The 72,089-nt window shown below is 35.8% G+C and overlaps 2 protein-coding genes across 3 annotated transcripts; both read left to right on the top strand.

Annotated features, from left to right (window-relative positions):
- The first annotated feature begins 29,598 nt into the window (after positions 1–29,598).
- On the top strand, positions 29,599–36,637 carry LOC107808246 (putative methyltransferase PMT5). Of its 2 annotated transcripts, none has more exons than XM_016632753.2 (10): positions 29,599–29,927; positions 30,175–31,146; positions 31,313–31,448; positions 31,636–31,876; positions 32,438–32,663; positions 33,186–33,334; positions 33,479–33,782; positions 34,216–34,348; positions 35,956–36,163; positions 36,315–36,637. In XM_016632753.2, exons 2-9 carry the CDS (start codon positions 30,629–30,631, stop codon positions 36,103–36,105), a joined length of 1,857 nt encoding a protein of 618 aa, XP_016488239.1. In that variant the 5' UTR covers positions 29,599–29,927; positions 30,175–30,628; the 3' UTR covers positions 36,106–36,163; positions 36,315–36,637. The 2 variants fall into 2 exon arrangements, with proteins under 2 accessions (XP_016488239.1, XP_016488238.1); XM_016632752.2 differs by having other exon boundaries at positions 33,183–33,334.
- Positions 36,638–45,070: 8,433 nt separating this feature from the next.
- LOC107808245 (adoMet-dependent rRNA methyltransferase spb1-like) lies at positions 45,071–52,057 on the top strand. The gene is made up of 11 exons (XM_016632751.2): positions 45,071–45,966; positions 47,185–47,232; positions 47,319–47,474; positions 47,586–47,632; positions 47,991–48,141; positions 48,240–48,301; positions 48,470–48,656; positions 49,399–49,488; positions 50,060–50,187; positions 50,275–50,401; positions 50,722–52,057. Exons 1-11 carry the CDS (start codon positions 45,493–45,495, stop codon positions 51,634–51,636), a joined length of 2,385 nt encoding a protein of 794 aa, XP_016488237.1. The 5' UTR covers positions 45,071–45,492; the 3' UTR covers positions 51,637–52,057.
- The last annotated feature ends 20,032 nt before the right edge of the window (positions 52,058–72,089 follow it).

Below are 72,089 nucleotides of genomic sequence, written 5' to 3'. Positions count from 1 at the left end.
TTTGAAGTGTATGCAGAAATGGATGTGCATTGGAGAGACTGTGTCAAAATTTTTGGCCAAGTGTTGAAAGAGTGTGGACCGCATAATTCTAAAGGCAGCAGCAGAAATCACTCTGCGGCCGCATAATTCTGTGTGCGGTCGCACAACTGGAAGACAAAAATTGCAAGTTCTCTGAAGTTGGCCTGTCAAAATTCATATTTCCTGCTAAAGGCCACAGTGAGCGGCCTTGAGAGGTCGAAGATAAAGGAAATGTGGGAGGATCAGTTCATTAGTTTGACAGCCTTTAACAGGTTCTGGGAATTGTGGCCCCAGAGGTCGCTCACACTTGAGCGACAATTTTTAATGAAGGATTTGGATATTCATAATCCAAATATCCTTAGACAGTTCCACGAGCGCAAGGGGTGGAAGTGGTTCACCCACAGTGTCATCGATGCAAATGAGCACTTGGTCAGGGAGTTCTACACCAATGTGGCTCACATCAAGAAGGGGACGAAAGTGACAAAGGTGAGAAATTTGAAAGTCCGCTTCGACGCCTGCTCTTTGAACACTTATGTGGGATTCAAATACGTGGGGGTAGTCCAGTACCTAGAGAAGTTGGCTCTGGGTAATGCAGCTCGCCCGTGGCTAGCTGAGATTTTGGTTGCCCGAGGACCATCACCACCATGGATTACAACAAGAGTTCCTATCCTCCGGACCACCCTAAATTTTGAAGCTAAAGGGTGGAAAACCTTTGTGTGTAGACGGATTGATCCGATTCTAAATGAGAACAACCTCCCACTTCCCCGGGCAGTTTTGGTGGCTTCTATTATGGTGGGTACCCGATCAATGTAGGTGCAATCATGTCAACCAACATCACATTGGAGGTCCGAAAAAGTGAAAAGTCTTACCCTTACCCAAACATCCTCACAGAGTATTTTTAATGATGCCAAGGTGGAGCCGAGACCATATGACACAAAAACAAAGGCCAAGAAGCCTTTCTCATGGTACTACCTGCAGGGTGCTGACAACCTAAAGTTCAAGGGTAAGATCACTACCACCGTTGGTCAGTCTGACGAGCCATAGGTGGTAGGTTCTGAGGCTGCTGCTGAGCCATCTACAGCTCCCATGCCTTCCACAGTAGCCGGGCCTTCCACCGCGACATCCACCATGCCACCATCTTTATATTCTAGGCCATTAGTTGCAGTACCAGTGCCAGCCTCATCCACTTATCCTCTCACTGCGCTGCGAGTCTCCCAGACTTTGGCAAGCCTCAACAACTAGATGCAGACAACCACTTCTAAGCTGTCTGACATATCCAGTACTGTTGCAGCATAATCCTCTACCCCAGCAGCACCACAGGTCCCTCAGTCAGTGGAGGAAATATTGAAAAATATTTTAGACAACCAGAAGACTATTATGGATACTCTGGTGGCTCACGGGGGTGCTATTAAGGAGTTGAGCAAGCATGTGAACAAGATGAGTAAATCCCAGGCTTCAAAGAAAGTAGTGGAGAGTTTGAGCAGGGAGGTGAAGAAGATAGCAGCAGGAGGTGATTTGCCCTTTGACCTATTGATGGAGACAGGTCCATCAGTACCAGCTGACCCAGCAACACCATCAGTAGAGGCACCAGCTGGCCAATCTAACGAGCCAGATCTCACTGCCCCCACTGCTGAGGAGATGCTTCAAATGCTCACCAACCATGTTATCCCTCAGCCCGGTGATGATGAGATACAGTTGGAGGCGACGGATGATGGTGATGCTGCCAGTCACCCTGAGACTACATAGGGAGTTTTCTTTACTCTCTATCCTCTTTTGTTTGATGTTGCTAAGCATTGAGGACAATGCTTATTCTTATTCTAGGGGGTGGTCTATTTTGGTTCATTTTGGATGATTGTGATGACATTTGATTACATTTGGGCCTGTAATAACTTTAATACTCTTTTTCTTTTATCTTTATTTTTATTTTCTCCCTCATTATGTATATATTCATCCCGCTTGTATATATTCTATTCCTCTCAGTTTGTATATTCAGTTTCCTTACTTTCAGTATTTTATTTCATAGCTTCTCCAATTTCTTTTCTTAATAGTATAGCTTCTTAGTTACTTTATTAGCTTCTTTTTGATTTGTTAGCTTCTTTTTATGTTTTAGTGAACAATAAGCCTTTGATTTTCTTAATTTTACGGTTCTTTCCAAAGGTGGGTCTTGTGTGAACCGGGTGGCTCTTCCCAACGATGGATGGCGTGACAACCTTCTTAAGGGATCGAGTTAGTTTTTGATGATTAGGTAGAAACAAGTAGTATTAATGAATAAATAAGGGTCAAGCATGCTTCACTTGGTACCAACACACTTAACTATGCGCTTACGGTTAAAAATAAGTTTTTGTAAAAAAATAGCCCTAGTTAGTGACCTTGTGACTCTTGTGTTGACTTAGGCAATCATCGAGTGGTTTAGTTGAACCATTAGCAATTTTTAATCTTGAATGCGGTTGTTATGGGCTCTCAACTCTTTTCTCTTTGACAATCCGGTTGTGTGAGAGGTGAGGTATTTTGTTACAAGTCCAAGTACCCGTGCGAGTGGTCTAGAACTTGCCCCGAATGTGTTTCTAGGCGAAATTCTAAGTTAGCCTGGCTTGAGAAGTGATTGTAGGCTTTCCTTGACCCGTTTTGAAACCTTCCATGGACCACCTATGATATCATCCTTAGTAAACCCTTTTGATCATAAAGCCTTTTTATTTGATAACCACATTACAAGCCTTTACCCGTTTTATAGTGACTCTCTCTTGGCATCCGAATTTTCTTTAGCACTCATGTGATTCAAATGGAAAAAATATAAGTTTGGGGGGGGGGGGAGGATACGAGGAGTTTAAAGATGGTCTCAAAGCGCAAAAAAAAAGAGAAAAGAAATGAAGATGAGGAAAGGCAAAGAAAAAGAAAGGAAAAAATAAAGAAAAACACAAAAAGAAAGTGAATAATGTGAAAGGGTTGAAAAGATGAAAAACAAAGCAAAAGTTCAAAGCATGGACAACAAAGAAGGAAAGCATGAATAGCATGGCAAAGAAAAAGTGATGTCAAGTCCCTCTAATCCCCCTAAGGGAAAAGAAAATGACTCAAAGAGTCGGCAAAGTAAGAGCCAAAAAGAGAATATGAAGTGCTAAAGGGAAGATGAACCAATTCCATTCCGATATTTCCCTCCTTAGTCCAAAAGCCTTCATTACACGATGAAAAAGCCCTACGTGATTTCAAGCTGAGCGAGCTTTCATTAGTGGTGAGCTACATGAGGGGCAAACTTATGGTACTTAGAGCCGGGCTTGTGACATTCTTTTGAGAGTGATGGGCGAATCTTTCTCGAGTCATTGAATTGAATTCTTCATTCGTGAGTGAGATGAGCTTCCGGAGAGTATAGGTGGAGGAGTTTGGGATCCACAATGACCTGCATGAAAATGCGAGCTTCCTTGATGAACAAAGTCAGCCCTTGATGCTCAAGCATCACATTAAAGCCATTTGTGCTTTAACATTCAATTCATAGGCTTGTTAATGATTCATGAGTGTGTGGGTAATCATTGGTCCCAACTAATTTGTGTTTGACTCAACTTAGGCCAGCTGAAATAGCCATTTTATAGTGGAGGTGGGAAATTTCCTTAATTGCTTGAGGACAAGCAAAAGCTTAAGTTTGAGGGAGTTGATAATTAAGGATTTTGACCGCTTATTTACTCTCTTTTACTTACGTTTTAGCTCAAAATGCTTAAAGGTACTCCCGAGAACTAATGAAATATGCTTTCTTGCAGGAATATTGGGAAATGAGACAAAGAAGTGAAAATCAATTCAAAAAGGAGTAAAATTGGACAACAACCAAAAAGGGCAACAGTGTGGACCGCACAATACTGTGTGCGGCCGCAAACTCTGAAGAGGCTCTGATAGATTTTCTTCACAAAGTGCGGACCACACAATTATTGTGCGGCCGCAGAAGACTAGATTCAGAGAGCTGAAGTTTGGGAGCTTGAAGATGTGCGGACCACACTATTATTGTGCGGCCGTAGGATGCCAAAATGCTGTTGCACTCATAAATGTGCGGTCCACGAAATGGAACCCTGATCCAGTCCAAGAGCAAGAGTGCGGCCGCACACAGAAATATGCGGTCTACACAATGAGAGTAAGTGCGGCCGCATCTCACTTTTGTGCGACCGCAGAAAGCCATACCCACCAGTCAGTCTCAAAGTGCGGACCGCACACGGAATTGTGCGGCCGCACAACCTTCGCAGAATTTTGTCAGATATTTTTAGCTGGGTATAAATATATCTTTTTGTCATTTTTAGGTTATGTTTGGTGCACCTGAGCATTCGGAGCGATTTTTATTTACTGTATTGGGCAACTTTGTACTAGTTTAGCATTTAAACATTAGATTTTCTTTCCTTAATCAATTATTATGCATTTTATCTTAGTTTCTTCTTTAATTTCTTCATTTTTCATGAGTAGCTAAACCCTTAGCTAGGGTTTTGACCCAACCCTAGTATGGGTACTTAATGGGTGATTGATTTAGGGCTTATTTGTGATTGGGTATATGAATTTTAGCCTAGTTCTTCCTTGATTTTGAGAATTGATGGTTGCAAACATTGATTCATGCCTAATTGACTTAGTCTCTACTTGAGGAAGTGAGACTAAGTCTAGGAAAACTTGGCTAACAAGAAATTGGGGTGTACTCAAGAAATTGACAGCCCCAATTAAAGGGTCTAATCTAGAGATAGTAAGACCCGACTTGAGTATTTATCACTTGTTTCGTGAGATACCCATTTGGACTTGAGAAAACCGAATTGGGCAAAATTACTCAAACTACCAAGAGGTATAGAGTGAGTAATTACGTGTGATTTCTATATTGTATCCCGATCAACCAAACATTCCCTAAAGCTATAAATCCATTAGGTAACCGACTAGGCGGAAGTCGTAACCCTAGATCTTTTATAACTTGAAAAAACAACCAAAACCAAAAACATTGTCTCTTAGCTTTACAATTGCAAGAATTAGCATAAAAGTAGAAGTAGAAACAACAATTTAAAATGACACCAGATATACACCTAATCCCACATCAAGATCCCTGTGGAATCAACCCCGACTCGCATTGGATTTTTATTATTGCATCGACCGCCTCGTAACCTAAATTAGTGATGTGAGTTTGGGCGACATCAGTCGCGAGGAGGATCGAGATGGTTCTTACACAGGAGAGAGGGCAGGGGTCTGATAAGAGGCCTCGTCAGTTCGGTAATTTCAGAGGCACCTCATCTGGAGGCATGGGTACTTATGGTAGGGGTCATCCTCCCAGGACATTTTATTCAGCACTTCAGGCTTCTCACGGTGCTTCAGGGAGTCACGGTCATATTATGCCTTACTCTGGGCAGCCAACATTTAGTGCACATTCAGCTCCTATCAGTGCACCACCACTCGAGAGTCACTACAGCGGTTATCTGGCCCATTCGGGTCAGCTTCAGCTTCAACATGCACAACAACAGCAGCAGGATGGGTGTTATGAGTGTGGGAACATTGGTCACATCAGGAGGTATTGACCTAGGTTTTTGAGTAACAGATCTCGGTAGGATTCTCGTGCCATCATACCGGCACCGGTTGCTTCACCGCCTGCTCAGCCAGTTAAAGGTAGGGGTCAGGCAGCTAGAGGTGGAGGTCAGGCCATTAGAGGTGGAGGTTAGGCTATTAGAGGTGAAGGCCAACCAGTTAGAGGCCGTCCCAGAGACGCAATTCAGAGTGGTAAGGCCCATACCCGATTTTTTACTTTTCCAGTAAGGCCTGAGGTTGAATAATCTGATGCTGTGATTACAGGTATTGTTCTAGTTTTCCATAGAAATGCTTCAATTCTATTTGATCCAGGATCTACTTATTCATATGTGTCCTCTTACTTTGCTTCATATCTGATGATGCCTCGTGATTCTCTGAGTGTTCATGTGTGTGTGTCCACTCCAATGGGAGATTCTATCATGGTAGATCATGTCTATCACTCATGTGTGATTACTATTAGGAGTCTTAAGACTAGTGTGGATCTTTTACTTCTTGATATAATAGATTTTGATGTAATCTTAGGTATGGATTGGTTGTCCCCTTATCATTCTATATTGGATTGTCATGCCAAGACGATGACCCTAGCCATACCGGGGTTACCTCAATTAGAGTGGAAAGGAAATCCTGATCATTCTACCAGCATGGTTATTTCTTATATAAAGGCTCGGCGTATGGTTGATAACGGGTGTCTAGCCTATTTGGCTTATATTCGTGATTCTAGTGCGGATGTTCCTTCTATGGACTCAGTACCGGTTGTTTGTGAATTTCCAGAAGTATTTCTTGCAGATTTATTGGGGATGCCACCCGATAGAGATATTGTTTTTGTATTGATTTGGCTCCGGGCACTCAGCCCATTTCTATCCCACCATATCGTATGACCCCGCCGGAGTTGAAAGAACTGAAGGAGAAGTTACAAGACTTGCTTGATCAAGGATTCATTAGACCCAGTGTATCGCCATGGGGTTCACCAGTGTTATTTGTAAAGAAAAAAGATGGTTCAATGCGAATGTGTATAAATTATCAGCAGTTGAACAAGGTCACTAGCAAGAACAAGTATTTGTTGAAAAGAATTGATGACTTATTCGATCATCTTAAGGGTGCCAAGGTATTTTCGAAGATTTATTTGAGGTATGGTTGCCATCAGTTGAAGATTAGGGCATCCGATGTCCCTAAGACAGCTTTTCGGACTCGGTATGGGCATTACGAATTCCTAGTGATGTCATTTAGGCTGACAAATGCCCCAGCAACATTTATGGATTTGATGAATCGAGTGTTCAAGCCTTATTTGGATTCCTTTGTGGTTGTGTTCATTAATGATATCTTGATTTATTCCAGCAGTCGAGAGGAGCATGAGCAGCATCTTCGGAGTGTGCTTCAAACTTTGAAAATAATCAGTTATATGCCAAATGTTCAAAATGTGAATTTTGGTTAGACTCAGTTGCCTTTTTGGGGCATGTAGTATCGGCTGAAGGCATAAAAGTGGATCCTAAAAAGATTGAGGCAGTTCAGAATTGGCCTAGACCTACTTGAGTTACGGAGATACGGAGTTTCCTGAGGTTTGGCATGTTATTATCGCCGGTTCGAGGAAGGGTTTTCATCTATAGCAAGCCCATTGACCAGACAGACCCAGAAAGGTATTCCATTTGGATGGTCAGATGAGTGTGAGTTGAGCTTTCAGAAGCTCAAGACTGCCTTGACTACGGCGCCAGTGTTGGTATTACCCACAGGTTCAGGATCCTATATGGTGTATTATAATGCATCTCGCGTTGGACTTGGTGCAGTATTGATGCAATATGGCAGGGTGATTGCATATGCATCCCGGTAGTTGAAAGTTCACGAGAAGAATTATCCTGTTCATGACTTAGAATTGGTAGCCATTGTTCATGCGCTGAAGATTTGGAGGCATTACCTTTACGGTGTCTCGTGTGAGGTATTTACTAATCATCGTAGCCTTCAGTATCTGTTCAAACAAAAAGATCTTAATTTGAGGCAGAGAAGATAGTTAGATTTGTTGAAAGACTATGATATCACCATTTTGTATCACCTAGGAAAAGCTAATGTAGTGGCCGATTCTTTGAGTAGAAAGGCTGTGAGTATGGGCAACCTTGCTTATATTCCGATTGGTGAGAGACCGTTAGCTGTAGATGTCCAGACTTTGGCCAATCGGTTCGTGAGGTTAGATGTTTCAGAATATAGTCGGGTTCTAGCTTGCATAGTCGCTCGGTCTTCTTTATATGAGCGCATCAGAGAGCGGCAGTATGATGATCCTCATTTACTTTTCCTTAAGGACACGGTGCGACACGGTGATGCCAAACAGGTTGTTGTGGGGGAAGATGAAGTCCTGTAAATGCAGGGTCGTATTTGTGTGCCTAATGTTGACGGGCTTCGTGAATTAATTCTTGAAGAGGCACACAGTTCCAGATATTCTATTCATCCAGGTGCCGCCAAAATGTATCAAGATTTGCGGCAACATTATTGGTGGAGGAGAATGAAGAGGGATATAGTTGCATATGTAGCTCGGTGTTTAAATTGTCAGCAAGTCAAGTACGAGCATCAGAGACCTGGTGGTTTGCTTCAGAAGTTAGAAATCCTGAGTGGATGTGGGAGCGTATCACTATGGATTTTATTGTTGGTATCCCACGAACTCAGAGAAAATTTGACGCAGTTTGGGTCATTATGGATAGGTTGACCAAGTCAGCATATTTCATTCTAGTGGCAGTTACCTATTCTTCAGAGCGGTTAGTTGAAATTTACATTCGTGAGATTGTCCGCCTTCACAGTGTGCCCGTGTCTATTATTTCAGATCGAGGTACACAGTTTACCTCACACTTCTGGAGGGCTGTACAATGTGGGTTAGGCACGCGGGTTGAGTTGAGTACAATATTTCATCCACAGACAGACGGACAGTCAGAGCGCACTATTCAGATATTGGAAGATATGATTCGCACTTGTGTTATAGACTTTGGAGGTTCTTGGGATCAGTTCTTGCCACTTGCGGAGTTTGCTTATAATAATAGCTACCAGTCGAGCATTCAGATGGCTCCATATGAGTCATTATACGGAACGCGATGCCAATCGCCAGTTGGCTGGTTTGAACCGGGAGAGGCTCAGTCGTTGGGTACCGATTTGGTACAGGATGCCTTGGAAAGGTCAAAATTATTCAAGATCGACTTCGCACAGCTCAGTCTAGGAAAAAGAGTTATGCCGATCGTAAAGTTCGTGATATTGCATTCATGGTTAGATAAAGAGTATTGCTCCAGGTTTCACCTATGAAAGGTGTAATGAGGTTCAGAAAGAAGGGCATGTTGAGCCCTATGTATATAGGACCCTTCGAAATTCTTGAAAGAGTGGGCGAAGTAGCCTACATGCTTGCATTACCACCTAGTTTATCAGCGGTTCATCCGGTGTTCCATGTGTCTATGCTACAGAAATATTATGGTGATCCATCCCATGTATTAGATTTCAGCTCAGTCCAATTGGACAAAGATTTGACTTATGAAGAGGAGCCGGTAGTTATTCTAGCCTGGTAGGTCCGACAGTTGGTCTAAGAGTTATCCTTCAGTTCGGGTACAATGGAGAGGCCAGCTGGTAGAAGCATCTACCGGGGAATCCGATTCGGACATGCGGAGTAAATATCCACACCTTTCACCAACTCAGGTACTTTTCCTAATTCTGTTCGAGGACGAACGTTTGTTCTAGATGTGAAGAATGTGATGACCCAAAAGGTCATCTTTAAATTTGATAATTATTTCTGTGATCTAAGACCTTGAAAATCACTATGCATCATATCTCGACTTGCGTGCACAGTCCGTATAATTTTCCGAAAAGTTTTTATATAAAAAATTGATTAAAATATGAAATAGAGTCTTAAAACTCAATTAAGTTGACTTTGGTCAACATTTTTAGCAAACGGATCCGGATCAATATTCTAAAATTTCTAGTAGGTCCGTCTCGTAATTTGGGACTTGGACATATGCCCAAAATTTAATTTAGAGGTCTCTAGCTCAAGTTATGACCATTTAATGGAAACTAGAAATTTAAAGGCTAAAGATTTCCAAGTTTGACCACGGAGTGGATTGATATCGGGGTTGGAATCCGATTCCAGAAATTGAAATAGGTCCGTTATGTCATTTATGACTTGTGTGCAAAATTTGAGATCAATCAGACTTGATTTGATAGGTTTCGGCATCGAATGTAGAAGTTAAAAATTTTTAAGTTCCTTAAGCTAGAATTGTGGTATGATTTATGGTTTTAGCATTGTTTTATGTGATTTGAGGTTTCGACTAAGTTCGTATGATGTTTTAGGACTTGGTAGTGTATTTGGTTGAGGTCTCAGGGGTCTCGAGTGAGTTTTAGATGGTTAACGGGTTGAATTTCGGACTTGGAACTTTGCTAGAATTTTTCTGATGCACTGTGTGGTTTCCTTCTTCGGGTTCGCGATAGGGGTCTCGCATTCACGAAGAGGAACTGGAGGCAGGAGAAATTTACTCTTCGCGTTCGTGAAAAGGAGACCGCGTTCATGAAGGGGTAAAGGATAGTGTACATCGCGAATGCGTGGGAGCGTTCGTGTTCGCGTAGAAGGGCGAGGCATGGCGATAAGGCTTCGCGTTCGCGTAGGGGAGACCGCATTCGCGAAGGCCAAGTTTGGCAAGGCATCACATTCGTGAGACTGCCCTAGCGTTAGTGAAGAAGAAATCTGGGGCAGCACAAAAATGTGCTTCGCGAACGCGAGGGTGCTATCGCGTTCACGAAGAAGAAATTCCTGGACAGCAGAACTTAAGTTCTGGAAATGGGATTTCGTCACATTTTTTATTTTTTCAAGATTTTGAGCTCAGGTAAGGCGATTTTAGGGCGATTTTTACGGAAAAATATTGGGGTAAGTGTTCCTTATCCTATATTGATTATATTTCATGATTACATACTCATTTACATTATGAATCCGTAAATTTATGGAAGAAAAATCAGATGTTTATAAAATCGTCCACAAATGTAAAATGAAGATTTGAAAGCCAATCCGATGTCGAAATTCGATAATTTTTATATGGTTGAACTCATATCGGAACGGGTATTCGGATTTCGTGAGTTTTTTCGGAATTCGATACGTGGGTCCCACTATCAATGTTTTAGATGAATTTCAGATTTTAATCCGAAAAATTAGTAAATTCATATGGAATTAATTCCTACGATTTGTATTGAGTATATTGAATTGTTTATGACTAGATTTGAGTATTTCGGACACGAATTCGCGAGGCAAAGGTTTATTGGATTCTTGAACTTGGTTGCAAAGCGAGGTAAGTGTCGGGGTTAACCTTAACTTGAGGGAATAAAACCCTTTAATTATTTGCTATGTGAATTTCATGTGTAACAATGTATAGTCAAGGTGACGAGTGCCTATACTTTGTCAAATTAATTATTTGCTTAATTATTTAAACATCTTAAATTATTTTAAGACACGAATTAATTGTTATAATAATCGTTTCTCTCCAATTCCTTGTCAAATATTAACGCTTGAATTCCTGTAATAATTGTTACATGCTTATTTGATTTATGTGTCTTAATTGCTACTTGACATTTAGCCTATTAAATATTAAATTGCCTATTTTCTCTCCGATTTCCATAATTAATTGCTACTTGTCATTGTTTGTTTCATAAATAAATTATAATTACTGTATGCCTTGATGCTTAATAGTTTCTCATTGAATGTGGTATTTATTGAAGTATTTTTGTTACATTTAAGAGTTGTTAAAATATATGGGGGGATCGGGTTGCACGCCGCAACAGATTTATTTAAAGTTTATATTGTTGGAGCGGGTTGTACGCCGCAATGGAAAACAAGTTGAGGGATTAAGACTGTTGAATTGACTTCAATTATTGATATTATTTACCGGTCTTACTACTATTCATGTTATTATTATTATTATTATTATTATTATTATTATTATTATTATTATTATTATTATTATTATTATTATTATTATTATTATTATTATTATTATTATTATTATTATTATTGTGTATAGGTTAATGTAAGCGACCTGCCTTAGCCTCATCACTACTTCGTCGAGGTTAGGCTCGGCACTTACAGAGTACATGGGGTCGGTTTTACTCATAGTATACTCTACACTTCTTGTGCAGATTTCGGAGTTGGTCCCAGCAGCGTATCATAGACTTGCTCGGATTTCAGCTACACAGAGGAGACTTGAGGTATAACTACACAGCTTCCGGAGTTCTGAAGCCCCCGTCAACTTTATTTTAGCTGTGTGTTTTCTTTCAGACAACTTTATTTTATTCAGACCCTTATTTGTATTATTCTAGAAGCTCGTGCACTTGTGACTCCAGTTCTGGGATGGTATTTAGATATCGCGATTATTATAGATTATTCACTTTATGTCAGACCTTATTTCCGCATTTGTTTCTTTGTTATTAATTAATTCAAAATTGTGTTAAAATGGCTAATTATATTCTAACGTTGGCTTGCCTAGCAAGTGAAATGTTAGACGCTATCATGATCCCGGAGGTAGGAATTTTGGGTCGTGACACAGTCCCACCTATAATCTTTTCAATATTTATCTTCTCCTTATTCACTATATATATAAAAAAGCACACTCCAGAAAAAAAAAACTAAAAATGTATAACGTGTTGCATGGACTAAATTAATAGAAATCGTTTTAAATTAAAACATTAATTACCATATGAGAGTTAGACTTAAAATGGAAAAAGATGACATTTTTTTTCGATAAACATCCGAATTAAAAACTTAAAAGGGGATAAGGTTAAGTTTTAATCATGGTTCTATATATGATGGTTAACCTAGGATTCTCTTTTTTGTTCTTTTTCTCTCAAAAGAACCGGCCTTTTTCTTTTATGTCCCTATTTCAATATTACAAAATATTCTTTTTTAAACGCAAAGTTACTATCTTTATATGATTGCCTAATTTGTAGCGCCTACTCTTCCTTATGCTAAAATCTTTGGGTAAAAAAGGATCAGCAAATAAGTATCAATTTTTTTGCTTTAAGGCAAGAGTTAGGCGTGGGCAGAGACACAGGTAAGATCTGAAGTTTATGGGTTCAAGATTTTAATTTTTTTCAGTTATTGGATTCTAAAGTAGTAATACTTTATAGTTTATACATATTCCATAAATTTCTTTAGACAAATACAAAATTTGAACCAAAATTATTGAGTTCAGCTGAATCCGTATTTAACATGCTAGCTTGCCCCGGTGCGTGAGGTTTTTTTTTCCTTTCTCTTTGTGCTGTCTGCCCACTGAACTGTTTGTATCAAGACTATAATATGACCATTATTTTGGCTAATGGAGTTCATCTCACATAAGCTTATTTGCAAAGTGTAGCTTTGTTGGCAATATTTTTTGGGACCCAAAAATATTGCATTGTATTGTGGATATTATTTGCACAAGTTGTATCTTTTCTTTCACAACTAAGAGGCCAAGGCTTTTTTTACCTATAAAAGAAAAGTCCATTAGTTCATTTTATACACGCCAACAAGACTTGACTCTTCATTTCTTGTTTTTTCCTTTCCTCCTTTATTAAGAGTATTTTGTATGAAAGTTGAGTGTTGGGAAGCACTTGTGTGAACCCTTTCTTTGGAGTAATCTTGTGAGGTTATTCTCTTAGGGTATTTGGGATTAATTAGAGTATTTACTCTAATTTTATACTCTCTTTTGTACTCTTGTTGGTATAGTAAAATTGCTCTTCTCCGCTTGTGGACGTTAGACACTTTGACTGAACCACGTTAAATTTGTGTCTTCTTTATGTGCTTTAATTGCCGTTATTATCAACTTGCATTATCTTTGTTATTGTCATTATAACGTTGTTTGGCTAAATTCTGCACTACCCAGATTTTCGATCCTAACAAATTGGTATCAAAGCCATATTTAATCAGGTTAGTTTAAATAGCCAAAATGACTCTAACAAAATCTTATGTTGAGAAATTTGATTGAAGTGCAAACTTTGGAATGTGACAATTAAAGATGGAAGCTATCCTAATTCAGGATGGCTTAGATTTGGCGTTGCAAGGAAAGGAGAAGAAGTCGGATAAATGACGGATGAGGATTTTGCCGTCATAGACAAAAGGCAAAAGCATATATCATTTTAAATCTCTCAAATGAGGTTTTACGTGAAGTTTCTGTAGAAATCACAGCCAAAACACATGTGGAAAAAATTAAAAACCTTATATATGATGAGGACGGTGAAAAATAGACTTTACCTGAAGCAAAAGCTTTATGCAATTTGTATGGGTGAAGGTACCTCTATTCTCTCTCATTTTGACACCTTTGATTCCATTCTTATGGATTTGAGTAATATAGATGCTGAAATTAAAGATGAGGATCAAGTCGTGTTACTGCTTTGTTCTCTACCCCCATCTTTTAAGCATATAAGAGATATTATACTTTATGCAAAGAATAATATATTTTATAAGGATATTATGCTTTATGCAAAGAATAATATCTCTTATAAGGATATTAAATCTATCTTAAAATCAAAAGAACAGATAGATAGTGATATTACTGGGGAAGTTAGTAGAACTCAAGCGGAAGTTGGCTTGTTTGTTAGGGGCAAATCCGACTCCATATCCAGATACAATAATTTAGAATGTCGCTATTGTCATAAGAAATATCACATTATCTGTGAATGCTATAAACTGAAAAATAAAGAAAAGCATAAAGAAAGAAAAAATGAGCACAAAAATACTGACACTGCCGAAGCAAATGCAGCTGCTGATGAGATTAAGGGAAATAATTTTTTAGCAACTAATAATAGTTTCAAATCTAACAATGAGTGAATTTTAGATTCGTGTTGTTCTTATCATATGTGTCCCAATCGGGATTTATGTGATGACCCAAAATATCATCTTTAAATTTAATAGATAATTCTATATTCTAAGACCTCGAAAAACACCGTTTATTATTTCTCGACTTGCGTGCGCAGTCCGTATAATTTTTCGGAAAGTTTTTATGTGAAAAATGGATTAAAATGTGAAATAGAGCTTTAAAAAACTCAACTGAGTTGACTTTGATCAACATTTTGAGCAAATGAACCCGGATCAGTGTTTTGACAATTCCGGTAGGTCCGTATCGTGATTTGGGACTTGGACGTATTCCCGAAATCGAATTCCGAGATCCCCAGCTCGAGATATGGAATTTTGAAGAAATATTAAAAGCTTGAAAGCTTAATGATTTTTAAAAAATTACTAATATTGGATTTATTGACCTCGGGTCCGTATTTTGGTTCCCAAGCCCGGTGTAGGTCCACTATAATATTTATGACTTGTTTGCCGAATTTGGTGAGAATCGAAGTGGATTTGACGTGATTCGGACGTCCGGTTGTAAAAATATAAGTTTTAAAGTTTTCTTGAAAACTTCCTTTTATTTGGTGTCCGATTCGTAGTTCTAGGTATTATTTTGGCGATTTGATCATGCGAGCAAGTTCGTATGATGTTTTAGAACTTGGGTGCATGTTTGGTTTGGAGCCCCGAGGGCTCAGGTTGGTTTCGGGTGGTTAACGGATCACTTTTGGACTTGAGGAAACTGCAGAAACCTCCTTCTGGTTTCCTTCTTTGCGTTCGCGAAGACTAAGTTGGGGCTGGCACATTTTGTGCTTCGCATTCGCGACAGAAAGAATGCATTCGCGAAGGGTTGGGATGCGAAGCTTCGCGTTCACGATCGAAGCCTCACGTTCGCGAAGGGAAAGAGACTGGCCAGGTCAATTGCCTTCATGTTCGCGAAGGCCAAGGCAGGCAAGCTTCGCGTTCGCGAAATAGCCCTCGCGTTAGTGAAGAGTAAAAGTTAGACAACACAAAGTGAGAGTACCTTCGCGAACGCGAAGGGTAAAAATCCCAGAAACAGAACTAAAGTTTTGGAAATGGGGTTTCGAGCCATTTTCAACTCCTTCCCATTTTTGAGCTCGGGTAAGACGCTTTTTGGGCGATTTTTACGGAAAAATATTGGGATAAATGTTTCTTATCCTATATTGATTATATTTTATGATTCCATACTCGTTTATATCATGAATCCGTGAATTTATGGAATAAAAATCAGATTTTTTAAAAATCTTCCAAAAATAAAAATTTAAGATTTGAAGGTCCATTTGATATCGGAATTGAACAAATTTTGTATGGTTGAACTCGTATCGGAATGGGTGTTCGTATTTCGTGAGTTTTTACGGAATTTGAGACGTGGGTCCCATTGTCGAATATTTTAATAAATTTTGGATTATTATCCGGAAAAAATTATAAATTCATATGGAATTAATTCCTATGATTAGTATTGAATATATTGAATTGTTTGTGAATAGATTTAAAGCTTTCGGAGGCAAATTTAAAAGGAAAAGTTCTTGTTGAATAATTGATTGGAATTTGCAAAGCGAGGTAAGTGTCGGGATTAACCTTGACTTGAGGGAATAGAACCATTAAATTGTTTGTTATGTGAATTGCATGTAAACGACGTATAGGCGAGGTGACGAGTGTCTATACGTCATCAAATTAATTGTTTGCCTGCTTACTTAAAAAATCATAAATTATTTTTAATCATAAATTAATTATTATAATAATTATTTCTCTTTTATTCATTGTCAAATATTAATTCTTGAATTCCTGCATTAATTGTTACATGCTATTTGAATTATGTGCCTTAATTGTTATTTGACATTTAGCATATTAAATATTAAACTGCCTATTTGCTCCCTGATTTTCATAATAATGTGCTATTTGCCATTGTTTGCTTCATAATTAAACCATAATTATTGTATGCTTGTTGTCTTATAATTTTATATTAATTGTTACATTTATTGGAAAAATTTCTTCTATAAGAATTGGTAAATGAATATGTTGGAGGAGCGGGTTGCACGCCGCAACAGGATTGATTAAAAGTCCATATTGGAGGATCGGGTTGCACGCCGCAACAGACTTATTAAAAAATCTATATTGGAGGATCGGGTTGCATGCCATAACAGACTTATTAAAAGTCCATATTGGAGAATGGGGTTGCACGCCACAGCAGACTTTGATTAAAAATGAATATATTGTGAGAGCGGGTTGTACGCTGCAACAGAATCGAATGTGAATATATTGTGAGAGCGGGTTGCACGCTGCAACAGAATCGAATGTGAATATATTGTGAGAGCTGGTTGCACGCTGCAACAGAATTGAATGTGAATATATTGTGAGAGCGGGTTGTACGCTGCAACAGAATTGATGGAAGTGATAATTGGTTATGACTGCTGTGTTGGCTTCAATTATTATAAATGAGTTACCTGATTTATTTCTATTATTGTTGCTATTACTAATATTGCATACATGTAAAGTAAGTGACCCGCCTTAGCCTCGTCACTACTTCGTCAAGGTTAGGCTCAGCACTTACCAGTACATGGGGTCGGTTGTACTAATACTACACTCTGCATTTCTTGTACAGATTTTGGAGTTGGTCCCAGCGGCGTTCCGTAGACTTGCTCGAATTTCAGCTATCAGAGGAGACTTGAGGTATAACTGCATGGCATCCACAATTTTGGAGTCCCCGTCTATTTTACTTTAGCTGTGTGTTTATTTTCAGACAGCTTTATTTTATTCAGACCTTATATGTATTTATTCTAGAAGCTCGTGCACTTGTGACACCAATTCTGGGATGGTATTTAGACACCGTTATTTTTATGGATTATTCACTATATTTCTAACTTGCTTCCGTATTTGTTCTTGGATTATTAATAATTTAAAAATTATTTTAAAATTATTTAATATTATTCTAATGTTGGCTTACCTAGCAAGTGAAATGTTAGGCGCCATCACGGTCCGAAGTTGGGAATTTTGGGTCGTGACAGTTGGTATTAGAGCATTAGGTTATATAGGTCTCACGAGTCACGAGCAAGCTTAGTAGAGTCTGAAGGATCGGTACGGAAACGTCTGTACTTATCTCTCAGAGGCTATGAAGTTTAGGAACAATATCATTTCTTTCTTATTCTGTCGTGCTGTTTTATTCTATCATTAATGATTGAATTATTCTACTCTTATTCTCTCGCAGATGGTGAGAACACATAATACCTCTACCGATGGACAGGGACCAGAACCCCCGGTAGCAACTATGGCCAGGGGTATCGAGGTCGAGGTCGTGCTAGAGGCCGAGGCAGAGGTAGAGCTCAGTCCAGAGCTCGAGCAGCTGCACCTGTTGTAGTACCTCATGTGGACCTTCAGGAGGAGGTTCCAGTTCAGAATGTACCAGTTGGACCAGTTCAGGTCCCGGAAGGATTTATAACCACTCCAGTACTTCAGGACGCTCTAGTCCGTTTGGTAAGTCTTATGGAGGGCGTGGCCTAGAATGGTTCATTTACAGTGGCACCAGCCGTCTCACAGGCTGGGGGAGGAGCACAAACTCCCACTACTCCCGCTTCGGAGCAGATGGCTCCCCAGAATCAGGCTCCAGCAGCCCCGCCAGTTGGGGTAGTTCAGCCAGTTATTGCGGCACAGATCGGTGATAGGCCCGCCATGTCTTTTGAGGCCTTATTGAGACTGGATAAGTTTACCAAGCTCTTTCCAGTTCACTTCAGCGGTACACCTTCTGAGGACCCACAGGATTATCTTGACCGCTGCCATGAGGCTACGGAACATGGGTATAGTTGAGACCAATAGGGTTGATTTTCTGAATTTCAGATGACGGGTTCCGCCAAGAGGTGGTAGAGAGATTACACATTGACCCGACCAGTCGGATCACCTGCACTTACCTAGGAGCAGTTCTCTCAGCTATTTCTAGAGAAGTTCCTCCCTATCACACTGAGAGAGGAATTCCGCAAGCAATTTGAGCGTATACAGCAGGGCAGTATCACTGTTACTCAGTATGAGTCCCGTTTTGTGGATTTGGCCCATCATGCTCTCCTTTTACTACTTACAGAGGGAGAGAGAGTGAGGAGGTTTATTTAGGGACTCACTCACCCTATCAGACTTCAGATGGCCAAGGAGACCGGAAGTGAGATTTCTTTTCAGGTGGCTGCTAATGTCGCCAGGAGGATCGAGATGGTTCTTGCACAGGAGAGAGGACACAGGTCTGATAAGAGGCTTCGTCAATTCGGTGGTTACAGTGGTGCCTCGTCTGGAGGCAGAGGTAATTTTGGTAGGGGTCATCCTCCCAAACAGTTTCATTCAGCACTTCATGCATCTCCCGGTGCTTCAGGGAGTCACGGTCCTATTATGCCTTACTCTGGACAGCCAGTATTCAGTACACATTCAGCTCCTATCAGTGCGCCACCACTCCAAAGTTATTACAGCGGTTATCCGGCCCATTTGGGTCAGTTACAGCTTCAGTAGCCGGGGCATCAGGATGGGTTTTATGAGTATGGAAACATTGGTCACATCAGGAGGTATTATCCTAGATTGGCGAGTAACAGATCTCGGCAAGATTCTCGTGCCATCATACCGGCACCGGTTGCTTCACCGCCTGCTCAGCCAACTAGAGGTAGGGTTCAGGCAGCTAGAGGTGGAGGTCAGGCTATTAGAGGTGGAGGTCAGGCCATTAGAGGTAGAGGTCAGACCGCTAGAGGTGGAGGCCAGCCAGTCAGAGGCCGTCCCAGGGACGCAGTTTAGAGTGGTGGGGCCCAGCCACGATTTTATTCTTTTCCAGCTAGGCCTGAGGCCGAGTCATCTGATGCTGTGATCACAGGTATTATTCCAGTTTTCCATAGAGATGCTTCAATCCTATTTGATCCAGGATCTATTTATTCCTATGTGTCCTCCTACTTTGCTTCATATTTGGTTGTGCCTTGTGATTCTCTGAGTGCTTCTATGTATGTATCTACACCGGTGGGAGACTCTGTTATAGTAGATCATGTCTATCGTTCGTGTGTGGTTACTATTGGTAATCTTGAGACTAGTGTGGATCTTCTACTTCTTGATATGGTAGATTTTAATGTCATCTTGGGTATGGATTGGCTATCTCCTTATCATGCTATATTGGACTGTCATGCCAAGACAGTGACCCTAGCTATTCCGGGTTACCTCGGCTAGAGTGGAAAGGAACTCCTGGTCATTCTGCCAGCAGGTTTATTTCTTATATGAAAGCTCGGCGTATGGTAGAAAAAGGGTGTCTAGCCTATTTGGCTTATATTCGCAATCCCAATGCGGATGTTCGTTCTATGGACTCAGTACCAGTTGTTCGTGAATTTCCAAAAGTATTTCCTTCAGATCTGTCGGGGATGCCACCCGACAAAGATATTGATTTCTGTATTGATTTGGCTCCGGGCACTCAGTCCATTTCTATTCCACCATACCTTATGGCCCCGCCAGACTTGAAAGAATTGAAAGAGCAGTTACAAGACTTGCTTGATCAGGGATTCATTAGACCCAGTGTCTCGCCCTGGGGTGCACCAGTATTATTTGTAAAGAAGAAAGATGGCTCAACACGGATGTGTATAGACTATCGGCAGTTGAACAAGGCCATTATCAAAAACAAATATCTGTTGCCAATAATTGATGACTTATTTTATCAGCTTCAGGGTGCTAAGGTATTTTCGAAGATCGATTTAAGATCTGGCTACCATCAATTGACGATTAGGGCATATGATGTCCCTAAAATAATTTTTCGAACTCGGTATAGGCATTACGAATTTCTAGTGATGTCATTTGGGTTGACAAATGTCCCAGCAGCATTTATGGATTTGATGAATCGAGTGTTCAAGCCTTATTTGGATTCTTTTGTGGTTGTATTCATTAATGATATCTTGATTTACTCTAGCAGTCGAGAAGAACATGAGCAGCATCTTCGAAGTGCGCTTCACACCTTGAAGAATAATCAGTTATATGCTAAGTTTTCAAAATGTGAGTTTTGGTTAGACTCAGTTGCCTTTTTGGGGCATGTTGTATCGGCAGAAGGCATAAAGGTGGATCATAAGAAGATTGAGGCTGTTCAAAATTGGCCTAGACCTACTTCAGTTACAGAGATCCGGAGTTTCCTGGGTTTAGCAGGTTATTATCGTCGGTTCGTGGAAGGGTTTTCATCTATAGCAAGCCCATTGACTAGATTGACCCAGAAAGGTGTCTCATTCAGATAGTCAGACGAGTGTGAGATGAGCTTTCAGAAGCTCAAGACCGCTTTGACTATCGCGCCAGTGTTGGTACTACCCACAGGTTCAGGATCGTATACGGTATATTATGACGTATCTCACATTGGGCTTGGTGCAGTATTAATTCAAGATGGCAAGGTAATTGCATATGCGTCGCGGCAGTTGAAAGTTCACGAGAAGAATTATCCTGTTCATGACTTAGAATTGGCAGCCATTATTCATGCGCTGAAGATTTGGAGGCATTACCTCTACGGTGTTTTGTGTAAGGTATTTACTGATCATCGCAGTCTTCAGTATCTTTTCAAACAAAAAGATCTTAATTTGAGGCAGAGAACATGGTTGGAGTTGTTGAAAGACTATGATATCACCATTTTGTATCACCCCGGAAAGGCCAATGCGGTGGTCGATGCTTTGAGTAGAAAGGATGTGAGTATGGGCAGTCTTGCGTATATTCCGGTTGGTGAGAGGCCATTAGCTGCAGATGTTCAGACTTTGGCTAATCAGTTCATGAGGTTAGATATTTCAGAACCCAGTCGGGTTCTAGCTTGTACAGTCACTCGGTCTTCTTTATATGAGCGCATCAGAGAGAGGCAGTATGATGATCCTCACTTACTTGTCCTTAAGGACACGGTGCGGTACGGTGATGCCAAACAGGTTGCTGTGGGGGAAGATGGGGTTCTGCGAATGCATGGTCGTATTTGTGTGCCTAATGTGTATGGGCTTCGTGAATTAATTCTTGAAGAAGCACACAGTTCCAGGTATTATATTCATCCAGGTACCGCCAAAATGTATCAAGATTTGCGGCAACATTATTGGTGGAGGAGAATGAAAAAGGATATAGTTGCATATGTAGCTCGATGTCTGAATTGTCAGCAAGTTAAGTACGAGCATCAGAGACCTGGTAGTTTGCTTCAGAAGTTAGAAATTCCTGAGTGGAAGTGGGAGCGTATCACTATGGATTTTGTTGTTGGGCTCCCATGGACTCAGAGAAGATTTGACGCAGTTTGGGTCATTGTAGACAGGTTGACCAAGTCAGCACATTTCATTCCAGTAGCAGTTACCTATTCTTCAGAGAGGTTAGCTGAAAATTTACATTCGTGAGATTGTCCGCCTCTACGGTGTGCCAGTGTCTATTATTTCAGATCGAGGTACGCAGTTTACCTCACATTTCTGGAGGGTTGTACAACGTGAGTTAGGCACGCGGGTGGTGTTGAGTACATCATTTCATCTACAGACAGACAGACACTCAGAGCTCACTATTCAGATATTGGAAGATATGCTTCGCGTTTGTGTTATAGACTTTGGAGGTTCTTGGGATCATTTCTTGCCACTTGCGAAGTTTGCTTATAATAATAGCTACCAGTCGAGCATTCAGATGGCTCCATATGAGGCATTATACGGAAGGCGATGCCGATCGCCAGTTGGTTAGTTTGAACCGGGAGAGGCTCGGTTATTGGGTACTGACTTCGTACATGATGCCTTGGATAAGGTCAAGATTATTCAGGATCGACTTCGCACAACTCAATCTAGGCAAAAGCGTTATGTCGACCGTAAAGTTCGTGATATTTCATTCATGGTTGGAGAAAGAATATTGCTTCGGGTTTCACCTATGAAAGGTGTAATGAGGTTCGAAAAGAAGGGCAAGTTGAGCCCTAGATATATCGGGCCCTTTGAAATTCTTGAAAGGGTGGGAAGTAGCTTACAGGCTTGCAATACCACCTAGTTTATCAGAGGTTCATCCGGTGTTCCATGTGTCTATACTTCAAAAATATCATGATGATCCGTCCTATGTGTTAGATTTCAGCTCAGTCCAATTGGACAGAGAATTGACTTATGAGGAGAAGCCGGTGGCTATTCTAGCCTGGCAAGTCCGACAGTTGAGGTCTAAGAGTTATCCTTTAGTTCGGGTGCAATGGAGAGGCCAGCCGGTAGAGGCATATACCTAGGAGTCCGAGTCGGACATGCAGAGTAAATATCCACACCTTTTCTCCAGCTCAGGTACTTTTTCTAACTCCGTTCAAGGACGAACGTTTATTTTAGAGGTGGAGAATGTGATGACCCAAAATGTCATCTTTAAATTTAATAGGTAATTTTATATTCTAAGACCTCGAAAAGCACCATTTATCATTCTTCGACTTGCGTGCGCAGTCCGTATAATTTTCCGGAAAGTTTTTACGTGAAAAATGGATTAAAATGTGAAATAGAGCTTTAAAAAACTCAACTGAGTTGACTTTGGTCAACATTTTGAGCAAACGGACCTGGATCAGTGTTTGGACAATTTCGGTAGGTCCGTATCATGATTTGGGACTTGGGCGTATTCCCGAAATCGAATTCCGAGGTCCCTAACTCGAGATATGGAATTTTGAAAAAAAATTAAAAGCTTAATGATTTTTAAGAAATTACTGATATTGGATTTATTGACCTCGGGTCCGTATTTTGGTTCCGGAGCCCGGTGTAGGTCCACTATAATATTTATGACTTGTCTGCCGAATTTGGTGAGAATCGGAGTTGATTTGACGTTATTCGGATGTCCAGTTGTAAAAATATAAGTTTTAAAGTCTTTTTGAAAACTTCCTTTGATTTGGTATCCGATTCTTAGTTCTAGGTATTATTTTGGCAATTTGATCGTGCGAGCAAGTTCGTATGATATTTTAGGACTACGTGCATATTTGGTTTGGAGCCTCGAGGGCTCGGGTTGGTTTCAGGTAGTTAACGGATCATTTTTGGACTTGAGGAAACTGCAGAAACCTGCTTCTGGTTTCCTTCTTCGCATTCGTGAAGACTAAGTTGGGGCTGGCACATTTTGTGCTTGGCGTTCACGACAGAAAGAACGCATTCGCGAAGGGTTGGGATGCGAAGCTTCACGTTCACGATCGAAGCCTCGCGTTCGCGAAGGGAAAGAGACTGGCCAGGTCAATTGCCTTCGCATTCGCGAAATAGCCCTCGCGTTCACGAAGAGTAAAAGTTGGACAGCACAAAGTTGTGCTTCGCGTTCGCGAGAGTACCTTCGCGAACGCGAAGGGTAAAAATCCCAAAAACAGAACTTAAGTTCTATAAATGGGGTTTCGACCCATTTTCAACTCCTTCCCATTTTTGAGCTCGGGTAAGACGATTGTTGGGCGATTTTTATGGGAAAATATTGGGGTAACTGTTCCTTATCCTATATTGATTATATTTCATGATTCCATACTCGTTTATATCATGAATCCATGAATTTATGGAATAAAAATCAGATTTTTCAAAAATCTTCCAAAAACGAAAGTTTAAGATTTGAAGGTCCATTTGATATCGGAATTGGACAAATTTTATATGGTTGAACTCGTATCGGAATGGGTGTTCGAATTTCGCGAGTTTTTCCAAGATTTGAGATGTGGGTCCCACTGTCGAATATTTTAATGAATTTCAGATTTTTATCCGGAAAATGTGTAAATTCATATGGAATTAATTCCTATGATTAGTATTGAATATATTGAATTGTTTGTGAATAGATTTGAAGCTTTCGGAGGAAAATTTAAAAGGAAAAGTTATGGTTGAGTAATTGATTGAAAATGGCAAAGCGAGGTAAGTGTCGTGGTTAACCTTGACTTGAGGAAATAGAACCCTTAAATTATTTGTTATGTGAATTGCATGTGAATGACGTATAGGCGAGGTGACGAGTGTCTATACGTCATCAAATTAATTGTTTGCCTGCTTACTTGAAAAATCATAAATTATTTTAAATCATAAATTAATTATTATAATAATTATTTCTCTCTTATTCTTTGTCAAATATTAATTCTTGAATTCCTGCATTAATTGTTACATGCTATTTGAATTATGTGCCTTAATTGTTATTTGACATTTAGCATATTAAATATTAAACTGCCTATTTGCTCCCTGATTTCCATAATAATGTGTTATTTGTCATTGTTTGCTTCATAATTAAACCATAATTATTGTATGCTTGTTGTCTTATAATTTTATATTAATTGTTACATTTATTGGAAAAATTTCTTCTATAAGAATTGGTAAATGAATATGTTGGAGGAACGGGTTGCACGCCGCAACAGACTTATTAAAAGTTTATATTGGAGGATCGGGTTGCACGCCGCAATAGACTTATTAAAAGTTCATATTGGAGGATCGGGTTGCACGCCGCAACAGACTTATTTAAAAGTCGACATACATATATATATATATATATATTGGGGGATCGGGTTGCATGCCGCAACAAACTTGATTAAAAATGAATATATTGTGAGAGCGGGTTGCACGCTGCAACAGAATCGAATGTGAATATATTGTGAGAGCGGGTTGCATGCTGCAACAGAATCGAATGTGAATATATTGTGAGAGCGGGTTACACGCTGCAACAGAATTGAATGTGAATATATTGTGAGAGCGGGTTGCACGCTGCAACAGAATTGATGGAAGTGATAATTGGTTATGACTGCTGTGTTGGCTTCAATTATTATAAATGAGTTACCTGATTTATTTCTATTATTGTTGTTATTACTAATATTGCGTACAGGTAATGTAAGTGACCCGCCTTAGCCTCATCACTACTTCGTCAAGGTTAGGCTCAGCACTTACCAGTACATGGGGTCGGTTGTACTGATACTACACTCTGCACTTCTTGTGCAGATTTTGGAGTTGGTCCTAGTGGCGTACCGTAGACTTGCTCGGATTTCAGCTACCAGAGAAGACTTGAGGTATAACTGCATGTCGTCCGCAGTTCTGGAGTCCCCGTCTATTTTACTTTAGCTGTGTATTTATTTTCAGATAGCTTTATTTTATTCAGACCTTATATGTATTTATTCTAGAAGCTCGTGCACTTGTGACACTAATTCCGGGATGGTATTTAGACACCATTATTTTTATGGATTATTCACTATATTTCAAACTTGCTTCCGCATTTGTTCTTGGATTATTAATAATTTAAAAATTATTTAAAAATTAGTTAATATTATTCTAACATTGGCTTGCCTAACAAGTGAAATGTTAGGCGCCATCACGGTCCGAAGGTAAGAATTTTGAGTCGTGACAATTTATTTACCACATATGAATCTATTGGAGGTGGAGTTGTCTTGATGAGCAACAATGCTGGCCGTAAAATTTTTGGAAAAGGTACAGTCCGAATCAAAATGCACGATGGTGTGGTTAGAATTCTTACCGATGTTAGACATGTTCCTGACTTGAAGAAAAATTTCATCTCTTTGGGTACTCTAGAATCTCTTGGGTGCAAGTACGCCGGTGAAGATGGAGTTCTGAAAGTTTCTCATGGTGTTCTTGTGATCATGAAAGTATACAGATCTGGTTCATTGTATATTTTATTGGGATCCACAGTTATAGGCCCTACTACAGTTTCGGTATCACACAACTTGTCTGATTTTAATGGCATTAAATTTTGACATATGTCCATTAGGGCTTTTGCGGAGAGGGTGGAGCAAATTTACTATATCAGCCAAAATAAGGCCAAGGTGGAGATTTATAATATGGCCAATATTTTGACTAATATAGTCCATCTCACATAAGCATATTTGTAAAGTGTAGACTTTGTTGGCAATATTCTTTGGGACCCAAAAATATTGTATTGTGTGGTGGATATCATTTGCACAAGTTGTATCTTTTCTTTTACAACTAAGAGGCCAAGGCCTTTTTGCCTATAAAAGGAAATGCCATTAGTTCATTTTATACACACCAACAAGACTTGAGTCTTCATTTCTTGTTTCTTCCTTTCCTCCTTTATTAAAAGTATTTTGTATGAGAGTTGAGTGTTGAGAATTACTTGTGTGAACTCTTTCTTTGGAGTGATCTTGTGAGGTTATTCTCTTAGGGTATTTGGGATTAATTAGAGTATTTACTCTAATTTTGTATTTTCTTTTGTACTCTTGTTGGTATAGTGAAATTGCTCCTCTCTGCTTGTGGACGTATGTCACTTTGACCGAACCACGTTAAATTTGTGTCTTCTTTATATGCTTTAATTGTTGTTATTATCAACTTGCATTATCTTTGTTATTGTCATTATAACGTTGTTTGGCTAAATTTCGCACTATCCAGATTTCCGATCCTAACAAAGACAAATTTGGAATGTTTATTGGCTTTATATTCGATAATGTAAAAAACTATTTTCATAATCAAGTCACCTTTAAAATAGTTACATATAAAATCATTATAATTAATATTGATCAGTAAGCTAATAGATGTTATAGTTAACGGACCATAATAGGTTAAATTACTTTAATAGCATAAAAAATCTTCAAGATATCACTAGTATATATAACTTAAATTCTTGGGGAAATGATAAAAAAACACACTTATTAGTTCCTTTTTTGGTCCTATATACTGCAATAAGTACGATATATCAGCAAGAAAACAAATTATTCCCAATTATTGTCATTTTGCTCTGCACATTATCATTATTGTTGTAATAAAAAGTTTCAGATTTAATAATATTAAAGTTGAGTTGAGGGGCATTTTGTGGAGTCCAGAACCGAAATATGATTTTTTTGAACTCAAAGAACCAAAATATTTGGGAAAAAAAACTAGTAACCATAATATGTATAGCGCGGTTATTTACCGCGCTATACTTGAACTTAAATAAGTGCGATATAGTATAACACACTAAATAAGCGCGCTATACTCCCAAAACCAGAAGCTTCGATGTATAACGCATCTTTGTAATGCGCTATGTCCCTTTCATATCCCTCTTTCTTCTTTTTGGGAAACGCTGATAAAAGGAATGTAATGTACAAAATAAAAAGCAGAGTATTGGGTGGTGCAATTGTTAAAGGCTAGGTGTGAAGTTGATTTTGGTCTTGAGGTCCAAGGTTCGATTCCTTCCACCAATAATATTTTGTTTTCCTATTTCTTTTTATTTTTCATTTCTTTCATTATTTGGTTCAAGTATTTATAATTACTTTTGAATATAATTAAAATAATTTCATATTTATTAGAAAATTATAATTTTTGAATTCATTTAAAGTGAAAAAAAAGAGAAGCCTTTTATTATTTCGTTAAAAAATCTATCGATATTTGTAATAGTTGTTATTTTGTATTAGAATATCTATAATTCTAATTTGAAAATAAAAAGAGAAAAAAAATTGTTTTATGTATAATACAAAATAGCAACTATTAAAAATATCGATAGATTTTTTAACGAAATATTAAAAGGCTTCTCTTTTTTTCTTTTTACTCTAAATGAATTCAAAATCATAATTTTCTAATAAACATGAAATTATTTAATTACATTAAAAAATAATTATAAATACCTGAACCAAATAATAAAAAGAAATAGGAAAACAAAATATTGTTGGTGGAAGGAATCGAACCTTGGATCACAAGGCCAAAACCAACTTCGCATCAACCCTTAAACCATTGCACAACCCAACACTCTACTTCTTGTTTGATACATTAAATACCTTTTTATCAGCGTTTCCCAGAAAGAAGAAAGAGAGGCGTGAAAGGGACATAGCGCATTACAAAGATGCGTTATACATCGAAGCTTCTAGTTTTGGGAGTATAATGCGCTTATTTAGTGCGTTATACTATATCGCGCTTATTTAAGTTCAAGTATAGCGCGGTTATTACCGCGCTATACCTTAACGGCCAAACGTGTTGTTAAGGTATAGCACGGTAAATAACCGCACTATACATATTATGGTTACCAATATTTTTTCCCACATATTTTGATTCTTTGAGTCCAAAAGTACCATATTTTGGTTCTGTACTCCATTTTGTGGGAGCTTTATAATGGTGTGTTGTGCAATAAATAGTGACAATTCAAAAATGTTTTTCCTACTATTCTTTCTTAAGTGAAACGTCATCGTTAATTATTTTATGTAATTTTTACCATCATTATATATTTATATCCATGGTCTCATACTTTATTGTAAGGTCAGCTTAAGTGCTCTCATTATTCTTACTTATTTAAATTTAATTAATTTTGGAGGGAAGGAGCCGACACCAATTTAATAAACCAATATAAAATGTGTCACTATCTAAATAACTTGGATTTTAAGCTGTATATGAGTGGACAAGGACATTAGATATACAGCCAAAAGTTCAAAAAGTTGGCCTCCATTTGGCATTGTTTTACTTGCTAATTACGTTCAAGTAATCTACTTCTACATACAGGACTACAACAAAGATATTCCTTTTATTTAGTTATAATATCCCTTTTTGCGTTTTCCCCCTAACTTCTGTGTTATATTCCAAAAAATTTAGTCAAATTGTTTTTAAATATCACTAAATGAAGACTGACTGTGAGTATTTTATTTTATTCATTTAAAGGATAGAATAAGACGCTGTTAGTTTTTTTCCCTTCCCATATATATACTTGAATCCACGAGTTTAAGAAACAAGCAAATTAAAGAAGTTTTGGTGCTTCCTTTTATCTATTTCACCATTATTAGATCTACTCACATTTTCCTTTTTCTACTCCAAATTGACTATTAATTAATCTAGTAAAACATACTTTTTGCCAATTGTTAGTTCATTAATTATCTAATAAATCAAAACAACTTCATAAAGCAAAAAAGTAATATGTATATAGATAAATAGACCCAAAAAATAAACCAATACCTCAAAACTTCTCGAAAAGGCATCCACCTCATGCTTTTTTTTTTTTTGGATTTTTTCAGTTGTCCAGTACAAATTCGGAAGCCTAATTAATTTAAATTAGCGTTAAAAAGTCTCACTTCGATAAAAACATTCTTTATCAAAGTCAATTCCATTCTCAAGGTTCGAACTTGGAATCTTTTGTTAAATATGATAAAAAACTTACCCTATTAAATATTTACATCAAATCATATTATGATTTAGTAATGAATTAATATGAGAATATGCATTAGTTAATTATAATTTAGTAATAGTCAGGCTTGTGAAATAGTTCGAAAAAACAAAAAGAATAATAGAGAAATTAAAATAAAATAAAAGCGGCCCCCACCCCAAAGAAAAGAAAAAAGAGTGGAAACAAAGAAAAGAAAAAGATATTAAGCACAATTATTCCTCTGTAATTATGAGATTGTGTGAGTTCTCAATGTGCGAGCCTCTGTAATTGATCTGTAAACACACACACACACACACTAATATAGGAGTTTTTGAATACCCCATTAATAGAGAACTCACGCTTGGATAGGACTCTCTGTCATTCCATTAGAAAAAAGCTGCTTGGGGGGGGGGGGGGGGGGGGGGGGGTTCATTCTCTCTCTTTTATATTTCAATGGCCAATCCCAACTCTGCATAACTTTCTGCAACTGTCATAACAAATACATATATATAACAAAATTTGAGAGACACGCTCTACATTGCATTTCCACACCCCATTATCAAGAACTCATCTTTTTTAGGTACAAACAACAAAAACCCTAATCTTTATGCTCTCATGGTTGCTGTTTCTATGTAAAGATCACAAATTTTTTTGGTTAAAAAATGTGATTATATGATTCTCTTGACATTTTTGATGTGGATCTGATCTGGGGTTTTCATCTTTTTGTCTCTCATGCTGGAAAAGTTGAAAATTTTGAATCTTGATCTTAATTGGTATTTTCATTTTCATTCTCTTTATGTGCAAATTTGGTGTTTTTTTTTTTGCAGGTGATCCGAGGATTTAGATTGCTTGTTTATAAGGGAATAATAGAAAGAGTTGTTTCAGAATTGGCATTGTTTTGAGTGGTTCTGTGTGAGAATTGTGTAAAGTTTTAATTTTGATAATTGGTAGTTGATCTGTCATAATCTTTTAGGAGAGGCTTTTCACTGATCTGCATTTGCTTGTTATATTTTGGTGATTGTGGAGACTTATGGGATTGAATTCTTCCAAATTATGATCTTGACTAGTTTGGCATGATTGGGGGAATTTCTTTATGTTGAGTTTAGGTAGTGGTTTAAACAGATGCCAGTTGAAATTGTTTGGATTTTGGGTGATATATATGGGAGATGGTCTCTGATGATATGTTACAGTTTTCATAGTTTTTGGAGGTTCAGGTTGAAACAATAGCTAGCATCTACTACTGATCTTTTCAACTCGATTTTCGGAAGGGGTTCTTGAAACATGGCCGTGAGAAGCCCTTTGCTCAATAAGCTATCATTAATTTTTGGCCCTAGACCGCCACTCAACTGGATACTCTTGTGTCTGGTCAGTGTCTTTGTGCTAATAGCATTGTTAGGATCATCTTCTTCTAGTACATTTGACTCGGTGACTTCCTCTGCGAAGCCTGATATCTATACAAATTATAGAAAGCTAAAGGAGCAAGCAAGAAATGATTACTTAGAGCTAAAGAGCATTTCTCTGGGAGCTAATCGGATAAAGGATGTTGGTCTTTGTGGAAAGGATAGAGAGAATTATGTGCCTTGCTATAATGTATCTGCAAACTTGTTAACTGGGCTTAAAGATGGGGAGGAATTTGATCGTCATTGTGACTTATCGAGGAAACACCAAGATTGTTTGGTTCGTCTCCCTAAGGACTACAAGATTCCGCTGACTTGGCCAGCAGGTAGGGATGTCATATGGAGTGGAAATGTAAAGCTAACCAAAGACCAGTTTCTTTCTTCTGGAAGCATGACAAAAAGGTATAGTTGATCAAATTCAGATGATCTTTCAAATAGTGTATTTAACATGATAAAGCATGTGTTTTAAGTTTTTACCTCTTTTAGATTGGTTTGTTTTTAGCAATAGATTCTTAAATACAAATTTGTCTGCCTTCTTTAAAATTGGTCAAATTATCTTTCTTTCCAGGCTAATGTTACTAGAAGAGAACCAAATTGCTTTCCATTCAGAGGACGGAATGATTGTTGATGGTGTCAAAGACTACTCTCACCTTATCGCGGAGATGATTGGGCTGGGAAGTGATACAGAATTTCTTCAAGCCGGTGTAAGTTCTACTTTTGTTCTTCTTTAAATAAACATATTCTTATTTGTTACTACTTGTTTGTATCCTTTGACGTTTTCTTAAAAATCAATGCTTTTGTCTGCGAATGATGTACTGGATTCATTCCTACAACTAGATGCAGAACCGATTTCACTCTCAGACATATTTTCCTTCTTTTATGAAATAACAGGTGAGCACCGTGCTGGATATTGGTTGCGGATTTGGTAGCTTTGGTGCCCACCTACTGTCACTGAAGTTGATGGCTCTTTGTGTGGCAGCATATGAGCCATCTGGTAGCCAAGTTCAATTAGTACTCGAGAGAGGACTTCCAGCAGTCATCGGCAATTTTATTTCTAAACAGCTTCCATTTCCATCATTGTCCTATGACATGGTTCACTGTGCTCAATGTGGAATCATTTGGGACAGCAAAGGTATTGCCGCAGTTGTGAATTTGAGAAAGTATGGTTTTCCATTAGTCATTTATGTCTGATTAAACTTATTATATTTGTATTGTCTGTGTATTAACTATGATCTTTACTTCATTTGCGTGTTTATTTGATGATGTCCATTGTTGAATTCGCTTCTACTATTGTTACACATATTCCTTCCCGTCTGTTCTATGTTTGGCCTCCTTCATTGCTTAACATAAGTTTCCAAATAGAATAATGTTGCTTGATATTGCCTAAGCTGAACAGCCGCTGGCAGCTGGCCGTAAGCTAAGATCATCTTGTGCATGGGATGATACCTTTATTGCTAAGCTGGAGCTAAATAGATATTCTCATTTAGAAACCATCACCATATTCTAGTCTATAGTTGACTTTGTTCTTTACTTTTCCTGTAGAGAATGTTGTTTTTGATCTGTTAATTATCAATGATGAAACAATTTCAGATATCAGTATGGACTTTGAAACATTTAAATATCCATACAAGTCTTGTTGACATGTGAAAAGTAAACTTAATAGCATGAAACTGATGATGATTTGACAAAACAGATGGGCTGTTTCTTATTGAAATTGATCGTTTACTCAAGCCCGGAGGTTACTTTGTTTTAACGTCACCCACAACCCGGCAACAGGATAGTTCTACCGGTGCAAAGAAGGGAAGCATGTCTAGTCCGTTGGAAGAATTCACTAAGAAGCTCTGTTGGTCTCTTTTGGCACAACAAGAAGAGACCTTTATTTGGCAGAAGACAGTTGACTCTCAGTGTTATACATCCAGGTAAGGCTACTGAGAAAACCAATGTGTGTGCTCATTTACTCACTATGTTCGGTTTCTCGTTTTTCTGAAAAGCTGCTTCTGACTTTTAATTAATTCAATATTAGAAAAAACCTAATCTTCAAGAACAAAAGAAGAAGAAAAAGGAAAGTACTCTAGACTGCAGAGTTTCAACTCTGGACATAGAATACCTATTAAAGAAGACTTTTTCTGCTTGGATAAGATACAGAAGGCTATGTTTTGTTAAAAGCGTTTCTCCCCCCCACATACACCCCATTAAGATTTTCCTAATGTGTAAATAAAAGAGCTTTTGTTCTGATAAAATACTTTGTTTCTGTTATGTTCATGGATAGGTTTGAAGCTGTTTCCATTTATCCACTTATTTATAAATTATTGTATTCCCCTATCCCTATAGCAAAGGGAAAATGTTCTTTATGCTCAGGTGTTAATGTTTGTGTGTTTCGTTCCCTTTTTAAGTTACAGTTGTACCTTTATGCGATGAGAATTTGCATTTAAATGTAGCAGGCAGGGTGATATACCAGTTTGTAAAGGAAATGATATGCAATTGTATTACCAACCACTCGCACGTTGTATATCTGGGACAACCAGTCACCCGTGGGTTCCACTTCATAGCAAATCTGATCCTCTGAATTCCACTGAGCTTGAAATTCATGGCAAGTGTTCTTTCTCTTTTTTGTAAAAACAATAAAATTGGTTGTTGAAACATTTTCCATTTCATCTTCATTCTCCAATTTCTGGTCATTTTGCCCCTTTATTTTTAGCAGTCAATTTCTTACCAATCTTTTGCTGTTTGATAGGGCTCCATCCTGATGATTTCTTTGAGGATTCAGAATTCTGGAAATTAGCTTTGAGAAATTATTGGTCTTTGCTGTCACCTTTGATTTTCTCTGACCATCCGAAAAGGCCAGGTGATGATGATCCATTGCCTCCTTATAATATGGTACGGAATGTCATGGACATGAATGCTCATTATGGCGGTCTTAGTGCTGCATTGATGGAGGCAAGCAAAGCGGTATGGGTGATGAATGTTGTGCCTCTTGGGGCGCGTAATACACTTCCACTCATACTTGATCGAGGTTTTGCCGGTGTTCTCCATAACTGGTGAGATATTATTATAAATGTAAAAAAATACTTGCAATGATACATGTGCTTGATGTGGTGAATATGTAAGTTGGAGTGAATGGAAGCTCATGTTCTTAACTTCTTATTTTCTTTAATTTGCTTGATAGTTAAATTTTATTATATATTTTCTGTCTCATATTAGTATGGTGGAAGCAATTACAATTTTATAAAGAATTGCAGTGTTGCTTTATGAATAAAAGGCATGTCTTTATATGGTTCATGAGGAGGAAATGAATAATAGAGAAAGGCAGCACCATTAGAGGCTTGACTTGTATTCTCACCACGGATATATTCTTGAAATAGCAGTCATGATATTCAGTTGATATCTCATAAAGCAAGTTGAACTGCTTTTATTGCTCTATGCTTGAAATATTCTGGTGATTGATTTGAATGTTGTTCTAAATTTAACCAGGTGTGAACCTTTTCCAACATATCCCCGAACATATGATTTGCTCCATGCGAATGGGCTACTTTCCCATATTGTTTCACAAAAATGCAGCATGTTTCAACTACTTTTGGAGATGGATCGTATTTTAAGGCCTGAGGTAATATTTTGTTTGCTCTCTCTTCTCTTTGAAGTTTTTTTTTTTTTGGTTTACTATTCCTTCAGATGTGTCACCATCATGTCAGCCTGATTTCTTGCAGTTTGCACTCTTTTTTACATATGAATTTGACAGTGTTATCAAAGGCGCGCTTAAAACGCGTTAAACCCTGAAGCGAGGCTCAAAAAACATGTTGAGCGCTTTGCCTCGCTTAACGGGCGCTTCAGTATTGTCATCAAGATTCTAAGAGGGTGTTTGGATTGGCTTAAAAGCTGGTCAAACTAGCTTTTAAGCACTTTTTAGCTTATTTGGGTGTTTGTTAAAGTAAAAAATGTGCTTAAAAGCACTTGGCTTTTAAGCCAAAAGGTCCAAAACAAGCCAAAAGTAATAAGTTGGACTATCCCAACTTATTGTTTTTTGGCTTAAAAGCCATTTTACTTTGACCAATAATTTTACCTTTTTATCCTTTATAATATTTCCTAATTCCAACAATACCCCTTACTAACAAAATCCCTAGACTCATCCTTCTTTTCTTCCTCTCTGCTACTATTTGGTTTCCTCTCTTCTTTCCTCTTCCTTTCCTCAATCTCTACATCACTTCTCTGTCTTTCTTTTTGAGATTTTTGTGGCATTACTTTCTTCTTGATTTGAATTCTGTGAAGTATCCAGAGTTGCTGAATAATTCAAGAAATCGAAATGAGTATTCTGAAGAAGTTTGTATGCATAATTAAGCTCCGTAGGTAAATAGATGACCCACCTTTAGTAAAAAATTTCTAATGAATGTAGATTCTCTCATTTGTTCTTCATTTATAAAAGGTTTCCATTACGTTGGCTTGGTGGGAAATGAAACTTTTTGGAAAGCCACCAGTTAGTGCACTGTTGTGTATATGAAATATTGGTTAGCATTAATCTATATGCATACTAATAGCAGAGAGCACGTAATAGTTTGAGCAACTTTGTTTATAAATTAGTTAGATTTTTAAAACTAAATAATAGCTAGAACATAGCCACTTCAAATACATAATCTATATTTATTGCTAAAATGATTTTCTTGCAATCAACGTAGAACTGAATGTGAATTGAATATAGAGTAATTTATTTGTATATGACTAAATTCGAATTAGAAATCTTGAATAATCAGTTCCTCTATAGTAACTAACAGTTTTAAGGATATTTTAGTCATTTTAATAGAAAAAATTGCTTTTTCAGCTATTTTTTTATCAAACACCTCAACAACTTTTTTTCAGCTCCAGCACTTCTATCCAAATCCAACATTAAAAAGTGCTTTTAAGCACTCTACTTAAATTCAGCCAATCCAAACGGGCTCTAAGACAAATACTTTTCTTTACCGATGAGCGTAATTCTAAAGAGGCAACATTAAACAATTGATAGTTCACTTTATTGTAAAATTTCTTCAATTTTTTTGTCCATATATTTGGTATTCATGCTTATAAATATTAGTTTTGGACTACTCATACACCATTTGCGCCTTTCTTCGTTAAAGCCTATGTTTTATTTGCGCTTAGAGCCCCAACAGACCTTGGATCTTCTTTGCGCTTTTCTCTTTTGATAACACTGGAATCTGAATTGTAAGAATATACTTATTGCAGGGATGGATTATTCTTTCTGATACATTGGGTCCAATAGAGAAAGCACGAACGTTAGCTGCCCAAATCCGCTGGGAAGCTAGGGTGATCGATCTCCAGAACGGAAGTGAGCAGCGACTACTTGTATGCCAAAAACCATTCGCGAGGAAGTGATATTCTGGAAATGCATAATTTCACAAATCCAATGATTGTCCAGTCATTTTAAACACTGGTAATTCTCTTACAACTTCAGATGAAAAGAGTAACTATGTCATAGTGATGTGTAAAAGAGAGTTTCTTTCTCAGCATTTTTTTAATCTTTTGCTTATTATGTGATTTATTTATTGTGAAATGTGAAATGGACTATATTTTGATCTTACCAGGCCACAAGCTGCACTATGAGGTCTGAATCTGGTCGTCTTTTATGGTACTCAAAATGATGAACTATAAATTTTGGAAGCTGAAGAATAGAGAGCGCTTTGCTTCAGAAGTTGTTACAGCACAGAGAGAATATTTTTGCCCTTTTTACACTATTTTATGTAGCAATTCTTTCATCTCATTGCTTCTCTTTTTTCAAATTTTAATTTTTTTCCGAATATTGTAATTGAGTTGTGTTTTATACTGAAGAACTACCCTTTACTCTGAGCAAGAGTTGTAGCCAGATATTGGAATCAATCATAAAGATAACACTTCTCAAATTCTTCAATAATTGGCACTCCATCATTTATCAATTTCTTATATGGTAGTATTTTGAGAACCAAAACAGAAAAGATTGTATTTGAGAAGATCCCAGAAGCAAAACACAGCAAAGATTGCATTTTGCTACTGTGACAAAATAAAGTAACATTTCAATTACTAAACAAAGTAAAACGATAATTTATATTAGTTCATTGATCTTGTGAGAAATCAACTCTAAATCAAGTCCATTAGAGTTCCATATATCACAAGAAAAGTTATTAGAAATAACATAATAATTCCTGGATCATTGACTCCCAACTTTTATTCTTCTTATTCATAGTCTTGCCTATTTCTTTTTCCATAGTGATATCCAGTACAGAGAACAACAACATTACTTTTACTTGGGTCCTTTGATTGGGAAACAAGTTATTTTGGAATTGTTATCCTACCCTTTCATAGGAATAAAAATAATACTACAATTTTGGGACTCGAAATAACTAATTCCGGAATTTTATTCCAACCAAACATGAGATTAACCCATTTCAAATTTAATTCCGTAATTAATTATCCCTTATTCCTCGTACCAAACGAGTCGTTAATGTTTTACTTGTACATTTCTAAAGCTTCTCATTTAACTTGTCTATCAATACGCATAGGAGATACAACTATTTGATCTTGTTTTCTTGTTGGCCTTGATGTGGCTTCAAAGCTAAACGTTAAATTGGGCAGTTCTCTACATTCAGACTGTACAACTTTATCTTGTGCATATGAATATATATTGACGCATTGATTTAATAAAAAGAACTTCAATAGATCTGCAAATGAGCATCTAAGATGCGAAACTCCAATTAATTTTCAAATGAAACATCTAATAACTTTTGGTTATGCTTAAGTATACTGGGAGTGGTTTGAATACTTTATATGCTACAGTAGGATTAATTACTTGTGTGTTGTCTCAATTTCTTTCAATTGATGAACAAGAATAGCGAAAGAGACATTTATCTCCTGAATTATTATTAGCACCCAGCTATTATATTTTATATTATCTCAGTAATATAATTAATTCAATTTGAATACTTGAATTCGGTAGTATGACAAAGAGAGATGTAAACGTTTTTGAAGGGCGGGGGAGTAAGTAAATGAACTACACAAGGAAAAAATGAACTAACAGAAAGAAAAATAAATTTAATTTACCTGGACAGATAGTGTGATGATACACGCCAAATGAAATACTCCATAATTCTTAAGTTTTTCATATCGAACAAAACTAAAAAGAAATTGAGACGGAGAAATTCACTATTTGATATATTGACGGATTATTGTATGCAATGAGTAGAATCCATGAATATTAAAAATATTGTGATAAAAATGATCTGTAGTACTTTCTGAATATCCAAATAAAATTACCTCTAGAACAAAGAGTACAATTAATAAACTGTCAAATGCATAATTTATTATCTGTTCTTGCTATATGATTAGTCGAGAACAAAAAAGAATATACAATTTCATGAATACACAAGTTTTAAAAAAATATTATAACCTGATTTGATACTTGCACAGTAGATTTGTATGTTGATTTTCTTGAATCGAGAGACTACCGAAAATAGCCGATCTGCCTATATAAATTGTTGTAGAGTAGATTTATATGTTGCAACATATGAACAAATAAGCTTAATCAAAGTTTCCAAAGTTCTTACAGAAAGTGGAATATTACAATCGATTTAAACTCTGCATAGTGCATATACAAGCAAATGCTTGCTCAAAATTTAATTTGCTATTAATGAGTTTCTTCAACGGATGAGCATTAACCATTTAAATGTGTAACTGGTGATTTTCCTAAATGGTGAGATAATACATAAACGTAACTGAATTTTGTTATCCAATGCTTTACCCATTACAATCTGAAAGGTTACACTTCTATTTATCATTTATTGGAAGATAAATTTACTATTTTGGTACAAAAAGCATTACAGAGATGGTGTGTAGATAAGGGTAAAAATTGTCAATAAACTTTTGATGGACACTTTTGCAATTTAACTTTACACCTAAAATCTTCTCACTTTTAGTATAGTACGATGATGATAATATGGTATGATATGATATGATATGATATGATGATATGAGACATATACTACCAAACACATATTCCAGTGACTATATTTTCAACGTAACACTGTCAAACCAATTGCTCTTTGAAAAGTCTATCATTTACCAAGATATATTGATGATAATTGAATCAAATGGTGATTAATAATTTAAGTACTCAATTAAAAATCGATTATTTTTAACATGAAATAAATTCTTGTACTAATTAGCAAAAGAAAACTACCAATCAAATTAGAATGTAAAGGCAAAGAATTATATTATTATAATAGCAAAGAACTAGACTAAAAATACAAACGAATAATATGTACCATAAAATTTTAGAAACTTTATATAAAAATATACACAAATATAGGTGTAATAAAAAATTTAAATAGCTACTTCTATAATCGGTTTGGTTTGATTTTTTCGGTTATTTTTTTATTAAAACCAAAACCAAACCAAATTTGATCGGTTTTTAAATTTCAAAATCAAAACCAAACCAAACATAAAAAATATCATTTTTTTGGTCGAGTTGGTTCATTTTTCGGGTTTTTATGAACACCCGTAATTATAATGCTATAATGCATTACAAAGATGCATATATTTATAACTCCATGGGTTGCTCTGTATATATGTATATTGTAGTGGTGTAAAGTTTATACTCCATTTACTCATTTGTGTTATAAAAAAAATTAAATTATGGTGGATGTCTACTCTTCCTCAATGATCTTCTCAAATGCTTAATGACATATTCAATGACATATTTCTATGCTTAATGACATATTTTTTTCACTTTCCATGCCTATATAAAGGCCTTGTAATAGATAAGAAAATACACACAATTGAAGAAGAAAATCTCTTGCTTCTCTCTATCTCCATTTCTTATTCATGTTTTACTAAATTGTTTTTATTTCATTACAACATGTCTTGTTCATATTTTACTAAATTGCTTTTATTTTATAACACGTTATCAGCATGAATTGCTCATTTCATGATCTTCTACGTCAAGACTATGTAAATTATAAGCACACAATGAGATCAAGTACAATGAAAAATGTCTTGGATGATAATACAAAGATAAGTTTTACATCCATCTAAACCCATTCATACTTTCATATCTTTACATTAACTTTATATGCAGTATTTAGTTAAAATATTTTTTTCAATTGTATCCAGTGAAATAAAGAACTGAAAAAGTATGTCCTTATTTGCTACATCTCTTATAGGACAAAGATAATATTCCAACGTATGTATATGTTCTGACCTTTTACATACTATGATAGATAATTATTAAGGTAATTTAGTAATAATATTTTTACCATCACATGATGTATTTCATTGAAAGTAAAATTATCAAATATGTAGGCGATTTTACAGTACCTTGCAAATTTGGCATTCGAATATATAATCAGTATAAACTCATTATAGTTATAATTTATAATAGTCACAGTTATGCATTAAGTCTTAAATATTTTTGCTGGAAACATAAGGCTCATTCCTCCGTATTGGATTTTTTTGGTGAAGTTCTTATAGTCTTTGAAATATAAGTGGTTATAGGTTATCTGCACCTTTCCTCTAATTAGTTTATTAAAATTTAAAAGTGATTGTATCATTTAAAAAAAGAAATTGGCATATATCCTAACTACCATTTTTGTTGTAGAGGAACGGTTTCAAGATTGAAATAGTTATATATGTCTTCTTAAAAGTTAATTTACTTATGCCTATAATTATGAAGTAATAATATTTTAAAGGCTCGAGTGCGAGTCTTAGTGAATTTTGGCCGATTATGCCAAAAGATTGAGGATAAGACGATGGGTTCAAATCCCAACGCACTATGTTGATGAAAAGACCTTGGATTCAAGTTCCAACGTATTATGGCCTAGCATTCCTTTATATGGGTAATGCATTGGATTTGAGTCCTAATGCACCATATTGATAATAATAATAATAATTAAAGAAAAAATAATATATTTTTCATGAAAAAACATGAAGTTTGTCCCACTTGATTTGCTCCATTCTTGAAGTGAATGTGATAGCAGTGCATGATAAGTCTAAATAAAGACAAGTGGTTGATCAATAAATGTGGGCGTGCGAAAGGCCAAAATAATAATAGTTATCACTATGGTAATTATAAAAAGGGAGAACAAGACAATGTTTACCATCAAATTGGTATGAAAAAAAAAATAAAGCACATTGTATGATTATACTCCATTCTTTGAAGAGAATGTGACTTGTGATAAACATTGAGAATGCATACTCATTCCTGAAAGTGAATGTGAAAATATATATGTGATAAAGATTATGCATAATAATATACTTGTGCATGGTTGGATAAATACTACAACTCACCTCTAAGGGAGGTTTGAGACAAAAAAAGATAATAAATATTATTGTATAGTTATATGAATATATCATTGGTCGCATACATGTGATACGCCAAAAATATTTTGTCAAGCCTTATGAAAGTTATTAAAAGCAAAATTAAAGTAAGAAATTATTTTGCTTATGATGATTTTGAACATGACAATTATTATGATATGATTCTCTTTGCGAATGAAACATTCATTATATGGATGGTGTGACAAAAGATCTTGTAGTACAAAATCAGTTAAGAGCTCCGAAAGAACTAATTTGTTACTACCCGGATGAATGAAATTGTTCATGACATTAATATTGTAGTAAGTCTCAAAAGAATTATTTTGATTTACAAATATATTAGCCAAAGTGGTTGGTATATATTGAGACTATAAATTAAAAGAATATTGAATATCTTTATATTACTATAATCATACCAGGTAAATATGAAAGATTACCTGACTTTTCTTCTATTTGTACTATACAAGTATAAGCATGATGATGCAACCACAAGCCACAAGTAAACTAGAGGTTTACTGAAATAAATATTAGTTGGCATGACCGGTTGACCATCTCGGTTCAATTATGATGCGAAAAATTAATTGAGAATTACATTGGCATATATTGAAAAAAATATAAGATTCTTCAAGAATTTTTTTCTGCTGCTTATTCTCATGATATACCAGTTAAGGTTGGGATTGAATCCCTTGATTTATGGAACGAATAAAAGGTGATAAATATATGGGCTCAGTCACCTTCTATGTGGAACGTTTACTATTATATGATTTTAATAGATGCATCTATTCTATGGTCACATGTGTATTTGTTATCAACTTGTAGTTTGACTTTTGCAAGATTGATTGCTCAAATTATTAGAGCATAGTTCCAGAATATAAATTATGATGATTTATCTTGATAATACTGGTTTAAATCCAAGTTGGTTTAGCGAAAATTATATGCCTCCAATTATATCTAAACCATTGGTTATGAGAACAAAACTGCCAAAATAAAATTTGGTATGTGATGCATTATTTAATATACAACAACACTTATACGCATCTAGCCAAGTTATGATAAGTTCTCCCTATCACAATCGGTTCAGGGTCAGGAACAAAATAATTTCTATCTAGAAATATGAATGTGCTATATGATTTAATTGTTCCACCACAATGCAAAAAAATGGATCCCCAAATAAGGCTAGGGATATGTGTTGGTGATCCCAACAATAGAGGGAGAAAATGGGCAGCTGAAAAAGTAATGCATGTAATGAATTATTATGAGTACATCTAGATCATCTTATGAGAAAATATGAACTTAAAGTTCAAGTGATAATTCATTTGCAAAATATTGCCAGGCGTATTTGCTGACCCAAAGCTAAATGTCATATTTAGCTGCTAATGCTCCAAATAAAATAAAGTTCATAATGAATAGAGTCTATGGTATGCATGAAGCATAATAGACTAATCGGTTCCAAAGATAAAACTCCTTGAAGAAGGAGAGGAGCAAATGTTCAAGATGGTCATAATAAGGAGGCAATTGCTTTAGAATAGCACCACGACATAACACTTCATAAGACCTCATGGGAGAGGCTCAGGTACCTGAAAATAATAAGATAAAGAGATCTTAATAAGCTATGCCTTTATTGGGTAATAGTAGAACCGATATAAAATGACCGTCGACGATATTGTTAATATAATGTAGCGCTCAATATTATTAATATTGACGAGGATCTTGAGTTCAAATCTGTCATGAAATTTCGACAGATAAATGATTGGCCAAATGAAAAATACGCAATGAAAACTGATTTCACCTGAAAAAAATGAAGTTGGACAGATAGTCCCAACACCTGAAAGTATAAAGCTAGTGGAGGTATAAATGTGTTCTTGTGCGAGAAAAAAAGGTCAAGTCGATAGACATAAAGACGACTTGTATCACAAGAAGATTTGTAAATATCCTGGCATTGATTATATAGAGACATGTTCTCCTGTGGTGGATGTCGCCATTTCAAGTTTTAATCTGGCAATAAAAGAAAAAAGTGATACGCGTATAATGGAAATCATTAAAGGATTTAAATTGTTCTGAAGCATAATAAGGTTTCCAAGAAATTTATTAAATAAAGATTCAAAAATCCTTATACGGATTGAAATAATTAGGGCGCATGTGGTATAATCGCCTGAGTGAGTATCTGTTGAAAGAAGGGTACAAGAATGTTTCGATTTATCCGTGTGTCTTTATAAAAAGATCTGGATCTAAATTTATTATAATCACCGAGTATGTTGATGATTTAAATATCATTGGAACTCTTAGGGAGCTTTCTAAAACAGTAGAGCTTCCTAAAGTAGTATACTATTTAAAGAAAGAATTTGAAATGAAAGATCTTGGAAAGACAAAATTTTGTCTTGGTCTACAAATTGAGTATATGAAAGATGAATTTTTTATCCATCAATCAGCATATACTAAAATAATTTTAAAACGATTCTATATGGATAAAGCACATCCATTCCGACTTCATGAAAATAATAAAGAGCTATTTGGTCCCGAAATACCATATCTTAGTGTAATTGGTGCACTAATGTATCTTTCTAACATTACAAGGTCTGACATAACTTTTTCAGTTAATGTCTTAACAAGATATAGCTCTGCTCCTACAATGAGACATTGGTATGAAATCAAGATATAGCTCTGCTCCTACAAGGGACTACCGATGTGGGATTATTTTATGGCAATGATTTGAGTCTCAATCTTGTTGGTTATGCCGATGCTGGGTATTTATATGACCCACACAAGGCTCAATCTCAATCAAGCTATGTGTTTACATATGGAGGCACTGCCATATCTTGGCGATCGACTAAGCAATCAATTGTGGCTACTTCATCTAATTATGCTGAGATAATTGCTATTCATGAAACAAGTTGAGAATGTGTATGGTTGAGGTCTATAATACACCTTATTCGAGATAAATATGGTTTGAAGTGTGACAACTACCCACAATTTTGTATGAAGACAATGCAGCATGCATAGCCCAATTGAAAGGAGGATTCATAAAGGGGATAGGACAAAGCAAATTTCATCAAAGTTATTTTTCACACATGATCTTCAAAAGAATGATGATATTAATGTGCAACAAATTCGTTCAAGTGATAATATGAGTGGTTTGTTCACCAAGTCTCTACCGACGTCAACCTTCAAGAAGCTAGTGTACAAGATTAGGATGCGAAGGCTCAAGAATGTTAATTGATGCTCTCATCAGGGGGAGTTAATTTTCCCTTACAATATTTTGTCCCACTAACTTTTCCTTGTAAGGTTTTTAATGAAGCAACCAAAAGGCGTATTTCTAAACATGTGTACTCTTTTTCCTTCACTAGGAATTTTTTTTCCATAGGGTTTTTTCCTAACAAAGTTTTAACGAGGTACAATATCTATGGATATCCAAGGGGGATTGTTATAAGAAAAATTAAATTATGGTGGATGTCTACTCTTCCTCCATGATTTTCTCAAATGTTTAATGACATATTCAATGACATATTTCTATGTTTAATGACATATTCAATGACATATTTTTCTTCACTTTTCATGCCTAGATAAAGGCCTTGTAATAGATAAGAAAATACACACAATTGAAGAATAAAATCTCTTCCTTCTCTCTATCTCCATTTCTTGTTTATGTTATACTAAATTGCTTTTATTTCATAACAATGTGACTTTTATTTCATAACAACATGTCTTGTTCATGTTTTACTAAATTGCTTTTATTTTATAACAATGTGATATTTCTTCTATATTTGAGAAAATGACAAAAATGATCCCTTATGTTTGGGTAGGTTAAAATGGTTCTTTAAATCTATTATTGAACAGTTTTGGTCCTTTAAATTTACCAAAAATTAGCCTTTTTGTTCTCCGTCAACAATTTAGCAAACTCTAGCGATTATATTTAACAGAAATAGTGGGGAAAAAAACACCAGAAAAGACCCATCAAATCTAAGAGACTACAACACCAAAAGCTGCACTAGCCACCATAAATAGATTAAAAAAAATTAAAAATTACACATTAAAAAGTTGCATCGGACTTTAAATAGACCATAATAGCAAAAATTACAAAAAGTACACCTCCAAATGTGACTTCATGTTAAATCGTTTTTCTCAGCTTTCCTTTAAATCTAATAATCAAAATTGTTAATTATTTGGCAAAAATGAAAAGTTCTCACTTTTAACAAAGTTAAAGGATCAAAATTGCGCAGAAATATATTTAAGGGGCTTTAAACCTATTAAGTATCAGAATTTGTCATTTCTCGACTCTATTTTTGGATGAAATATTCTCTCATTACAAACTTAATTATTACCCTAATTTTCTCATGCAGACATAGTATTTATTTGCGACTCTTTCTTTCTTTTCTAAAACCCTGCAAATCCAAGAGGAGAGGCAACTGCAGTGCATAACTGGCAATGGGGAAAGTGAAAGGAAAACATCGTCTAGACAAGTATTACCATTTAGCCAGAGAATGCAAATACCGTTCAAGGGCTGCATTCAAACTGACCCAACTCAATTCCAAATTCTCTTTTCTGAATTCATCTCAATCCGTTCTCGATCTTTGCGCCGCTCCGGGCGGTTGGATGCAAGTCGCCGTCAAAAATGTGCCCGTCGGCAGCCTTGTTATAGGCGTAGACATTGTTCCAATTAGCCCGATTCGCGGTGCAATTGCTGTACAAGAAGATATTACGACGCCAAAGTGTAAATCAACCATTAAAAGAATTATGGCTGAAAAGGGTGTTAAAGGGTTTGATTTGGTATTACATGATGGGTCTCCTAATATTGGTGGAGCTTGGGCTATGGAAGCTACTCTGCAGAATGCTTTGGTCATTGATTCTGTTAAGCTTGCTGCTGAATTCTTAGCTCGTAATGGAACTTTTGTTACTAAGGTACGTGTATATGGAGGTTTTTATTAGTATATGGTTATTATATTCATATGAATGCTGTCAAAATCTATTCTTTTTTTCATTTTGGGGTATTTTATACTGTAGTTGGTCTCTTATTTTATTTGGATATTCATATGGATGTTATCAAAATCAATATATACTATATCTGTTGTTTCTCTTTTCTTGTCGGGTTTGTGTGGAGGAGGGAAACTTCAATACACACATGCCTATAAGCACACACAATGGTGTAGCCAATAAAAGGGCAGCCAGCCCGGTGCACAAGTCATCCCGCGTTCACACGGGGTTCGGGGAAGGGTCGCGTCCTAAGGGATGTGATGTAGATAACCTATCCTAATGCAACTATTAGTGGCTGCTTCAAAAATAATACAAAAAAGTCACACTTGGAATTTGAAGTGTATTTCTATTATGTTAAGGGGATTTTCAAAAATCTGTTTTTAGCCGCATAAGTGACTGTCATATGAGGTTTTAATTCTACGGGTTATCATAGTGGATGTTATCAAAATTTGATTTACTTTTTCTTTGTAACTTTTCTGACTTATTTGAAAAATAATACTTATATGTTCTTTGTCTTTTTTCTTGGGGGGTTGGTGGGAAGCAGAGATGCTGGTTGTCTAGTTTGTTACACTTAGTATTGCTCTGTCTCTATGTATACATACGTCTATGTTGTGACTCATTATGTTGGGGATGGGTGGAGGGAGGATTTATTATGTTATTTGTTACTTATTTTGGGGTGGGTGGGGAAAATGGAAGCTTACAAGTTATAGTATCTAGTTTGTTACTTATTCTGGTGATACACAGTGACACACGCATGCGCGCACTTTTTGTCCCCTCCTGGCATAGTCCCTATGAGAGTAAAAGATATAAGTTCTCGACTCACACAAAGGCCTGTTTGAATGAAAGGTCATATGTAGCTCAGGCATTGTTTCATTAACAATTTACTTATCTAAACATATTTATTAGTTTACTAAGGTTCACTTCTTTTGTTCTTTCCTGCGTGTTTTCTTCTTAATGTTAGGTGGGATAGCTGGAAACATTTATTATTACAAATTGCAATGCTATCATTTTGATTTTACCTGAGTTTTGTGTTTAAAAGCATCACATCTATGTGGATTCACCCACCAGTTTTCCAGACGCAAATACTTTGTACCTACCTAATAGAACCAAAGTTGTCTAGCATACTGATCTGCTGTCGGATTGCAGGTTTTTAGATCTCAAGACTATAATGCTGTTCTTTACTGTCTAAGACAGGTATCTTTCCTTCCTTTCAATACTCAATTCCTCTTTTAGCATTTATATAGATCAAAGGAACCATCACCTTTGCATTTGATTGGCAGCTTTTTGAGAAGGTTGAGGTAGATAAACCTTTGGCAAGTCGTTTGGAATCTGCAGAAATATATATTATTGGTTTAAAATATAAGGCCCCTGCGAAGATTGATCCTCGCCTTCTTGATATAAAGCACCTCTTTCAAGGGGGTAAAGAACCTCCTAAGGTACTGAGATTATGCATTTTAACTTTCTCCCTTTATTGGCACTTTCAACAAAGACTATCTTATGTGATTATCAAAAAAATAAAAATTTAGTGACTGTGTATGTTTAAATAGGTGGTCGATGTATTAAGAGGGACGAAGCAGAAGAGACACCGTGATGGGTAAATCATCTGTCTATAATCTTATTTATGCTTACGCGCATTGGCCTTAGTCCATGTGAAAGATTTCCAATTGGCCGTTGTTAAAACGAATGTTCGTCATGCTTAGAATTCTAGGAAGCCTTAAAACCCAGGAAAAGTTGATGAAGCAGTGGTGTTGTCATCTTGTTTCAGACAACAAATTCTATCTTTTGTCACAGTTAGATGACTCCTTTTATTTGGCTTTGTTTTATTCTAGTTCACTTTGACATGATGATTTACTATGGACTTGTAATCTTAATTAACTTCTTCTTGTTATCCTATTTGCATTAATATGAGTATATGCTTCTATTTCTATTTTGTATCCAACTAAAACCAATAGGTATGAAGATGGGCAGACACTCTTAAGGAAGGTCTGCTTTGCTGCCGATTTTGTGTTGTCTGATATCAAGAGCCTTGGTTCAGTTACTTCAATAACGTTTGATGATCCTGCTTCTTTACCAATGAGAGATCATCCGCTGACGATACAAGAGGTATAACTTTGATCAATCTTGGCTTTTGTATTTGTCAGAAGCATCCTTCGTAGTCTTTTATTCTTTCTGTTGCCTTACCGTTTGATGTTTATGTACAGGTTGGAACACTATGTGAGGACTTGCGTGTTCTGGGGGAGCAAGACCTCAAACACCTTTCAAAGTATGGAACGAAATTTTTTTAGATTTTGATGTTCATAATAGAAAAGCATGTCTTAGACTGTTAATAGAATCAAATCAGTTTAGGTTGTTACTGTTCAATAAGAGGAGACAACCTTAGAAAGATGTCCTCTTTCTTATAAGTTTTTCATAAATATCCTTTGCCTTGTAGGTGGCGTAAGCTTATGAGGAAAGCTTTGGCTCCTCCAGAGAAAATTAGTAATCCGGAAGCAGTAGTTGAATGTGAGAGCGAAGAGGATGAAGATAAAAGACTTGCCGAAGAAATGGAGGAGTTGAAGGATACTGCACTGAGAAAAAATAAAAGAGAAAAAAGGCTTCTAGCTAAAAGACTAGCCAAGGTCAATGCATATGATTTACCTGTCCCTTTCCGTAGCATAAATCATCGTGTGACTCTTGAACTGTGATAGTTGAGTGTAGGATAATCATAGAGAGAACAAACAAACCCAAAGTCCAAAACTTATACGTTTCTTTTCTATTTTTTTGTTTGTTTTTGGTTTAAATGAATTTGGTTTTATTGGTTTTGGTGCTTCTTCGAAATCGCCTTACCTTTCAAAACATAGACCAACAAAAACTTTGCAGTTCAGCAGACTAGCTATAATCTGTATTTGATTGTTTGTTTATCAGTAGCAAATGGTGGGATCTGGGTACTCCCCAAAATATCCTATTCCAAGCTCTTTTAGATAAAGTATTGCTGGCTATTTCACTGGTGTTTATCGATTGATCAACTATTTCTTGATAACCTATGAAGTTTTCTGTATCTGTTGCACTCTACTCGGCCCGTTTTCTCCAATGCAAAGAATTCGTCTTCCAACGCTTCTAGCAAATTTGCTTCCCTCCCCTCCTTTTTCCTTGTTGGTCTGTAATGAAAAAGCAGATGCCAGAGTTCACCGGTGTTCTGTTTGTCTAAATCAATTTTCTGTATAGATGCTACCACTTGAACTCAGTTTGTTTCTGAATTTAATACTTGTGAATCTTTTGGTTCATCGTTATGAAGATGTTGAAACTTTGACCACTGTTTGTCTTTATATTCCTTACTATTGTTATCATTAGCTTACTCTCGCTTCCTTTTTAAAATTACAGGACAAAGCACGCGAGGTGTTGGGTATGCAATCAGATGCAACGGAAGATGGTTATGTTGATCAGGAGCTGTTTTCTCTAACATTGATAAAGGTATTGCCCACCTTCACTCTGCTTACTTTGTCACTTCAGAATGCAACCGTTATTCAGATAAAGAAAGCATTTTTCCTCAAAGTTGCTTCTGTGAAGTCAGTCATTCCTACAGGGAACTGCTCACTTGTTGTGTTGTGTATATAAGAAAAATACAGATTATTTCCTGGTTAAAAATTATTGGTCTGTTTGGTTCCAGGAACCTTCCCCTTTTGGTATCCATGTCATAATTTTGGTATATACTTCCTCTTTTCAGTTGGAGGGAATACATGTGGAGTATCCACCCCTTGAACACGTTGTTTTATAGGTTCATCTCCCCCCCCCCCCAAAAAAAAAAAAAAACCTCCTTTGAGAATGACAACAGAACAATAAATTGTTCATAATGTAGATCTATATTAGATCCCAAGTGTAGGGTAGACCTGATTTTACATGTTAGCCCCTTTTCTTTGTCTATTATTCCTTATTTTGCATTCAGTAATGGTCTCACATGAACCAAATCGTCATTTACTTTTCATCTTTTTCTTTTTAAATTCTACTTTGCTGTTAAGCAGAGTGTCTGGCCCATATATTTCAGGGCAAGAGAGATGTAGTAGCCGTTGATGACGATGAAACTGCTGAAGTAAATAGTGAAGATGATGGAGATGACCTGGAAGCGCCGGAGAATGCATCTAGTGATGTGGACTCTGAAGAAGAGCGCAGAAGGTAACCTAACTCTTTTACTGGATCTGTTTCAAAAAATGATTATTTGATTATGTACTACTGTTAGAACCTGTTCACTTAAATTTTCAGACATGATGATGAAATAGAGAGGTTTCTTGAGGACCAAAACGAAAGGTATATGGCTCGAGCGGAAAGAAAACCAAAGCGGATAAAGAGGTCCAAAATATCGTACTTGGATGATGGTAAACTCTTGCAGGTATAGTAATGTTTTACTCTGTTAAAATTAGACTGAAAATATATTCATTGATGGATCAATTTAGGCACACAACCGAAATTAATGACCCATTCATTGACTCAGACCATCTTAGGCGCTTAAATTTGGACTATACTGACATGACACCCATAATGTGGTTTCTAGTTTTCTTTCGGCACCCAAACACTATTATTATTATGATTCTTTTATTGAACCAGTTCATTTGTCTTTGTGGCTTCAATCAAATTGTCTTTTTTTTTTCCTTTTTTTTTTTGGTTTAAAAAATAAGTTAAAAGGATTGAGATTCTTTACTATATGTCCAGGGTGGTGATGAAGATGGTATGACTCATTCTGCTCAAGACTCTGACATTGATAAGGGAGAGGATGAAGTGAATCCTCTAGTCATACCTCTAGAAACCGCTCCAACTCAAGACGAGATTGTAAAAACATGGTTTACTCAAGATGTTTTTGTTGAACCAGAAGAGCAAGATTTGTTGGACAAGTATAATGGCGACGATGAAATGCTAATAGACCGAGTAGGAGAAAGTGTCCCAAATTCTAAGACACAGACTAATGAAGAATTGATCCAAATCCCAGCATCTGAGACAGTAGAAGATTTTGAGATTGTTCCTGCACCACCTACAGATTCAAGTGATTCGGCGTCTGATGAGTCAGATGAATTTGGTGACGGTAGTGATAAAAAGGCTGAAATAGTGGCTACAGCAAAGAAGCTGATTTTGAAAAGGCAGAGAGAAGAAATGATGGATGATGGTTACAATAAGTATATGTGTGACGATGAGGGGTTGCCAAAGTGGTTCGTGGACGAGGAGCAGAAGCATCGACAGCCAATAAAACCAGTGACGAAAGAGGAAGTTGCTGCAATGAGAGCTCAGTTTAAAGATATCAATGCTCGTCCTGCAAAGAAGGTAGCAGAAGCCAAAGCAAGAAAGAAAAGGGCTGCTCAGAGAAAGCTAGAGAAGATTCGGAAGAATGCTAACTCGATATCAGACCAAGCAGATATTTCTGATCGCTCAAAGACAAGAATGATTGAACAGCTTTACAAGAAGGCAACACCTAAAACACCAGGAAAAGAATATGTAGTGGCAAAGAGGGGTGTTCAAGTGAAGGTTGGCAAGGGGAAAGTTCTTGTTGATCGACGAATGAAGAAGGATGCAAGAAGGCATGGAATGAGCAAGCAGGGTCCAAACAGAAGCGGATCCATGATATCCATGATTTAAATCCTATGGGTTCAACTTTAAGGTTTTTGGCATTGAACCCATTATATGATTTAAATCCAACATCAAGGAAGTTTTAAACGTAACATTACTCTTCTTTTTGCTTTATTAATGGCATGGTAATCTTATTGTTTAATGTCCTAAAATCAAGGTTGTTATCGAAAATCTATTCAAATAGAAAAGAAAAATGTTGACTAGGTTGTAAAATGAATATAATATTTCGTAAAATCACATATCTAGTCGGTATAATGCGATAAGTTAAATGGCTAACCTGTAATGTGTATCTGGTTTATGATTGTGCGTTATTCTGTAGGCTTATGTATATCTTTCATGTAATCTTGTCAAAATACAGTTAATAGCTGCAAATATTCGTTATTTGATAGTTTTGGATACTGTAACAGAAAAGATATTTGATTTGTTTATCACATCAGGCGACTATTTGCCAAGGTAGTGTAATTAATTGTTTGGTTTTAAAAAAAAAAATTGTTTGGTTTATGCACAGAGTGGATGTCAAAGGAGATAGTAGAATACTGCACCACAGGTACATGCAATTTGTTAATTATATATAATGTCTTTTGGGGTTTGCTTTTCAGATACATGAGGATTATAATACATGGTCTAAAAGCTAAATTATAGTTCAAGCAACTTGTATGATGAAAATTAAAATACAAAGATAAGAAAGGGTTAAAGCCAACTAGAACATAAAAATCATTTGCTTCGTCTTTGGGTAACTTAATAACGTAGTGGAGAAGATGCACACCTTTCTTCAACAAGTAGAATGATTATGTTTTAAAGAGAAAGACCAAAAATAGATCACATTTTACCTTTATTCAAAGCTAATTGTTCATTGGTTTAGTGGTTACTGTCAAGACGATTTTTTATATTCATCAAAGGATCTCGAGATGATAATTCACTAGCGAAATTTTTTTTTAAAAGCTCATACACGAAATGAGAGCGATTTGTGTAAGTACATGGGTTCTCGAGATGATAATTCACTATTTCTTGACAACTGATATGGGAAATATAGTATGGTATACAACTTAAGATTTTAATGATTTTGTATTATAAAACCTTGATTTTTGCCTATCTTCTTCTTCCTTTTAATTTATATAAAACTTCCCAATACAGCTTAACTTACGTGAATATACGATAGCATCACAGTTCTGCATACAACAACTTACACATCCCAAAACTTGAGTACTATTATTCCACTACATCTCTTCTACTAGATTCTCCAATAACTCAGCAATGGCGCTTCCTCGCTTCTTTCTGAGCTCATTGAGGGTACAAACTGCCCGGTCTCTCAGCAATCCTTTGCCCTCTCACCCTATACACAGAACGTAGCAAGCTGCCCTCGATCAATCGTTGAGGGATGCTATGCACACCTCATTCACAAAATATGTCATGGGGAGTTTCTGGCACATCATCAACATATTCGCGTAAGTTAGGGCAAAGGGTTGCTGACAGACCGGTACTGCTATAATTTCATTTCACATAATCCACATCATCTCTCTCTCAAGTTCTAAAATCAGAAAAAATATAAAGAATACGAAAAAGACAAGGGAATCCGTAATTTTACCTTATTTGCCATCAGATTCGATCTCTCAAGCAAAATAAATCAAAGCCTTGGAAACAAGGAGATTCCAAAATGGATATCTCAATCCACAAGATAATCTTTGAACAAAGACACAAAACAGAAAAAAACTCTTTCTCGGCTAGCATTATTGAAATATGCATGGTAAGCACATGTTTATATAGATAAGAAAAAAAATACCACCACTACTATTTTGATCTTCGGTACTGCTATGATTTCATTTCACAGAATCCCTATCATCTCTCTGTCTCAAGTTCTAAAACCAGAAAAATGTAAAGAATACGAAAAACACAAGAGAATCCGTGATTTTACCTTATTTACCAACATATTCGTTCTCTGAAGTAAAATGAATCAAAGCCTTGGGAACAAAGAGATCCCAAAATGAATATCTGAATCTACAAGATGATCTTTGAACAAAGGCACCAAACAGAGAAAAAAACTCTTTCTCAGCTAGCATTAATAAAATATGCGTGGTAAGCACACGTTTATATAAATAAGAAAAAAATACCACCACTACTATTTTGATCTTCGGTACTGCTATGATTTCATTTCACAGAATCCACATCATCTCTCTGTCTCATGTTCTAAAACCAGAAAAAATGTAAAGAATACGAAAAACACAAGGGAATCCGTGATTTTACCTTATTTGCCAACAAATGCGTTCTCTGAAACAAAATGAATAAAAGCCTTGGGAACAAGGAGATCCCAAAATGGATAACTGAATTTAGAAGATGATCTTTGAACAAAGGCACCAAACAAAGAAAAAGAGTCTTTCTCAGCTAGCATTGTTGAAATATGCATGGTAATCACACACTTATATAGATTAGAAAAAAATACTACCACTACAATTTTGATCTTCGGTACTGCTATGGTTTCATTTCACAGAATCCCCATCATCTCTCTCTCTCAAGTTCTAAAACCAGAAAAAATATAAAGAATACGAAAAACACAAGGAAATCCGTGATTTTACCTTATTTGCCAACAGATTTGTTCTATGAAGCAAAATGAATCAAAGCTTTGGGAACAAGGAGATCCCAAAATGGATATCTGAATCTACAAGATAATCTTTGAACAAAGGCACCAAATAGAGAAAAAGACTCTTTCTCAGCTAGCATTATTGAAATATGCATGGTAAGCACGGGTTTATATAGATAAGAAAAGAACACCACCACTACTATTTTGATCTTCGGTACTGCTATGATTTCATTTCACAGAATCTCCATCATCTCTCTATCTCAAGTTCTAAAACCAGAAAAATGTAAAGAATACGAAAAATACAAGGGAATTCTTGATTTTGCATTATTTGCTAACAGAATCGTTCTCTGAAGCAAAATGAATAAAAGCCTTGGGAACAAGGAGAACCCAAAATGGATAACTAAATTTAGAAGATGATCTTTGATCAAAGGCACCAAACAGAGAAAAAAACTCTTTCTCAGCTAGCATTAATAAAATATGCGTGGTAAGCACACGTTCATATAAATAAGAAAAAAACACTACCACTACTATTTTGAGCTTCGATACTGCTATGATTTCATTTCACAAAATCCATATCATCTCTCTGTCTCATGTTCAAAAACCAGAAAAAGTGAAAAAAATACGAAAAACACAAGGGAATCCGTAATTTTACATTATTTGCCAACAGAATCATTCTCTGAAGCAAAATGAATAAAAGCCTTGGGAACAAGGAGATCCCAAAATGAATAACTAAATTTAGAAGATGATCTTTGATCAAAGGCACCAAATAGAGAAAAAGACTCGTTCTCAACTAGCATTATTGAAATATGTATGGTAAGCACACGTTTATACAGATTAGAAAACAATACTACCACTACAATTTCGATCTTCGGTACTGCTATGATTTCATTTAATAGAATCCACATCATCTCTCTGTCTCAAGTTTTAAAACCAGAAAAAGTGTAAAGAATACGAAAAACACAAGGCAATTCGTGATTTTACCTTATTTTCCAACAGATTCGTTCTCTGAAGTAAACTGAATCAAAGCCTTGGGAACAAGGAGATCCCAAAATGGATATCTGAATCTACAAGATGATCTTTGAACAAAGGTACCAAACAGAGAAAAAACTCTTTCTCAGCTAGCATTATTGAAATATGTGTGGTAAACACACGTTTATATAGATAAGAAAATAACACCACCACTACTATTTTGATCTTCGGTACTGCTATGATTTCATTTCACATAATCCCCATCATGTCTCTGCTTCAAGTTCTAAAACCAAAAAAAAAGTAAAGAATTCAAAAAACACAAGGGAATCCGTGATTTCACCTTATTTGACAACAGATTCGTTCTATGAAGCAAAAAGAATGAAAGCCTTGGGAGCAAGGAGATCCCAAAATAGATATCTGAATCTACAAGATGATCTTTGAACAAAGGCACCAAACAAAGAAAAATACTCGTTCTCAACTTGCGTCATTGAAATATGCATGGTAAGCATACAGTTATAAAGATAAGAAAAAAACCCACCACTACTATTTTGATCTTCGGTACTGCTATGATTTCAATTCACATAATCCACATCATCTCTCTGTCTCAAGTTCTAAAACCAGAAAAAATAAAGAATATGAAAAACACAAGGGAATTCGTGATTTTATATTATTTGCCAACAGAATCGTTCTCTGAAGATAAATGAATAAAAGCCTTGGGAACAAGAAAATCCCAAAATGGATAACTAAATTTAGAAGATGATCTTTGATTAAAGGCACCAAACAGAGAAAAAGACTCTTTCTCACCTAGCAATATTGAAATATGTATGGTAAGCACAAGTTTATATAGATAAGAAAATAATACTACCACTACAATTTCGATCTTCGGTACTGCTATGATTTTATTTTACAGAATCCACATCATCTCTCTATCTCAAGTTCTAAAACCAGAAAAAGTGTAAAGAATACGAAAAACACAAGGAAATCCATAATTTTACCTTGTTTGCAAACATATTCGTTCTCTAAAGCAAAATGAATCAAAGCCTTGGGAACAAGGAGATCCCAAAATGGATATCTGAATCTACAAGATGATCTTTGAACAAAGGCACCAAACAGAGAAAAAAACTCTTTCTCAGCTAGCATTATTGAAGTATGTGTGGTAAGCACACGTTTATATAGATAAGAAAATAACACCACCACTACTATTTTGATCTTAGGTACTGCTATGATTTTATTACACAGAATCCCTATCATATCTCTGTTTCAAGTTCTAAAATCAAAAAAAAAGTAAAGAATATGAAAAATACAAGGGAATCCGTAATTTTACCTTATTTGACAACAGATTCGTTCTACGAAGCAAAAAGAATGAAAGCCTTGGGAGCAAGGAGATCCCAAAATGGATATCTGAATCTACAAGATGATCTTTGAACAAAGGCACCAAACAAAGAAAAATACTCGTTCTCAACTAGCATCATTGAAATATGCATGGTAAGCACACATTTATAAAGATAAGAAAAAAAAACCACCACTACTATTTTGATCTTCGGTACTGCTATAATTTCAATTCACATAATCCACATCATCTCTCTGTCTCAAGTTCTAAAACCAGATAAAGTAAAGAATATGAAAAACACAAGGGAATCCGTGATTTTACCTTTTTTTGCCAACAGTTTCGTTCTCTGAAGCAAATTGAATCAAAGCCTTGGGAACAAGGAGATCCCAAAATATATATCTGAATCTACAAGATGATCTTTGAACAAAGGCACCAAACAGAGAAAAAGACTCTTTCTCAGCTAGCATTATTGAAATATGCATGATAAGCACACGTTTATATAGATAAGAAAACAATACCACCACTACTATTTTGATATTCGGTACTTCTATGATTTTATTTCACAGAATCCTCACCATCTCTCTGTATCAAGTTCTAAAACAAGAAAAACTGTAAAGAATATGAAAAATATAAGGAAATCCGTGATTTTACCTTATTTGCCATCAGATTCATTCTCTGAAGCAAAATGAATCAAAGCCTTGGGAACAAGGAGATCCCAAAATGGATGTCTAAATCTACAAGATGATCTTTGAACAAAGGCACCAAACAGAGAAAAGACTCTTTTTCAGCTAGCATTATTGAAATATGCGTGGTAAGCACACGTTTATATAGATAAAAAAATAACAACACCACTACTATTTTGATCTTCGGTACTGCTATGATTTCATTTCACCGAATCTCCATCATCTCAAGTTCTAAAACCAGAAAAATGTAAAGAATACGAAAAACATAAGGGAATCCGTGATTTTTCCTTATTTGCCAACATATTCGTTCTCTGAGGCAAAATGAATCAAAACCTTAGGAACAAGGAGGTCCCAAAATAGATATCTAAATCTACAAGATGATATTTGAACAAAGGCACCAAACAAAGAAAAAGACTATTTCTCAAGAAGCATTATTTAAATATGCATGGTAAGAACACGTTTATATAGAGAAGAAAATAATACCACAACTACTATTTTGACCTTCAATATTGATATGATTTTATTTCATTGAATCCACATCATCTCTCTGTCTCATTTTCTAAAACAAGAAAAAATGTAAAGAATATGAAAAATACAAGGGAATCCGTGATTTTACCTTATTTTCCATCAGATTCGTTCTATCGAGCAAAATAAATCAAAGCCTTGGGAACAAGGAGATCCAAAAATGGATATCTAAATCTACAAGATGATTTTTGAACAAAGGCACCAAATAGAGAAAAAGACTTTTTCTCAACTAGCATTATTGAAATATGTACAGTAAGCACACGTTTATATAGATAAGAAAAAAAATACCATCACTACTATTTTAATCTTCCCTAATGCTATGATTTTATTTCACAGAATCCCCATCATCCCCCTGTCTTATGTTCTAAAACCAAAAAGAATGTAAAGAATACGAAAAACACAAAGGAATCCGTGATTTTACCTTATTTGCCAACAAAGTTGTTCTGTGAAGTAAAATGAATCAAAACCTTGGAAACAAGGAGATCCCAAAATGGATATCTGAATCTACAAGATGATCTTTGAACAAAGGCAGCAAACAGAGAAAAAGACTCTTTCTCAGCTAGCATTATTGAAATATACAAGATAAGCACATGTTTATATAAATAAGAAAAAAACACCACCACTACTATTTTGATCTTCTGTACTTCTATGATTTCATTTCGCAGAATCCCCACCATCTCTCTCTCTCAAGTACTAAAACCAGAAAAAATGTATAGAATACGAAAAATACAAGGGAATCCGTGATTTTTCCTTATTTGCCAACAGATTCGTTCTATGAAGAAAAATGAATCAAAGCCTTGGAAACAAGGAGATCCCAAAATGAATATCTGAATCTACAAGATGATCTTTGAACAAAGGCACCAAATAGAGAAAAAAGCTCTTTCTTAGCTAACATTATTGAAATATACATGGTAAACACTTGTTTATATAGATAATAAAAAAATACCACCTCTACTATTTTGATCTTTGGTACTGCTATGATTTTATTTCACTGAATCCACATCATCTCTCTCTCTCAAGTTCTAAAATCAGAAAAATGTGAAGAATACGAAAAACACAAGGGAAACGTGATTTTACCTTATTTGCCATCAGATTCGTTCTCTGAAGCAAACTGAATCAAAGCCTTGGGAACAAGGAGATCCCAAAATGGATATCTGAATCTACAAGATGATTTTTGAACAAAGGCACCAAACAGAGAAAAAGACTCTTTCTCAGCTAACATTATTGAAATATGCATGGTGAGCACACGTTTATATAAATAAGAAAAACACACCACCACTAATATTTTGATCTTCAGTACTTCTATGATTTCATTTCACTGAATCCCCATCATCTCTCTGTCTCAAGTTCTACAACCAAAAAAAAAATATAAATAATAGGAAAAACACAAGGAAATCCGTAGTTTTACCTTATTTGCAAACATATTCGTTCTCTGAAGCAAAATAAATCAAAGCCCTAGGAACAAGGAGATCCCAAAATGGATATCTGAATCCACAAGATGATCTTTGAACAAAGGCACCAAACAGAGAAAAAGACCCTTTCTCAGTTAGCATTAATGCAATATACATGGCAAGAACACAATTATATAGATAAGAAAAAATACCACCATTACTATTTTGATCTTCGGTACTGCTATGATTTCATTTCACCTAATCCACACCATCTCTCTGTCTTAAGTTCTAAAACCAGAAAAAGTAAAAAATACGAAAAACACAAGGAAATCCATGATTTTACCTTATTTGCCAATAGATTCGTTCTCTAAAGCAAAATGAATCAAAGCCTTGGGAACAAGGAGATCCCAAAATGGATATCAGAATTTACAAGATGATCTTTGAACAAAGGCACCAAACAGAGAAAAAGACTCTTTCTCAGCTAACATTATTGAAATATGCATGGTAAGCACAAGTTTATATAGATAAGAAAAAAATACCACCACTACTATTTTGATCTTCGGTACTGCTATGATTTTATTTCACAGAATCCACATCATCTCTCTGTTTCAAGTTCTAAGCCTAGAAAAAAAGTAAAGAATACGAAAAACACAATGGAATCCGTGATTTTACCTTATTTGCCAACATATTCGTTCTCTGAAGAAAATTGAATCAAAGCCTTAGGAACAAGGAGATCCCAAAATGGATATCTGAATCTACAAGATGATCTTTGAACAAAGGCACCAAATAGAGAAAAAGACTCTTTCTCAGCTAGCATTATTGAAATATGCATGTTGAGCACATGTTTATATAAATAAGAAAAAAATACCACCACTAATATTTTGATCTTCGGTGCTTCTATGATTTCATTTCACAGAATCCCATTATCTCTCTCTCTCAAGTTCTAAAACCAGAAAAATGTAAAGAATACAAAAAACACAAGGAAATCCGTAATTTTACCTTATTTGCAAACAGATTCGTTCTCTGAAGCAAAATGAATCAAAGCCCTGGGAACAAGGAGATCCCGAAATGGATATCAGAATCCACAAGATGATCTTTGAACAAAGGCACCAAAAAGAGAAAAAGACCCTTTCTCAGTTAGCATTAATGCAATATACATGGCAAGAACACGATTATATAGATAAGAAAAAACACCACTATTACTATTTTGATCTTCGGTACTGCTATGATTTCATTTCACATAATACACATCATCTCTCTGTATCAAGTTCTAAAACCAGAAAAAGTAAAGAATACAAAAAACACAAGGGAATCAGTGAGTTTACTTTATTTGCCAACAAATTCGTTCTCAGAAGCTAATTGAACCAAAGCCTTGGGAACAAGAAGATCCCAAAATGGATATCTGAATCTACAAGATGATATTTGAACAAAGTCACCAAATAGAGAAAAAGACTCTTTCTCAGCTAGCATTATTAAACTATGCATGGTAAGAACATGTTTATATAGATAAGAAAAAATACCACCACTTCTATTTTGATCTTCAGTACTGCTATGATTTCATTTCACAGAATCTCCATCATCTCTCTATCTCAAGTTCTAAAATCAGAAAAAATGTAAACAATACGAAAAAGAAAAGGGAATCCGTGATTTTACCTTATTTACAATCAGATTCGTTCTCTGAAGCAAACTGAACCAAAGCCTTGGGAACAAGGAGATCCCAAAATGGATATCTGAATCTACAAGATGATCTTTGAACAAAGGCACCAAACAGAGAAAAAGACTCTTTCTCAGCTAGCATTATTGAAATATGCATGGTGAGCACACATTTATATAAATAAGAAAAACACACCACCACTAATATTTTGATCTTCAGTACTTCTATGATTTTATTTCACAGAATCCCCATCATCTCTCTCTCAAGTTCTAAAACCAAAAAAAATATAAAGAATAGGAAAAACACAAGAAAATCCGTGATTTTACCTTATTTGCCAAAACATTCGTTCTCTGAGGCAAAATGAATCAAAGCCCTGGGAACAAAGAGATCCCAAAATGAATATCTGAATCCACAAGATGATCTTTGAATAAAAGGTACCAAATAGAGAAAAAGACTCCTTCTCAGCTAGCATTATTGAAATATGCATGGTAAGCACACGTTTATATGGATAAGAAAATAATAGCACCACTATTATTTTGACCTTCGGTACTGCTATGATTTTATTTCACATAATCCACATCATTTCTCTGTATCAAGTTCTAAACTAGAAAAAATGTAAAGAATACGAAAAACACAAGGGAATCAATGATTTTACCTTATTTGCCAAAATATTTGTTCTCTGAGGCAAAATAAATCAAAGCCTTGGGAACAAGGAGATCCCAAAATGGATATCGGAATCTACAAGATGATCTTTAAACAAAGGCACCAAACACAAAAAAAGACTCTTTTTCAGCTAGCATTATTGAAATATGCATGGTAAGTACATGTTTATATAGAAGAGAAAACAATACCACTACTACTATTTTGATCTTCGGTACTGCTTTGATTTCATTTCACAGAATCTCCATCATCTCTCTATCTCAAGTTCTAAAACCAGAAAATATGTAAAGAATACGAAAAATACAAGGGAATTCTTGATTTTGCATTATTTGCTAACAGAATCGTTCTCTGAAGCAAAATGAATAAAAGCCTTGGGAACAAGGAGATCCCAAAATGGATATCTGAATCTACAAGATGATTTTTGAACAAAGGCACCAAACAGAGAAAAAGACTCTTTCTCAGCTAGCATTATTGATATATTCATGGTAAGCACACGTTTATATAGATAAGAAAAAAATACCACCACTACTATTTTGACCTTCGGTACTGCTATAATTTCATTTCACAGAATCCACATCATCCCTCTGTCTCATGTTCTAAAACCAGAAAAAATATAAAGAATACAAGAAATACAAGGGAATCCGTGATTTTACCTTATTTGCCAATAAATTCGTTCTTTGAAACAAAATGAATCAAAGTCTTGGTAACAAGGAAATCCCAAAATGGATATCTGAATCTACAAGATGATCTTTGAACAAAGGCACCAAACAGAGAAAAATTGTCTTTCTCAGCTAACATTTTTGAAATATGCATGGTAAGCACGCGTTCATATAGATAAGAAAAAAATACCACCACTACTATTTTGATCTTCGGTACTACTATGATTTCATTTTATAGAATCCCCATCATCTCTTTGTCTCAAGTTCTAAAACCAGAAAAATGTAAAGAATACGAAAAATACAAGGAAATCCGTGATTTTACCTTATTTGCCAATAGATTCATTCTCTAAAGAAAAATGAATCAAAGCCTTGGGAACAAGGAGATCCCAAAATAGATATTTAAATCTACAACATGATCTTTACACAAATGCACCAAATAGAGAAAAAGATTATTTCTCAGCTAGCATTACTGAAATATGCACGGTAAGCACACGTTTATATAGATAAGAAAAAAACACCACCACTACTATTTTGATCTTCGGTACTGCTATGATTTTATTTCACTGAATCGACATCATCTCTCTGTCTTAAGTTCTAAAACCAGAAAAAAGTAAAGAATACGAAAAACACAATGGAATCCGTGATTTTACTTTATTTTCCAACAGATTCGTTCTCTGAAGCAAATTGAATCAAAGCCTTGGGAACAAGGAGATCCCAAAATGGATATCTGAATCTACAAGATAATCTTTGAACAAAGGCACCAAATAGAGAAAAAGACTCTTTCTCAGCTAACATTATTGAAATATGCATGGTAAGCATATGTTTATATAGATAAGAAAAAAATACCACCTCTACTATTTTGATCTTCGGTACTGCTATGATTTCATTTCACAGAATCCACATCATCTCTCTGTCTCAAGTTCTAAAATCAGAAAAAATTTAAAGAATACGAAAAACACGAGGGAATCCGTGATTTTATTTGCTAACAGATTCGTTCTCTGAAGCAAAATGAATCAAAGCTTCGGGAACAAGGAGATCCCAAAATGGATATCTGAATCTACAAGATGATCGTTAAACAAAGGCACCAAACAGAGAAAAAGACTCTTTCTCAGTTAGCATTGTTGAAATATGCATGGTAAGCACACGTTTATATAGATAAGAAAGAAACACTACCACTACTATTTTAATCTTCTGTACTGCTATGATTTTAATTCCAAGAATCCCCATCTTGTCTCTCTCTTAATTGCTAAAACCAGAAAAAATGTATAGAATACGAAAAACACAAGGGAATCCGTGATTTTACCTTATTTGCCATCAGATTCGTTCTCTGAAGCAAAATGAATCAAAGCCTTGGAAACAAGGAGATCCCAAAATGGATATCTGAATCTACAAGTTGACCTTTGAACAAAGGCACCAAACAGAGAAAAGACTCTTTCTCAGCTAGCATTATTGAAATATGCGTGGTAAGCACACATTTATATAGATAAGAAAACAACAAGACCACTACTATTTTGATCTTCGGTACTTCTATGATTTTATTTCACAGAATCCCTATCATCTCTCTGTCTCAAGTTCTAAAACCAAAAAAATGTTAAGAATACGAAAAACACAAGAGAATCCATGAATTTACCTTATTTTCCAAAAAATTCATTCTCTGAGGCAAAATGAATCAAAGCCTTGGGAAAAAGGAGATCCCAAAATGAATATCTAAATCCACATGATGATATTAGAATAAAAGGTATCAAATAGAGAAAAAGACTCTTTCTCAGCTAGCATTATTGAAATATGCATAGTAAGCACATGTTTATATAGATAAGAAAAACATACCACCACTACTATTTTGATCTTCGGTACTACTATGATTTTATTTCACAGAATCCACATCATCTCTCTGTCTCAGGTTCCAAAATCAGAAAAAAGTAAAGAATACGAAAAACACAATGGAATCCGTGATTTTACCTTATTTTCTAACAGATTCGTTCTCTGAAGCAAATTGAATCCAAGCCTTGGGAACAAGTAGTTCCCAAAATGGATATCAGAATCTACAATTGAACAGAGGCGCCGAACAGAGAAAAGACTCTTTCTCAGCTAGCATTATTGAAATATGCGTGGTAAGCATACGTTTATATAGATAAGAAAACAACAACACCACTACTATTTTGATCTTCGATACTACTGTGATTTTATTTCACCGAATCTCCATCATCTCTCTGTCTCAAGTTCTAAAACCAGAAAAATATAAAGAATACGAAAAACACAAAAAATCCGTAATTTTACCTTATTTGCAAACATATTCGTTCTCTGAAGCAAAATGAATCAAAGCCTTGGGAACAAGGAGATCCCAAAATGGATATCTTAATCCACAAGATGATCTTTGAACAAAGGCACCAAACAGAGAAAAAGACCCTTTCTCAGTTAGCATTATTGCAATATACATGGCAAGAACACGTTTATATAGATAAGAAAAATAACACCCCCATTACTATTTTGATATTCGGTTCTGCAATGATTTCATTTCACAGAATCCACATCATCTCTCTGTATCAAGTTCTAAAACCAGAAAAAAGTAAAGAATATGTAAAACACAAGGGAATCCGTGATTTTACCTTATTTGCCAACAGATTCGTTCTCTGAAGCAAATTGAATCAAAGCCTTGGAAACAAGGAAATCCTAAAATGGATATCTGAATCTACAAGATGATCTTTGAACAAAGGCACCAAACAGAGAAAAAGACTCTTTCTCAGCTATCATTATTGAACTATGCATGGTAAGCACATGTCTATATAAATAAGAAACAAATACCACCACTACTATTTTGATCTTCGGTACTTCTATGATTTTATTTCACAAAATCCCCATAATCTCTCTGTCTCAAGTTCTAAAACGAGAAAAAATATAAAGAATATGAAAAATACAAGAAAATCTGTGATTTTACCTTATTTCCCATCAGATTCGTTCTCTGAAGCAAAATGAATCAAAGCCTTGGAAACGAGGAGATCCCAAAATGGATATCTGAATCTACAAGATGATCTTTGAACAGAGGCGCCGAACAGAGAAAAGACTCTTTCTCAGCTAGCATTATTGAAATATGCGTGGTAAGCATACGTTTATATAGATAAGAAAACAACAACACCACTACTATTTTGATCTTCGATACTACTGTAATTTTATTTCACCGAATCTCCATCATCTCTCTGTCTCAAGTTCTAAAACCAGAAAAATGTAAGGAATACGAAAAACACAAGGGAATCCGTGATTTTACCTTATTTGCCAAAACATTCATTCTCTGAGGCAAAATGAATCAAAACCTTGGGAAAAAGGAGATCCCAAAATGAATATCTGAATCCACAAGATGATCTTTGAATAAAAGGCACCAAATAGAGAAAAAGACTTTTTCTCAGCTAGCATTATTGAAATATGCATAGTAAGCACATGTTTATATAGATAAGAAAAAAATACCACCACTACTATTTTGATCTTCGGTACTGCTATGCTTTTATTTCACAGAATCTACATCATCTCTCTATCTCATGTTCTAAAACCAGAAAAAATATAAAGAATACGAAAAATACAAGGGAATCCGTGATTTTACCTTATTTGCCAACATATTCGTTCTCTGAAGGAAAATGAATCAAAGCCTTGGGAACAAGGAGATCCCAAAATGGATATCTGAATCCACAATATGATCTTTCAACAAAGGCACCAAATAGAGAAAAAGACTCTTTCTCAGCTAGCATTATTGAAATATACATGGTAAGAACACGTTTATATAGATAAGAAAAACACACCACCACAACTATTTTGATTTTCGGTACTTCTATAATTTCATTTCACAGAATCCCCATCATCTCTCTGCCTCAAGTTCTAAAACCCGAAAAAATGCATAGAATACAAAAAAGACAAGGGACTTAGTGATTTTACCGTATTTGCCAATAGATTAGTCATCTGAAACAAAATGAATCAAAGCTTTGGGAACAAGGAGATCCCATAATAGATATCTGAATCTTTAAGATGATATTTGAACAAAGGCACCAAACAGAGAAAAAGACTCTTTCTCAGCTAACACATATTTAAATATACATGGTAAGAACACGTTTATATATATAAGCAAAAAACAGCACCACAACCTTTTTGATCTTCGGTACTGCTATGATTTCATTTCACAGAATCCCCACCATCTCTCTCTCTCAAGTACTTAAACCAGAAAAAATGTAAAGAATACGAAAAATACAAGGGAATCCGTGATTTTTCCTTATTTGCCAACAGATTCGTTCTATGAAGAAAAATGAATCAAAGCCTTGGAAACAAGGAGATCCCAAAATGAATATCTGAATCTACAAGATGATCTTTGAACAAAGGCACCAAATAGAGAAAAAAATTCTTTCTTAGCTAACATTATTGAAATATGCATGGTAAACACTTGTTTATATAGATAATAAAAAAAATACCACCTCTACTATTTTGATCTTCGGTACTGCTATGATTTTATTTCACTGAATCCACATCATCTCTCTCTCTCAAGTTCTAAAATCAGAAAAATGTGAAGAATACGAAAAACACAAGGGAAACGTGATTTTACCTTATTTGCCATCAGATTCGTTCTCTGAAGCAAAATGAATCAAATCCTTGGAAACAAGGAGATCCCAAAATGGATATCTGAATCTACAAGATGATCTTTGAACAAAGGCACCAAACGGAGAAAAGACTCTTTCTCAGCTAGCATTATTGAAATATGCGTGGTAAGCACACGTTTATATAGATAAGAAAACAACAACACCACTACTATTTTGATCTTCGATACTACTGTGATTTCATTTCACCGAATCTCCATCATCTCTCTATCTCAAGTTCTAAAACTAGAAAAATGCAAGGAATACAAAAAACACAAGGGAATCCGTGATTTTACCTTATTTGCCAAAACATTCATTCTCTAAGGCAAATTGAATCAAAGCCTTGGAAAAAGGGAGATCCCAATATGAATATCTGAATCCACAAGATGATCTTTGAATAAAAGGCACCAAACAGAGAAAGAGACTCTTTTTCAGCTAGCATTATTGAAATATGCATAGTAAGCACATGTTTATATAGATAAGAAAAAAATACCACCACTAGTATTTTAACCTTCGGTACTGCTATGCTTTTATTTCACAGAATCTACATCATCTCTCTGCCTCATGTTCTAAAACCAGAAAAAATGTAAAGAATATGAAAAACACAAGGGAATCCGCGATTTTACATTATTTGCCATTAGATTCGTTCTCTGAAGCAAAATGAATCAAAGCCTTGGGAATAAGGAGGTCCCAAAATAAATATCTGAATCTACAAGATGATCTATGAACAAAGGCACCAAACATAAAAAAATACTCTTTCTCAGCTAGCATTATTGAAATATGCATGGTAAGCACACATTTATATATATATATATATATATATATATATATATATATATATATATATATATATATATATATATATATATATATATATATATATATATATATATATAAAGAAACACACCACCACTACTATTTTGATCTTCGGTACTTCTATGATTTCATTTCACAGAATCCCCATCATCTCTCTATCTCATGTTCTAAAACCAGAAAAAATATAAAGAATACGAAAAATACAAGGGAATCCGTGATTTTACCTTATTTGCCAACATATTCGTTCTCTGAAGGAAAATGAATCAAAGCCTTGGGAACAAGGAGATCCCAAAATGGATATCTGAATCCACAATATGATCTTTGAACAAAGGCACCAAACAGAGAAAAAGACTCTTTCTCAGCTAGCATTATTGAAATATACATGGTAAGAACACGTTTATAAAGATAAGAAAAACACACCACCACTACTATTTTGATCTTCGGTACTTCTATGATTTCATTTCACAGAATCCCCATCATCTCTCTGTCTCAAGTTCTAAAACCCGAAAAAATGTATAGAATATGAAAAAGACAAGGGAATTAGTGATTTTACCGTATTTGCCAATAGATTCGTTATCTGAAACAAAATGAATCAAAGCCTTGGAAATAAGGAGATCCCAAAATGGATATCTGAATCCACAAGATGAACTTTGAACAAAGGTACCACACAGAGAAAAAGACTCTTTCTCAGCTAACATATTGAAATATACATGGTAAGAACACGTTTATATATATAAGAAAAAAATACCACCACTACTTTTTTGATCTTCGGTACTGCTATGGTTTCATTTCACAGAATCCCCATCATCTCTCTCTCTCAAGTTCTAAAACCAGAAAAAATGTAAAAAATACGAAAAACACAAGGAAATCCGTGATTTTACCTTATTTGCCAACAAATTTGTTCTATGAAGCAAAATGAATCAAAGCCTTGGGAACAAGGAGATCCCAAAATGGATATCTGAATCTACAAGATGATCTTTCAACAAAGGCACCAAATAGAGAAAAAGACTCTTTCTCAGCTAACTTTATTGAAATATGCATGGTAAGCACATGTTTATATAGATAAGAAAAAAATACCACCTCTACTATTTTGATCTTCGGTACTGCTATGATTTCATTTCACAGAATCCACATCATCTCTCTGTCTCAAGTTCTAAAATCAGAAAAAATTTAAAGAATACGAAAAACACGAGGGAATCCGTGATTTTATTTGCTAACAGATTCGTTCTCTGAAGCAAAATGAATCAAAGCTTCGGGAACAAGGAGATCCCAAAATGGATATCTGAATCTACAAGATGATCGTTAAACAAAGGCACCAAACATAGAAAAAGACTCTTTGTCATTTAGCATTGTTGAAATATGCATGGTAAGCACACGTTTATATAGATAAGAAAGAAACACCACCACTACTATTTTAATCTTCTGTACTGCTATGATTTTATTTCAAAGAATCCCCATCTTGTCTCTCTCTTAATTGCTAAAACCAGAAAAATTGTATAGAATACAAAAAACACAAGGGAATCCATGATTTTACCTTATTTGCTAACATATTCGTTCTCTGAAGCAAAATGAACCAAAGCCTTGGGACCAAAGAGATCCCAAAATTGATATCTAAATCTACAAGATGATTTTTGAACAAAGGCACCAAACAGAGAAAAAGACTCTTTCTCTGCTTGCATTATTGAAATATGCATGGTGAGCACACATTTATATAAATAAGAAAAAAACCCCACCACTAATATTTTGATCTTCGATACTTCTATGATTTCATTTCACAGAATCCCCATCATCTCTCTATCTGAAGTTCTAAAAAATGTAAAGAATACGAAAAACACAAGGAAATCCGTGATTTTACCTTATTTGCAAATAGATTCGTCCTCTAAAGCAAAATGAATTAAAGCCCTGGGAATAAGGAGATCCCAAAATGGATATCTGAATCCACAAGATGATCTTTGAACAAAGGCACCAAACAGAGAAAAAGACTCTTTCTCTGTTAGCATTATTGAAACTATTGAAGGTTTAGTAGAGTCTTATAGATCGGTACGCAGACATTTGTACTTATCTTCGAGAGGCTGCCGAACCCATAGGAAAATTTCTCTTTCTTGTCTTTTATCGTGCGGAATTGATTTAGCTTGAAATATAACTTTTTGAATTCCTTCCACGCATTCGCGTGCGTATGTGAGCACTCAATATCAGTTGTGCATCACTGGCTTATCATTCTATGAACTAGATTCGTGATATGTATTCTGTATTTTGGTGATGGGCTAGTCTGGAGGACTTGAGGCCAGGGTTAGACCGCAACTTAAGATCGGTAGTTTCAGTTGTGTAAAATTGTACATTTGGACTCATATGTCCGGTAATATCCCCATGAGTGGAAATTATGGCTCGATGAGCGTTTGAATGGCTATACGATAAATATGATGTGATTGTGGAATGTGTTCAGATGGGTTGAACATGACGAATAAAGTTACTTGTGACTCAAGAGTTTGCTATTAGGCACTTGACTTGTATCTTGATTTGACATATAGTCTTGAATTGTGAGTGTATTGAAGGAGCTTTCATGTTGTTAAATTGTGAGAAAAATTAAGTTCTCATGTCTTGTTAATGAGTCTGGACTCAGAAAGAGTAAGTGATTGTATAGTAATTGTGGCTGCGAAAGGGTATAACAAGATGTCAATTTGAGGCTAAGCAGGTGGGTTATCTTCTGCAAAGTAATCTACATAGGTGTGTTCCTTATAATGTTGAGTGGAGAGTTTCTTTTCTACCAGCGGAGTGTATGTGTTGAGATTTAAATTTGAATCTGGTTGAAAAAGTTGACTTGACTGTCACGAGAATGAAAGCGAGCTTAGCAGATAAATTGAGGTATTTTGTGGTTTGTGTTACCTGAGCTTGTGAAGAATTTTCGTTGAACTGACTGCGGTATTATGGCAGTAATAGAGTATGGATATTGTGAGTTATGGAATGTTTTGTTCTATGGCTTTGATCCAAGTGGGGAAGCCTGCTATTGACGACTTGATTTCATTATTATGTGTTGTACTGGTTTCGGCTTGAGGCATACATGTGAATCGGTTATGACTTGCAAAGATTGAGATCGAGGATAACTCGAGTAAAGAAATTCCTGAATATGGGTTATATTTCACTTTATGAGTATATGAAAATTATGGGATGATCGAGTTGTTATTGTTGGATGTAGTACTCACGAGTATAAATTGATTAGTGGTGTTAAGGCAGTGTTAATGTTGTTAAGTTAAGGGAGCACGTGTCTTTCGGCGTGTTTGGGCGGTGCGATTTAGATTTGAGCAGAGTGGATGACTCTCTAGAAGGTTCTAATGGGGTCAATATTTATATATAGCAATCGAGAATTTGTTTTTTTGGAATTCGTGTATGGATAGAATCTGGGATTTTCATTTGATGGTGCCGGGACTTGCAATAATTCTGTATGACTATGGATTCTATATTCCAGTTTAAGAAAGGTAAAAGAATAATTTTAAATTCGCATAAGGTATTTTTAGAGTAGGCGTTTCAGTTGTGGTATTTATGGGGGTGCTTAAGAAGAATACAATGGCTTATGGGCCTTAGGGCGGTGTGGTTTTATGTTAGGATGTCTTGTAGTGAACTTTAGGTAAGGGTCGTGAAGTTCTGATAGGGAGAAGTGTTAACTTGAGGGTAATTCAGAAGAAACTCGGAGAAAAATAGGACGACTGGGTAGTAGGCTGGACTAGTATGGTATGATAGCTTCTTAGGGTACCTATGAAGTAGTGAGGCTCTACGGATGTTTTAGTGGAAATATTCTTGGGTTGGTGACCTGTGTGGCTTGGTCGAGTTAGAGGAATTCAGTTCTGATAGCTTGGTTATGTGCAAATGGATTTCAAAGTGTTCTTGATGGTTTCTACCATGGTTGAACCGGATATTTTCTACCGGTGTGGGGAACGTGTTATGTATTGTGATTTTCTCCTGGAAAGAAACAAGCGAAAGGTTTCTAACTAATAGGGTATGTAATTTGCTGGTGACTCAAAGTTGATAATGAGATTCTTGTGCTTGTCACATGATGGCATGATAGATGTGGTGTGTTGTGCAGGATTAAGATTTATATGTACAAGGTGGCACTTCATTCTTGAAGGGAAGGTCACGAATTCTGGATAGAACGGTCAGTGTTATATATTTAGATGAATGTTATAAATGCTCGGTAATCCCTAAGAAGGGTGCGCATTTCAAAAAGGGCATTGTGTTTTGATTTACGGATGTTCATTGGTATTGCGGTACTCACCTAGTTGATAGACTGCTGATATTCAAACTATTGCTATGTGTCACGGAAGAATTTTGAAAGTATTCCTAGTGGGAAGATTGTGCATGAACGATGTGTTAGTCATTTGAGTGCTGAAGTTGGAACCAGTTACGGTGATTCATGTGTTCTATGAAATTGGAGACTGGGATTTCTCAGAAGTATATTGTTTTGGGGTTGCGGCCTGTTTGAGGTGACTATTTTATTTAAAACTCAGTGGAGGCACTAGTTGCGTTAATTATTTACGATAGCTACGCACTATGAGTGCACATATATGTGAGGTTTGAGCCCATGTGCGGGTATCGGGG

This window comes from Nicotiana tabacum, chromosome 24 (genome assembly GCF_000715075.1).
Source record: "Nicotiana tabacum cultivar K326 chromosome 24, ASM71507v2, whole genome shotgun sequence".
Classification (NCBI taxonomy): domain Eukaryota; kingdom Viridiplantae; phylum Streptophyta; class Magnoliopsida; order Solanales; family Solanaceae; genus Nicotiana; species Nicotiana tabacum.
The sequence above is the reverse complement of the archived record's forward strand: the minus strand, read 5'-3'. Positions and strand labels throughout refer to the sequence as shown.

Bases quoted from the DNA above. Each gene is read 5' to 3' on its own strand.
- LOC107808246 (XM_016632752.2), top strand. From the start codon at position 30,629: ATGGCCGTGAGAAGCCCTTTGCTCAATAAGCTATCATTAATTTTTGGC. The intron at 31,147-31,312 runs GTATAGTTGATC...CTTTCTTTCCAG, and splicing joins TCTGGAAGCATGACAAAAAG to GCTAATGTTACTAGAAGAGA. The intron at 34,349-35,955 runs GTAATATTTTGT...TACTTATTGCAG, and splicing joins ATCGTATTTTAAGGCCTGAG to GGATGGATTATTCTTTCTGA.
- LOC107808245 (XM_016632751.2), top strand. From the start codon at position 45,493: ATGGGGAAAGTGAAAGGAAAACATCGTCTAGACAAGTATTACCATTTA. The intron at 45,967-47,184 runs GTACGTGTATAT...GTCGGATTGCAG, and splicing joins ATGGAACTTTTGTTACTAAG to GTTTTTAGATCTCAAGACTA. The intron at 49,489-50,059 runs GTATTGCCCACC...CATATATTTCAG, and splicing joins TTTCTCTAACATTGATAAAG to GGCAAGAGAGATGTAGTAGC.